At 37.3% G+C, this 72,089-nt stretch overlaps 3 protein-coding genes and 1 pseudogene across 7 annotated transcripts; all 4 read right to left on the minus strand.

Moving 5' to 3' along the window:
- LOC109844967 lies at window positions 3,843-4,559 on the minus strand (annotated as a pseudogene).
- LOC109846415 (kinesin-like protein KIN-7D, chloroplastic) lies at window positions 15,533-49,099 on the minus strand. Of its 4 annotated transcripts, none has more exons than XM_020415655.1 (23): window positions 48,543-49,096; window positions 48,366-48,463; window positions 45,523-45,612; window positions 44,378-44,430; window positions 42,385-42,450; window positions 42,228-42,281; window positions 40,269-40,328; window positions 40,056-40,134; window positions 38,849-38,916; window positions 37,668-37,730; window positions 37,369-37,473; window positions 35,234-35,338; window positions 34,985-35,092; window positions 34,609-34,755; window positions 33,828-34,010; window positions 33,533-33,691; window positions 31,575-31,802; window positions 30,224-30,364; window positions 30,023-30,145; window positions 29,899-29,949; window positions 29,650-29,697; window positions 29,391-29,561; window positions 15,533-16,257 (listed from the first exon to the last, which is right to left on the minus strand). In XM_020415655.1, the coding sequence occupies exons 1-23, from the start codon at window positions 48,788-48,790 to the stop codon at window positions 15,757-15,759; spliced, it is 2,949 nt and encodes a 982-aa protein (XP_020271244.1). In that variant the 5' UTR covers window positions 48,791-49,096; the 3' UTR covers window positions 15,533-15,756. The 4 variants fall into 4 exon arrangements, 2 of the variants coding, with proteins under 2 accessions (XP_020271244.1, XP_020271245.1); XR_002248494.1 differs by having other exon boundaries at window positions 16,178-16,257; window positions 29,650-29,717; window positions 48,543-49,099; XM_020415656.1 differs by lacking the exon at window positions 15,533-16,257 and adding an exon at window positions 26,715-27,428 and having other exon boundaries at window positions 48,543-49,095.
- LOC109846417 (kinesin-like protein KIN-7D, chloroplastic) lies at window positions 16,363-20,388 on the minus strand. Its single transcript, XM_020415659.1, has 4 exons — window positions 20,110-20,388; window positions 19,933-19,980; window positions 19,674-19,844; window positions 16,363-16,452 (listed from the first exon to the last, which is right to left on the minus strand). Exons 1-4 carry the CDS (start codon window positions 20,170-20,172, stop codon window positions 16,378-16,380), a joined length of 357 nt encoding a protein of 118 aa, XP_020271248.1. The 5' UTR covers window positions 20,173-20,388; the 3' UTR covers window positions 16,363-16,377.
- Window positions 20,533-24,532, minus strand: LOC109846416 (cleavage and polyadenylation specificity factor subunit 3-II). Of its 2 annotated transcripts, XM_020415657.1 has the most exons (3): window positions 24,248-24,532; window positions 24,091-24,163; window positions 20,533-22,169 (listed from the first exon to the last, which is right to left on the minus strand). In XM_020415657.1, exon 3 carries the CDS (start codon window positions 22,131-22,133, stop codon window positions 20,535-20,537), a length of 1,599 nt encoding a protein of 532 aa, XP_020271246.1. In that variant the 5' UTR covers window positions 22,134-22,169; window positions 24,091-24,163; window positions 24,248-24,532; the 3' UTR covers window positions 20,533-20,534. The 2 variants fall into 2 exon arrangements, with proteins under 2 accessions (XP_020271246.1, XP_020271247.1); XM_020415658.1 differs by lacking the exon at window positions 24,091-24,163.

Raw genomic sequence — 72,089 nt, forward strand, 5'->3', positions numbered from 1 at the left:
ACTAAAAATATATATATCGTGGAGAGACCATTGCAATATCATAACCATTGATTTGTTTAATGAATGATTGTGATTCATACCATAGCTAAAACTAACCCTCACCATACGCCCATGAATTGTGTTATTTTCCTAATTCACACTTAAAGGCAAATTACAACTACCGACTTAATAAATCAATGATTGTGATATTGCAGTGATATCTCCGCTACATTTTTCTTAAGTAGAGAGTATTTGAATCCGTTTCAATATATGAAGATTTGGAAGACTAATAAAAAATATGAAAGACTTGGTGGACCAATATATAAAAACTCTAAAAATATATCACTCATGTACCAAAGAACGGCCAATGAAGAGTTAGTTTCCTTTCTTTTCTTTTTTTAAGCAAAGTCTATCTTTAAACGTTTTCAATACCTATTTATAATGTTTCACTTAAGAACTTATCAATGGAAAGGTCGTTGCCATTTATCTCATTGCAAGAAGTAGTTGGATATTTCTTTGTCCATCCGTTTTACTAAAAATATATAATAGAAATAAGAGAAATTAAATTAGGACCCACAATAGGGCTCATTTCTCCACTTTCCAATTAATACATTTGTTACCATACATAAAAGGATGTGGGTTCTGAAACCTTCACCTTTCAAACTCTGACCTCAATGATAGTGATGCTAGGCATACAACACAGGAGGCACATTTGTCCATTTTCCAATATTATTGAATCTTTTAGACATAAAAAAAGGTTCACTCAAAACTACATTGTATATCATTTCCTAAAATTAAAAATAAAAACAATATTGTACACCCTCTCAAAACCCCAATATGATTGGAATCTACAAAGAGGAACAAGTGGACAACCCTCTCAGGTTAAGATATCTTTTGTCAATATCACTGCCGAAAGATAAAGAGGACACTTTTACAAAAGTTATGCGTCATTCTCTCCATTTTATTCCCTTTAACACACTTTAAACTTCTCTATAATATACTAGAATATACAAGAAGCTAATAGCTAAAACATTCCATCTGCAGAAGTAAAACCGCTTTTTTTTGTCAATAAAGAATTTTATTCATTTACTAAAATGGAAAGTATATGTACATCAGATATTCACTATATGAACTGAAAAAACAATCAAGAAATCAACAGAAAAAGAAAACTAAGGCCATCTGAGTATATATAATGGTTTTATAGTGATATAAGCCATTCTTTTTTTTTCCGCTGGATATGAACCATTTAATATGATAGTCATGATATCAACTTTGATTTCTCTGATAATCTGCTCAACACTCCTGGATTTCGATTTGAAGAATCTGGTGTTGCGTTCCCTCCACAACCTGTAGACAGTAGAAGAAAACGCCATTCTTTTCACTTTTTGCTTAAAACCTCTTCCTCTCAGCCTGTAAATGAACCAATCTAACAAGCGATTCCAGTCACAAGTCTTCCAATCGAATTGAAGCCAATCCATGATCCCATTCCAAACTGCATTCGTGAAGCCCGCATTCAAAAAATAGATGGTTTCGGGATTCCAGAACAGTATCATTACATAAGCAACAAAGGCCAGTGTTGATGATTCCTCTTTTGAGCAATCGATCTCTTGTAAGAAGCCTGTTTTGCACAGCTAGCCACAGAATAAAACAGTGCTTTGGGTAGCTCAAGTTATCCCATACTGTTGTGAACCATGGAACCTTAATAGTTGCTGGGGAAATTTTTGAATAAAGCTCAGATAAGCACACTTTTGAATTCCTATGACAAGAGCTGATGGTTTGCTTCAAAGCGTCAACACTTCCACAACGTGCAATAGCCTTATCCCTGACTTTGAGCAGTTGTTTCCATAACCAAGAATCCCCTTTTTTCACTGTAACTTGCCAAATTGATGTATCTTTTAAATAGTTGTCGTGGATCCATTTTATCCACGGTAACTCCTTATGTGTATGTATATACCATATGGTTCTTAATGCAGAGGCTATGTTCCATGTATTTGCTGAGAATATCCTCAATCCTCCAAATTTCTTTTCTTTACAAACTTTATCCCAAGCAACCAGTGGGGATTTCTTGATCTGTTTTTCCCCATAGGAAATCTCTACACAAACCATCAATGTTCTGCAGGACCTTTGCTGGTAAAATATAATTAGAAGTCCAAAAAATTTGAACACCCAATATTACAGTCTTTATGACATGAAGTCTACTAGCATATGACAAGTGCTTGTGCTTCAGCCAGGTTTGAAATTGACTAGAGATTTTTTGAAAAATAGGAGTGCAATCAACGTATGACAATCTCTTGCATATTAATTAGAGGAACACCAAGATATCTTATAGGGAAGACCCCTTCAGGAAACCCCAGGCACCTATGAATTGAGTTTATAACAGAGTCCTCTACTCCTCCATAGAAAAATAGAACATTTTGAGAGGTTTGCTTCAAGACCAGAAGTGACTCCAAAATCCTTAACACGCTGATATAACTTTTGAATTGAGTAAAAATCCCCTTTACAGAACAAGAGGAGGTCATCAGCAAAGGTGAGGTGTGTGATCTTGAGCTTTCCACACTTAGGATGGAACTTGAACTTCTTATCTTGCTTCAACATATTCATGTTCCTAGAGAGGTAATCCATACCTATAATAAACAGATATGGGGATAGGGGATCTCCCTGCCTCAACCCTCTTTCACCTTTGAAGTATCCATGCATAGAACCATTAAGTGAAATAGAATATTTAGGAGAAGAGATGCATATCATAACCCAATTGGTAAACTCATTAGGAAGCCCCAATCCTTTCTACATGTTCTTCAGAAAATCCCAACCGATTGTATCAAAAGCTTTCCTTATGTCAATGTTTAGCATAACTCTTGGGGATAAATGTTTCCTTCCATAGTTCTTCACAAGCTCATATGCTAACAGGATATTATTAGAAATTTGCCTATCCCTAACAAAAGCACTTTAAGCTTCACTGATGATAGAACCAATAACAGATTGTAGTCTATTCGCAAGGATTTTAGAAATAAATTTGTATAGACAGTTGCAACATGAAATTGGTCGAAAGTCAGCAGGAGTTTGAGGACAATGTACCTTTGGAATGAGAGTAATAGAAGTAGAGTTTACAACACCCAGAAGTTTTTCAGTTTTGAAGAACTCTTCAATAGCTAATGTAAATCATCTCCCACAATAGGCCGTGCAGATTTGTAGAAAGAAGAGCTATAACCATCTGGTCCTGGGGCCTTATTTTCAGGGATAGAGAACACAACCAATCTGATTTCCTCTTTTGTAACAGGGCTAGCTAGTTAGATTCCTGGCTTGAATATCAGTAAGACATGGTCCACTCTGGATTATGTTAATATCAGGCTTGGTGGTTGAAATAGTTGTACCCATTAGATTCTTATAATAAGAGATGAGTTCCTTTGCAATATCATCACCATCAGTGATTCCCCCCCCCCCCAGAACCATAACTCTGTCGTGATGTCTGTTTGCCTTGATAACAGAATGAAAAAACTTTTTGCTTTTATCACCTTGAAGACACCATGCAACTCTTGCTTTTTGTTGATAGAAGGATAATTCACATTCCAAGAGCTTGTTATAAGAATTAATGCATTCTTTTTCCTGTTTTATGAAAATGGAATTAAGAGGCTCAAGCTTGTTATAAGAATTAGAAGTAAAACCTCTTCCTATTTTATTTTTCCATTGTAGCTAATTCCACTTTCTCCATCTTGAAAGAATTATAATAATTTTTTATAAGATTAATTGAAGTTTTTATCTTTATTTATTATTAAGAAAGTACTCCTATAGCTTGAGAGCTAGAGGGTTTACGCTTTCATCCACAAGAATAAACAAAAAACAGAAAGAAAAATAGAAATTAATACTTGCTACCAGAAGAGAATAGATCACATCAATTAGTCTTAGTTTGTGGTTTTTGGTATCTCAAAATAACAACACATCTCTTGTACGCTCCCCTTGCCACATAATATATATTATAAACACTAGACAAAATAACAAAAAAAAAAGCTCCTAGCTCAACATCTTGCTCCTTCCACCCTGGTAAAGTACATACTACATCAACTAAAACTTGATTTAAGCAACCTCTGATTTTCCTCTTCACCAAGAAGAGCTATCTAGTTCCAAAGTTCGGTTCCGTTGTACTTATTCAAGAATAGACAGATTTTGACGAATCACCTAGTTCCTGCCTCAACGGTGACTCAACAAAGGGAACCATCTTTCATGAAAATACCTCTGATAAGATATCATGAACAAGAGCAACACAAGAACCATTCCAACTCCCCAGGGCGATCCTCCGGCGCCATGAAAGGACTCCCTCTCCTCCGGCAAAGAGAGGATGAACGGTACGCTCCTTCCATCACCGCTCGATAGAAAATGCACGACTAAAAGAAGCAAGAGAGGGGAGAGGATGAGGAATTAAGTACCATGAGAGGGATATGAACAAGAAGAGGGTGAGGAGGAAGAAGAGGAGGTGGAGAGGGAATGGAGGCGGGTCTTTGCATGAAGAGGAGTAGTAGGGCGTGTTTTGGGAGTAGTAGTTGCTTGACATTTTGTGGTGTAAATATGCATAAGCTTTGTTGGTATGTGGCTAAGTGCTTGAGGGGGGTTTGTGGGGGTTTTATAGAGGAGGAGACGCTTGGAAAGGTATAAGGGAAAAGTTTTCCTCGGTCCTTTTTTTTCCACCGCAAAAATGTATAGTTTAATTTCTGATTAATTTGAAAAGGAGTTCTTTTGCTAGCTAGGGGTACAACAAGTGGCTGATAGATGTATTTTTGTTATTTGATTAATAATGTGAACTATTAGACTTCCTTTTTGTGGGTGTCGACATGATACAACAAATGTCCGATTTTCGACTTCATTTTTGTGTCTTGATAAATATAGATATACATACTTTTTTACTAGGATTCCATGATGGCAAAATACCTATGTGAAGTCACATACACCTTCGTCAAAACTCAAAATATAATTAATGGGCATGCCATCTTCCCCTGTATGATGTTGTCTATAATATTGAAAGAACACGTATGTGAAGGAACTATTAGAATATAAAAGTATAACCCTCAATTATCATTATAAATTCAGAATTTTGGTGTCGTATGTAATAGAATTCTTGACATGATAGCAGAGCAATTTGGGTTCAAATCTCACTATAGCCATAAATTTAAACAGATATTAAAAAGTAATACATCCGCATGGGTTCATGTTTCAACCTATATAAAAACCTCGACCTACGGGACATGTTAGAACATATTATAAATCTCAACCCCCATTATATGCAACTTCGGAATTTTAATTTAGTGAAAGAGCTCTTCGACAGGAACATGAGCCTACAACTCAGCTCCAACATGAGGGAATAGGAGGCCCCATTCCCTCATGTATACATCATCCTCACTTATCAAACACAAGGGCACATACACATCCAGTCTGCTTGCTGCCTAATGACGCTATAACTCACCTATAGCCTATAGGGACACATCGACAGTAATTCAAAACATGATGCTAACTTAATTTCCTCTCCCTTTTGGACCTGAGAGCTTGACAAAGGAACGAACGAGGACCTGGCAACAATTATTCCAAAAAGTATATAGCGCAAAGGCGAGAGGGACAGGTGTACCTTTACTTGGGGGTGAGGGGATTCCTTCCCCTTTCGAAAACGCATACGTGCTTCCAAGATTTGCTTGGTAAGGTGGGGGTGAAAGTCTGTCCAATGAGACCGTGCCACGTACCACCGACCAACGGTCGTGAGATTGAGAAACAATAAAAAAGGGAGGAGGCATGCAGGTGCTTTGAAGAGATGGAGCTTACTTGGAAAGTGTTTGAGAAGGTGCTAGCTGGTCCGTGTCAGTTTCGTTGATTGTTTTGTGTTAATTTATACATTTTTTTTTTAGTGAGTGCAACGCACACTCCTCCACGTACTTTTGTACTTAATAAATCTGGCAATATTTTCTAATAATCAAATTGTTTAATTATCTTCTACATAAAATGGATCAAGTATTTTGTCCATTGAGGCTACTACGCGAAAGATTTTTTTTTCTTTTCTTTCCCTGAATAATTTAGACAAGTTTAGGCAAGTCTGAATCATGTAGGGCAGGCTGAGCATGCATGCACATAGAAGAATATCTAAAAGAAATACAATTTCCTTAAAATCATATATATGTCTAGGGGATAAGCATAACTAATATATAAAAAAAAGGAATAGGCATAATTCTAATTGTTACTTGTTGTGCGCGGCGGAAGCTTTCTAGGGCAACACGAACAATAACTCGAACTAAACCACAAACAATATGCAAACCACAATCACAGCAAGAACACACAATTTACGTGGTTCGGCAAGTTGCCTACGTCCACGGGGCAATGAGGGGGGCTTCTTTCTACTAGAAATCAAGAGAATACAAATAGGGTTACAAATCTCTCAGACCAAACCCTAAAACAAAGCTCTAGATCTCTCAAAGCTCTCTTACAATTGGATGCAATGATTCTCTATCTTTGGCTGCTCAAATTCGTCCCTGAGGTTACCCTAACAAATCAGGTTTAGGGTATTTATAGATTACAAAACGAAACGGGTCAAAAAACTGGAAAAACTGATATCCGCTTCGTCGGTCGACCGGCCCGGTCGACCGATCACCATCCAGCAGAAGCCCCAAAAATCCAGAGAGACCGTCGGTCGACCGCACCGGTCGATCCGAATCATCGCGGACCCCCCCCCCCCCCCCCCCCCCCCCCCCCCCCCCCCCCCCCGCGGACGGGCCGGTCGACCGAGCCTTCTTCAAGACCGCATCAGGAAACCTTGTGCACGAATCCGGTCGACCGGACCGGTCGACCGCCGCCTGGTTTGACTGATTCTTCTGAGTTTCTGTAATTTCTTCAATTCTCCACCTCGGCGAATGTTTCCACCAAAAACTGAGCCGACACCAATCATCCAATAGTTCCTCAACAAATTCAGGAACAATACTCGAGCTGAAACGCGATCTTCCCCCCCATCTGAATCAACTGATCAAACCGACTGCATCTGAAAGACTGCCTACGTATCCTCTTGCCCAAGGAATCAAGCCGAACGTAGTTCACCCAAATGGCCGCCAACGGCCTCAGCACTGAAGGATGTTCAACAACTTCAAACAATGACCAAATTTTACTCCTGAAACAACTTTGGTCAACATATCTGCAGGGTTGTCATTTGTGTGGACCTTCTCCAATATGACATCTCCATCATCCAAGACGTCCCGTACAAAGTGGAATCTGACATCGATGTGCTTCGTGCGCGCATGATAAACCTGGTTCTTCGCCAAATAGATAGCCGACATACTATCACAATATATCCGAATAGTCTCCTGAGCAATCCCCAAGTCCTCCAATAATCCACGCAACCATAAAGCCTCCTTAATAGCTTCAGTAACTGCCATATACTCTGCCTCTGTAGTAGAGAGAGCCACTGTGGACTGAAGCGTGCAACGCCAACATACAGGTGCACCTGCCAATGTAAAAGCATAACCTGACGTAGACCGGCGTTTGTCAAGATCTCCAGCATAATCTGAATCCACATAACCAATACAAGCCTGCCCGTCCTTCTCATCCTTCTGAAACACTAAACCAACATCCACGGTGCCTCGAACATACCGTAGAATCCACTTCACGGCCTCCCAGTGACCCTTCCCGGGGTCATGCATGTATCTCGATACCATGCTCACGGCCTGTGACAAATCTGGCCTCGTACACACCATCGCATACATCAAGCTACCTACTGCACTAGCATATGGGACCTTCGACATATAATCTCTGTCCTCAACTGAAACAGGTGACATCAACGCTGAAAGCTTGAAGTGGGGAGCCAATGGTGTGCTAACTGCTTTTGCATTGCCATCAAAGCTGAATTTCTTCAACATCTTCTGCAAGTAGCTCTTCTGTGTAAGCTTCAATTTCCCCTTCACCCTGTCTCGCTCGATCTCCATACCCAATATCTTCTTTGCCTCTCCAAGATCCTTCATCTCAAACTCGGATGATAACTCCTTTTTCAGCTTTCGAATAGCTGAAGAATTCCTGGAAGCAATAAGCATATCATCAACATATAAAAGCAAATATATGAGCTCACCATCCTGTAGCTTGTGCATATAAACACATGGGTCATATGGGCTCCTTGTGTACCCTCGGCCAATCATAAAGCCGTCGAATCTCTTATACCACTGTCTTGGTGACTGCTTCAAACCATAAAGAGACTTCTTCAGCTTACAAACCAAATTTTCCTTTCCTGCAGCTTTGAAACCCTGTGGTTGTGTCATGTAGATCTCCTCATCTAAATCACCGTGTAGAAAGGCTGTCTTCACATCCATCTGGACCAAATCCAAATCCAACTGTACCACCAACGCCAATAAAATCCGAATCGACGAATGCTTCACAACGGGTGAAAATACCTCGTTGTAATCAATGCCCTCAAGCTGTGCATATCCCTTGGCAACTAATCTGGCTTTGAACCGAATGTCCCCAATAGAAGATCCCTCCTTCTTCGCATATACCCACTTGCAACCAATAGCTTTCTTACCCTTAGGTAGATGTGCAAGTGTCCAAGTGTCGTTCTTCTGAAGAGACCGCATCTCCTCCTCCATAGCTTCCCTCCACCTGATCGAATCGGGGCTAGACTCTGCCTCCCTGAATGTGGCTGGAACCATATCATCAACGACCTCCACTGATAATGCATATGCGACCATGACATCATTATACCTAGCTGGCCAACGAATCTCTCTCCTCGGTCTATCTGCTGCAATGGTCCTCTGAACATGACCCTGTTCCTGAGTCCCATGATCTATTGTATCCTGTATCTGCCCATCTGTCATCTCATCTCCTCCCAGTGTCACCTCTGTAGGAGCTTCAATGGATACAGTGTTCTCTGGAGTGGGTGGAGTCACATCATCCTCCACCTGCTGCGATATCTCTCCTGTCTGGTCTCCCTCCACCTGCTGAGGGGCTCGAGGCCTCATCATGTACGCCTCGTCAAATGTGACATCTCTGCTAATAACTATCTTCTTGTCCTGTGGATCCCATAACTTGAAGCCTTTGACTCCATCCCTAAATCCCACAAAGACTGCTTTCCTCGCTCTCGGATTTAATTTGCCATCACTGACATGATAATAAGCTGGACACCCGAATATCCGAAGCGACTCATAGTCACTAGCCACCGAACCAAACCAACGCTCCAAAGGAGTCTTCCCGTCTATCGCAGTGCACGGCAACCTGTTCACAAGATGGCTCGCATAAACCAACGCCTCGGCCCAAAAAGATCTAGGCAATCCACTCTGCGTCATCATACACCGCACCTTCTCCAGCAAGGTACGGTTCAATCTCTCAGCCACCCCGTTCTGTTGCGGTGTCTCTCGAACTGTGAAGTGTCTTCTAATGCCGTGATCCCGGCAAAACTGCAGAAACGGATCACTCTTGTACTCTCCACCGTTATCTGAACGTAGAGTCTTCACCTTTCTACCTGTCTGCAGCTCCACTTTCTTTTTCCACTCCACAAAAATATCCAGGACCTGATGTTTATGCTTCATCGGGTATACCCAATTCCTCCTGGAATAATCATCAATGAAAGTGACAAAATAGTTGGCCCCACCAAGAGATGTGTTCTTGGAAGGACCCCAAACGTCCGTGTGAATATAATCCAATGTACCTTGGGTGTTATGAACAGCGGTGCCGAACTTCACTCTAGTCTTCTTCCCAAGTACACAATGCTCACACAATTCCATCTTGCAGGTCTTAGCACCTTTCAATAGCCCCTGTTTAGCCAATGACTGTAGGGACTTATCTCCTGTGTGTCCAAGTCTCATGTGCCATAAGGTGGTAGTGTCCTCCTCTGTAGTGATAGAAGCTGCCAGACCCCCTGTAACTGTCTTGCCCTTCAAGTAGTATAGGTAGTTTTCCCTGACACCTCGCATCACCACCATAGAACCCTTCGTGACCTTCACTGTAGCATCCTCTAAGATCACTCGATATCCTGCTGCCTCCAAAGTCCCAAGAGAAATGATGTTCTTCGTCAACTGCGGCACGAACCTCACTTCCTTCAATTCCCTCACTACACCATCATGCATCCTGATCCGGACTGAACCAATACCACCAATAGGGCATACGTGATCATTACCCATAAGCACGACATCCCCTCTTTCCAGCTCCTCAAAGCTAGAAAACCACTCCCTCTTAGGGCAGATGTGATATGTAGCTCCCGAATCCATCATCCACTCCGTGGAATCCGCATAGCAAACCGACGGTAAAGCAGGGCATGAATAGCCTGAAGAATCTGAATCTGAATGCTCACCAATAGCTTTTGCAACATTCACTTCTGAAGCTTGTGCAGCTTTCCCCTTATTCTTTCCGGCTTTTTCTTTCCACTTTGGGCAGTCAATCTTCCAATGTCCTTCTTCTTTACAATACCGACATTGATTTCTACCAACACTCTTATAGGCACTCCTATTCTTTGACTTTGAGCGGTTGAACTGACGACGGTTTGGATCTCGGCCTCGAACTGCTAACGCATCTCCCGATGCCTTCTCGGAGGGTTCACCATCACTCTTCCTCAACTCATAGTTCACCAAAGCTGAGGTCACCTCCTTGTAGCTAACTGTAGTTCTTCCATTGATCATAGTGAGAACGAACGTACCATAATCATCTTCGGGCAACGAACACAGAAGTAGCATCGCCTTGTCTTCATCCTCAACTATAATATCAACATTGGCCATATCTGAAAGTAGCTTAGTGAAATTGTTGACATGCTCCCTGATGGAAACCCCTCTCTTCATCTTGAACTGGTAAAATCTCTTCTTCAAGTGAAGCCGATTCTCAATGCTCTTCGTAAGATATTTCTCATTGAGTGTTTCCCACATCTTCTTCGCCGACGTCTCGTTCATAACATCATAAATAAGATCCGGCGTCAAGCATGACCTAATAACACCACAAGCTCTACTGTTCATCTTTCTCCAAACCTTATCCTCCAACTCAGCGGGTTTCTCTTTTAACTCAAGAGTCTCCTCCAAATTCTGTGCATCCAAAGCATCCATCACCTGACACCTCCACAATCCAAAATTGATCTTGCCATCGAACTTCGGAACATCAATCTTCGTGTTATTGATGCTCAGACTCTGTATCGCCTTTGTTAGAGACGAACCTGACGTGCTTGCATCTCCCATGTTGTCGATCTAGCTCTGATACCAATTGTTGTGCGCGGCGGAAGCTTTCTAGGGCAACACGAACAATAACTCGAACTAAACCACAAACAATATGCAAACCACAATCACAGCAAGAACACACAATTTACGTGGTTCGGCAAGTTGCCTACGTCCACGGGGCAAGGAGGGGGGAGTTCTTTCTACTAGAAATCAAGAGAATACAAATAGGGTTACAAATCTCTCAGACCAAACCCTAAAACAAAGCTCTAGATCTCTCAAAGCTCTCTCACAATTGGATGCAATGATTCTCTCTCTTTGGCTGCTCAAATTCGTCCAACCTCTACCCTAAACAAACAGGTTTAGGTATATATAGAACTTACAAAACGAATCGGGTCGAAAACCTGAAAGCCCAGCCCAAAACAGCGTCGGTCGACCGGACCGGTCGACCGCGATCAATTCCGGTCGACCGGCCCGGTCGACCGACCAGCTCTCAGTAGAAAACCCAAACTCCAGAGAACCCCTCGGTCGACCGCACCGGTCGACCGACCACCTTCCTGACGCACAGTAAGCTTTGTGCACGAATGCGGTCGACCGGACCGGTCGACCGCCGCCTGCTATCTTCTTGTCCTGTGGATCCCATAACTTGAAGCCTTTGACTCCATCTCTAAATCCCACAAAGACTGCTTTCCTCGCTCTCGGATTTAATTTACCATCACTGACATGATAATAAGCTGGACACCCGAATATCCGAAGCGACTCATAGTCACTAGCCTCCGAACCAAACCAACGCTCCAAAGGAGTCTTCCCGTCTATCGCAGTGCACGGCAACCTGTTCACAAGATGGCTCGCATAAACCAACGCCTCGGCCCAAAAAGATCTAGGCAATCCACTCTGCGTCATCATACACCGCACCTTCTCCAGCAAGGTACGGTTCAATCTCTCAGCCACCCCGTTCTGTTGCGGTGTCTCTCGAACTGTGAAGTGTCTTCTAATGCCGTGATCCCGGCAAAACTGCAGAAACGGATCACTCTTGTACTCTCCACCGTTATCTGAACGTAGAGTCTTCACCTTTCTACCTGTCTGCAGCTCCACTTTCTTTTTCCACTCCACAAAAATATCCAGGACCTGATGTTTATGCTTCATCGGGTATACCCAATTCCTCCTGGAATAATCATCAATGAAAGTGACAAAATAGTTGGCCCCACCAAGAGATGTGTTCTTGGAAGGACCCCAAACGTCCGTGTGAATATAATCCAATGTACCTTGGGTGTTATGAACAGCGGTGCCGAACTTCACTCTAGTCTTCTTCCCAAGTACACAATGCTCACACAATTCCATCTTGCAGGTCTTAGCACCTTTCAATAGCCCCTGTTTAGCCAATGACTGTAGGGACTTATCTCCTGTGTGTCCAAGTCTCATGTGCCATAAGGTGGTAGTGTCCTCCTCTGTAGTGATAGAAGCTGCCAGACCCCCTGTAACTGTCTTGCCCTTCAAGTAGTATAGGTAGTTTTCCCTGACACCTCGCATCACCACCATAGAACCCTTCGTGACCTTCACTGTAGCATCCTCTAAGATCACTCGATATCCTGCTGCCTCCAAAGTCCCAAGAGAAATGATGTTCTTCGTCAACTGCGGCACGAACCTCACTTCCTTCAATTCCCTCACTACACCATCATGCATCCTGATCCGGACTGAACCAATACCACCAATAGGGCATACGTGATCATTACCCATAAGCACGACATCCCCTCTTTCCAGCTCCTCAAAGCTAGAAAACCACTCCCTCTTAGGGCAGATGTGATATGTAGCTCCCGAATCCATCATCCACTCCGTGGAATCCGCATAGCAAACCGACGGTAAAGCAGGGCATGAATAGCCTGAAGAATCTGAATCTGAATGCTCACCAATAGCTTTTGCAACATTCACTTCTGAAGCTTGTGCAGCTTTCCCCTTATTCTTTCCGGCTTTTTCTTTCCACTTTGGGCAGTCAATCTTCCAATGTCCTTCTTCTTTACAATACCGACATTGATTTCTACCAACACTCTTATAGGCACTCCTATTCTTTGACTTTGAGCGGTTGAACTGACGACGGTTTGGATCTCGGCCTCGAACTGCTAACGCATCTCCCGATGCCTTCTCGGAGGGTTCACCATCACTCTTCCTCAACTCATAGTTCACCAAAGCTGAGGTCACCTCCTTGTAGCTAACTGTAGTTCTTCCATTGATCATAGTGAGAACGAACGTACCATAATCATCTTCGGGCAACGAACACAGAAGTAGCATCGCCTTGTCTTCATCCTCAACTATAATATCAACATTGGCCATATCTGAAAGTAGCTTAGTGAAATTGTTGACATGCTCCCTGATGGAAACCCCTCTCTTCATCTTGAACTGGTAAAATCTCTTCTTCAAGTGAAGCCGATTCTCAATGCTCTTCGTAAGATATTTCTCATTGAGTGTTTCCCACATCTTCTTCGCCGACGTCTCGTTCATAACATCATAAATAAGATCCGGCGTCAAGCATGACCTAATAACACCACAAGCTCTACTGTTCATCTTTCTCCAAACCTTATCCTCCAACTCAGCGGGTTTCTCTTTTAACTCAAGAGTCTCCTCCAAATTCTGTGCATCCAAAGCATCCATCACCTGACACCTCCACAATCCAAAATTGATCTTGCCATCGAACTTCGGAACATCAATCTTCGTGTTATTGATGCTCAGACTCTGTATCGCCTTTGTTAGAGACGAACCTGACGTGCTTGCATCTCCCATGTTGTCGATCTAGCTCTGATACCAATTGTTGTGCGCGGCGGAAGCTTTCTAGGGCAACACGAACAATAACTCGAACTAAACCACAAACAATATGCAAACCACAATCACAGCAAGAACACATAATTTACGTGGTTCGGCAAGTTGCCTACGTCCACGGGGCAAGGAGGGGGGCTTCTTTCTACTAGAAATCGAGAGAATACAAATAGGGTTACAAATCTCTCAGACCAAACCCTAAAACAAAGCTCTAGATCTCTCAAAGCTCTCTTACAATTGGATGCAATGATTCTCTCTCTTTGGCTGCTCAAATTCGTCCCTGAGGTTACCCTAACAAATCAGGTTTAGGGTATTTATAGATTACAAAACGAAACGGGTCAAAAAACTGGAAAAACTGATATTCGCTTCGTCAGTCGACCGGCCCGGTCGACAGCGATCAATTCCGGTCGACCGGCCCGGTCGACCGATCACCATCCAGCAGAAGCCCCAAAAATCCAGAGAGACCGTCGGTCGACCGCACCGGTCGACCGAATCATCTGCGGTCGACCGGGCCGGTCGACCGACCTCCTTCCAGACGCACAGGAAACCTTGTGCACGAATGCGGTCGACCGGACCGGTCGACCGCCGCCTGGTTTGACTGATTCTTCTGAGTTTCTGTAATTTCTTCATTACTTGCTGTAATCTAAAAAGAAAAATTAATGACTAATAATAGAATGTCTTCCGTCGATTAGATTATCTTCGATCATCTCATCTTCAATTGAGTTGAGAGGGTTAATATATCGTTACGTACCATCAAAAGTGATAGAAAAGATATAAAGGTCAGAAAAATGAAAGAAGATAAAGTTTTATTTTATGGTGGGCACCTCTAAAAGTTTTGATCACATAAAAAGGTGAAAATGAAAAAAGAAATCATTAGCTAGATCCAAATGCTAGGGCTTTTTTCTTTAAATAATAAGAAATTCATCCCGCAAAATTTGATATGTGAACAGAACTTTTTTCTTCCAAAGGGGAAATTCTTTAGAATACCATTTTTTTTTTTTTTGGTGCTGTTTTGCTGTTTTTTCATCAGACGAAAAACTTATCAAGATCATTTTTATTAATCATATAGTCGGATTATCATATATAGCTTAATATGGAAGTAAACCGTAGCAAATAAAAAGTTAACAAGTATTCATTTTGTCAGGGAAAAATTTTTAAAGCTCCAGAAGTACTGGATGTTAATTGTTTTTTGTTTCACTTCGGAAGCAAATAGGAAGATCTGAAGAAAGAGACGTGAAGTTTCTTGATAAATCCTATATGAGTTTTGTACAACATCATCACTACATAGAATTGCAGTATTTGTGCTCAAAGAGAAAATATAAAACAAAAAGATAAAATCAATGCGCATCTGTAGCTCTGCTCAGAATTTTTTTTTTTTTTCGGTGAACAGATCTTCCCAAGCGTGGGCCATTGCTTTTGTTTTCTGAAAAAGAACCGTAATCAGATTATCTCCAATTCAATCAGAGCGCAAATAAAATCCACCCTGAAAAGTGAAATACTACTCTCTTCTCATGATAATGGATGGATCTTATCATTTAGTTCATATGGACAATTTTCTCAGTCTCTTGAGATTCAATGACCACAAACTACTTCCTTAGGAACAAATAGAAACGAACAAACCAACCAAAAAATTGGATTTTATAAACTCAATTAAAAGAAACATGATTTCACGATGGTGTGGAAGTTCAATATACAATGATTTCTCATACATACACAAAAGCTTAATGACTGTAACCGAGCACAATTACACAAACATACATGGGGCCATTAACAACCATACTCAATCGTCATCCATTTCTCAAGTTGTCTTTTGCTGAAGATCTCATTAGCATCAATTAGAGTCCAAGTTTTCAGCTTCAATTCCATGATTTTTCTTTAGTTTCGCCACAAGGACCCACATATTAGCTAGCTCATTCTCCAGGAAAGCTTCTTTCTGTTTCGACTCCTCAACTTTTTTATGTAGCTCAGCTTCTCTCAGCTCCTTCTCTCTGAGAGCAGCTTCAAGCAACAACTCTCTCTCGTGAGAAATTGCATTTACTTCTCTCTTGGTTTCTTGCCGTCTAATTTGGCCATCTCTTCTACTAGGTTTTGGTATGTTGCTTGTTCTTCTCTGTGAATTTCTCAACGATGTTAACTCTGTAACCAACCTCTCGTTGTCTTTCATGAGCTTGGTGACTTCTTCCGATAAGGCTTTCAACTCGACACCCGCAGCAGAAGCCAGCCCTTTGGCATATGTGCTCTCCTCCATTAGTTTCTGGTTTTGGGTCTCAAGTTGGCTTTTAGATTCTGTGAGTTGAGCTACTCTTAGCTTCAGTTCTTCAATCTCAGATGCCTTAAGATAAAATTCCAATGTGGACATGTAACTGAAGAAAATGAAAGAAAGGTATCTATGACATGATACAGGTATGAACAGCATAAATTCATCATTATGCCTTATTTTTATCATTAGAAGTCAACTTATGGAGCACTGTTCCAAAGGAAAACAAGACTTTACAATTTTGTGACAACCTTGTACCAAATCTGCTTGCTGCATTTCAAGCAAAACAATCATGAAGAAGTGAGGATGTATGCTTAAAACCTTTATTAAAGTATATTTGCTGCATTTCAAGCAAAACAATCATGAAGAAGTGAGGATGTATGCTTAAAACCTTTATTAAAGTATATTTGCAGACCTTTGGTCAAGCATTAAACTTTCAAGTGAGGATGTATGCTTAAAACCTTTATTAAAGTATATTTGCAGACCTTTGGTCAAGCATTAAACTTTCGAGGTGATAGAGGTGAGCATTTTTCACTAGCAAGACCTCAACAAAACATTGCCAAGAGGAAAAGACTAAAATCATGTCACAGACTCACGAGATGTATCCTACACGTCTCATCAGATCACCAATGAACCCTTTTTGCCTAGATCCATTCCCAAGTCCTAGTCACACACCCATTCTCCATCATATTTACTCCAAGAAACTGAACTTATCTGTTTCTTTAGCATACAAGCAACTAAAAAGCGATCTTTTCAGCAAATTTTGATTGACTACTGTGCATGTAATGTTGCGTCATCACTCAGTGGTAATTCAATCATACAAGTATTTCGCAATACCGACTAAGCAATCCTAATATTAGTGTAAATTTCAGATCTTCCTCTATAGTAGGATGATCAAAAAGACATGAAGGAATATAATTTGCAACTACAAAGTAAGATCCATAAGAGGTATTAGTAGGATGATCAAAAAGACATGAAGGAATATAATTTGCAACTACAAAGTAAGATCCATAAGAGGTATCCTCAAGGATTGTGCAACATGTATAACACTAGCTAAAAACAATGAACCAGAAGCTATGGAAGTTTGTATCTCATTTTCCCAACGGGCTAATGCATTCCCTTGCTATCAACATGAGAACTTTCATCTTCTTTCTTTGTGCTACTATGGGTAGCATTAGAATATAAATGCACCACATAATGCCAAGCTACTAAGAAAATTTGTTATTCATAGTTTTTATAAACGTGCAAAAGTACAGTTATTAGTCATCATCTATGTTACCCCGACACGGTATTTTTGGTCCCGTACCCGTGTTGGGTACGTTTTGGGTGCGGATCCGCACCCAAACGGCAAGGACACGGCGATTTCACACAAACTCATAAAAATAAAGCTAAAGAAGGGATCTTTATACCTTCTTCTCGCCCAAAAAGTTCATGATCTCGATGCTGCACGTGACTGATCGCCGTCCTGATCGCGGCCATCGTCTTCCTCGATCAGAACCAAGCGTCGACCTTGAGCTTGCGCCCCCTCGACGAGTTGGAAGTCCAGGTTAAGGTCTGCGGGTGAGCTTACCGCGGGGTCCCTCGACCTCGATGATCTTGGCGTTGACCCTAACCTTGACTCGCTCGGCGATGTCCATCGTCTGAGAAGACTTGTTGAGGGTTTGGGGAGGGGGGAGTGAGTGAGGAGAGAGAGAGAGAGGCAGATCTAGGGTTAGGGTTTGGGGAATGAGGTTGGAGGCGGTGAGATTTAGCGTTTATATATAGTTAGGGTTTTGATTGGAGGAGACTGGTGGTTTGGGCCGGTCTAAAGTGGGCCTTATGTTGGCTTGGTTCGGTCCACTTGTAATGAGCTGGAGCTCGTGAGCAGACTTAAGTTGGCTGAGCTCAACCAATTCTATTAATAGTGGGCCTTAAGTTGGCTGAATTTGTGAGTAGACTTTAAAAGGCTTGGGCCGGTCTACTTTTCAAGAGAATGGGCTGCCACAATCAAACTTGTTTGGGTCTACAATTACCAATTTACCATTCATTATAATGATTATTACCATTCATTTTCATCTAAAGTGAATTATTTTATATATATACAGCCGTGTCCCCGTATCCTACTTTTTACAAATTTGTCGTGTCCCGTACCCGTACCCGTACCAGTACACGTACCCGTATCTATGCAACATAGGTCATCATACTACCAGTTATTAGGCAATTTGTCCTCTGATAGCATGCACCAGTATCTATAAAGGAGTAAATCTCATATAGTTCCACCATCTATAGGTTCAGTGCTACGTAGGTTACCCGGACACTTCATACGGGCTCCTGTATCCGCAGCCAACATTTCTCATATCCATGTCTGTATACGACATTCTTTGACACCTCTCAAATATATACATACATTTATATGATCGTGTACTCAATTATATATACATGTATTACTTTAAAACACTCGTGATACACTTCTTGGATGTATATCTTACACGTCACCTCCGATTTCTGCAACTCATTGGACTCACCTCAGGTTTGTTTCAGCCATACCATGTTCATAAGTATGATTTTAAAGGGTAGTTTGGTATCTAAGACAGAAACAAGAAGTTTTTCAATTTATAATCTACTCAATAAAGGAAACATAAAAATGTTATAGGATTTTAGTTCTCATAATATGTGAATGAACGAAAAACAAAATCATTCTCATATAAATTACTAATTTCAATATGTATGTATATAGCCATGTCCTCGTGCCCTACAGTTCACAAATTTCCTGTGTCCCATATCCACACCCGTGTCCGTGTCCACACCCGCACGTGTGCAACATAGAGCGCTGCGATGGATAACACTAGGATATAAATGCGCCACATAATGCCAAGCTACTATGAGAATTCATTATTCATAGTTCTTATTAACGTGCAACACTACAGTTATTAGTCATCATACTACCAGTTATTTGGCAATTTATCCTCTGATAGCATGCAAGTGTATCTATAAAAGGGTAAATTTCATATAGCTCCCTCATATATGCCTTAGTAGCACTTGGCCCCCCTCAACTCAATTATTAGCATTTGTTCTCACTTGGGTTGGCCACCAACTTGACAGCAAGTTGCTCTCAATCATCAACCCCAGGAGGTAAGTGCTGATAAATGACTTGTGGGTGAGAAGTTCAATTGAACATATAGATGAGAACTATGCTAGTACATGAAGGCTATGACAACATAAAGACTGGCTCCTCTAATATTAATTTCGCACATAGCAACAAGCCTCGCAACAATTAACTCAAATTTTCAACCTGAGTTACTGCAGCTATGGCTGTAATTGCCATAAACAAGCATCATTAACGACACATGAGATGTAGAAACTACGTTTATAGGAAAAACAAATGATGATATCATCTGGATAGAAAATAACAATAAAACTACAGAAGTGTATGTTGGACAAATGATGATACCATCTAGATAGAAAATAACAATAAACTATAGAAATATATGTTGGACGTCAATAGGACTCACCATGTGTGCATGTTGCAGCAACTCTGCAGTATCTTGTGATGATACTCCTTCATTTTCTTGCATATGCTGTGGTTCAGCATTTGCTAGTCTGGAATTTTTTGTATCTAGAGCCTGTGCAAGATGCAGATTGAGGGAAGTAATTGTTTCCTGTAACTCTCTGCATTCACATATCTGGGAAAGACAAAGATACTTCGGTATCAGTACAAGGCATTAACTACTAACTAGTACTAATACTACAAGCAAAAAAACTGGCTCTGACCTTTTGTTGCAGTTGATCTTGGATGACTCTATTATCTGCAGTTTTGACCTGGGCACAATAACACAATACTGTCTTTGAACTTTAACATTTTAAATAAATTTCGATTGCAGCTCAATATTTTGAATTTGCAGCTCAATATTTTAAATAAATTTCGATTGCAGCACAATAACACAATACCTTTCCCATTAATATCATATTTCTTTGATTGCAGCTCAATATTTTGAATTTGCAGTTGGACATTAGATGAAGAACCAACAGATAGCGTCTTCTATATGGTATAATCTAAAATTCCAATCTACTGATAATTGCCAGAACTTTCCTTGCCAGTGTTTCATCAGCTAATGACCAGCTACAGCAGAAATATATCGATGAACTGTTTGCACAATTCTTTTTCTCGATCCTGTAAGGACCGCGTGTATTTGAACAAATTTGGACTTGGAGAGACTTTAGCTGGAATTTGTCAGAAGCAGTTTGGATATAGCTGCAATCTATTTTCTCTCTCAGTGTACCCAACAACAAGCTAAGCGATGAACTGTCATTTGATGTTGCACTATTTACATCTATGGAGTTTCCAATTGCTAATGGTTCCCTGCTGTTTACTTTTATTGGATAACTTTTAACTTGTGTTCCTTCTCCCCAAAAGTCTTCAGAAGCTCATCTTCGCACATAACTTTTGCAGATTGAGTTTTCTCCATAACTAGGATGGCCTCAGCTACCATTTCATCTCTTGAAGATTTCCACATGGCTGTGATACTAGACTCTGAAATCAAAGGTAAACCATTTATTGCTCCAGAAATATTTGCACGAGAACAATTCTGAATAAACTTTTTAGTAGCATCCACTTTCACCGTCTGAGTTGTAGGAATGGACACAGTCTCATTATTTGCAGGATAATGACACTCAATTCCCAATTGAGATTGAATTCTTAATTTCAACTTTGCCATCTTAGGCTTCTCTCCATGCACAAGTATAACATGTTGAGGGGAGAGAAATCCTATGAGATCCATAATCCCCTTGCTATCTGTATGAGGACTAAAAGACAACTGATGAATTTGGCAACGAACATCAATTTGTGTGTCCTTGTCCAAGTTAATCTTAGTCGGTTTACCAGACATTAATTTATGCCCGATGGTGCCAGCAACACAATAGCCAGGGAGCGTCACAAGGTTCAGTTCAGATGGGGCCCACTGTTTAAATACCTCGAGAGAAAATCCACCACTGATCATCCCAGGTGTTGCAAATAAAACACATGGCCCAGGTGCATTTATCATAGTACGTTCAAACTGGCAAACATGCTTAAAATCAAATGTATTACGTGTAACATAAGTGTCTTTAATTTTCTGGCTTGTCCAACTGATAAGCATTTTATAATACATATTAGCTTGTAGTGTCAAACCAGCTGAAAAGTATATAGGAACCTTCAAATTCATGCGTTCCCAATAATCATCCAACAATAAACAGAGCTCCTGTGCTCTTCCAAGAGCAAAAGTTGGTATCAGAACTTTGCCTCCTCGAGCAACACATTTGTGAACAGCCAACAAAAACTCCCTTTCTCTAGCATATTTTGAATCTCGTATAGTTGTAGCATATGTGGATTCTGTTATAAGGAGGTCCAACTGTAAGCGGTCAATTTGAGCAGCACCGAGATGTCTATCAGGTGTCATATTATAATCCCCAGTATAAACCATTGCATTTACCCCAACCTTTGCATAAATCATTGCAGCTCCAAGAACATGACCTGCATAATACGCACGAATCTGAAGATCTTTATCGACTTGCACTGTTTGCTTCAAGTCCAATGGTGTAACTTTCTTCATGCATTCAACTATATGATCATAAGTAAATTGCTCCTCTTCTCCTCTTCGATCTACCATAACTTTCCGATAGTCCTCCAACATCAAAGGGGCCAAAGCCTTTGTTGGATATGTCATGTATACGGGACCATTATATCCACATACCTCTGTAAAGTAAGGAAGAGCTCCAACATGATCGAGATGGAAGTGAGTGATAATTATGCATGTGAGAGCAGAATTGAAGTCTCCAGTTTTTGAGATGAGAGAGAAGTCGGGGTATCTTTGGTGATCATGGTGACCCATGTGCATTCCACAGTCAAACATTATTCTCTTCCCTCCAATAGAGACAACAACACAGCTCTTTCCCACTTCCTGTCCTGCACCTAGAACAAGACATTCAATCGCCATGGATAGACTTCTACCTAAACACCCTTAAAATTGTCTCTGCATGGAAATAAAAGAGGATGGAGGGCGATTAGATAAGAATATAGTTGATATTACAAAGAAGATTGAAAAATAGAAGTATTATACACAAGAATCCTGTATCATCATCGAAAACACATGACAGTATCAAGAAACACTTCGGGTATCTTAACCAGGGGTGATGTACATGATGCAGGGTGGTGTCCAGCTTTGTTGCATGGGTACTGGCACTGATACAGATACGGATGTGGGTACAAGTACCGAACATGGCAAATTTATTAAAAGTACGGTACAGGGAAACAACTATGTATACATCGAAAATTAATAATTTAAGCGAGATCAGTATTGTTTTTCTTTTACATGTTATGAGAAATTGAGAATCATAACTTCTATAACATTTTTTATGTTTATGTTATTATGCATTATATAATTTAGTGTTTTAAATTAGAACATGTATTGTAAAATTGAACATACATCTAAGTAATTATGTGCACATATTCAAGGAGTGTTGGCTATGGGTAAGGTAAAGGTTAGGTGCAAGTATGGCTTCATGATAGAAGTGTCAATGCGACACAGGTGTCAAGTGACACCACCGTATATGATAAACTTACATAACATATGTTAATTTGTGACCAGTCCTATATGATAAAAGGAAAAATAAAGGTTAATATATGACTAATTAAAAATGACACCAATAAAAAAACAATCGCCCATGTAGGGGTTAACAATAATTGTAGTAGTCAAATTGAAAATGGTGTTTTTAGCAGTATTTTAACACTCCATCTAGATGGAAAAAAATTGTATGTTCGGTGATTAGTATCCATACCTAAAGCATTACTATGTTTACTTTTGAAAAGTGATAGATTAAACCAACATATTCAATCATTTGCAAGGAAAGGATCACGGTATGGTGTTATTTTCTTACTTTATTTTGGTAAAATGTTCAAATTAAGTTGTATGTAAATTTGTTCTTAGTTTATACACACTAATCATAGTATCCTTATTACTATGTTGTGTTGTGTTGTGGAAATAACTAAATATATATCGCCTACACTCATCCATCAGAAAAGAGCGACTACGATCCCTCAACCTCAGATCACAAGTGAAAGTTGGTGGATATTGAAGGAGAAGACAAGAAGAAGTAAAATGGCGATGTTGAAGCAAGCAAAAGAAGGATAAGAGTGAGACGACGGTCGTGGAACTTGAAGATGCCAGCAAAACCAAGAGGCAGCGTGTTGATGATGCAAGTGTCAATTGATTGGGTAATTTCTTGATGTGAACTTTTTCATTTCAGCTCTTTTGACTGGATTTTTTTTTATGTTCGTATTTGATTTTGAATCAAGGTTTCATTTGTTGTTAGTCTATCTGGGTAATTGGAATATGCATCTGTTGAGTGTTTGATCCATCAAGTTTAGATTTTTTTTTAATGATTTCTAAGGATTTGATGCACATCTTAGTATGTTGGTTCCAACTTTTGGACTGGAAATGTTTGCCTCTTATTCTGAAAGGACAATCATGCATTAAGATGCTAACATTAATTTTTACAACCCACATGTTAGCTAGGGATGATCAACATAAGACGCATTATGAAGATTGATTTGTAGATTTATTTAGTAGACAACCCAATAGGAAAGGAGGCTGAAATAAAGTAACAGTGGTGAAAGTACAGTTTCTATCAGTAAGAAGTCGAGGAATCCAGGCCAGATGATCCATTCTAGATTCTTGACTTCTGGGGAACAATGTCATGAAACAATAACTGGACTGAGGATACAATGCCACTCAATATATACAAAAAGGAAAATGGTAAAAGGGCAAATAAGGATTTCCATACTCTTGTGCCATTTAGCTTATGACCTAGATGAATCATAATCACTCGTCATTAATTTCACTTGCCACGGAGAAAAACAATGAGCCGGATTAGGTAGTAAAGATGAGAGTTCACCTCTGATAATTAAATGAAGCTGATTGAAATTACAGATCCGCAAGGGATGAGATCAGATTTCGTGCAAAATTATCTGCCAGAGGGATAAAGAAGTAATCTTTAGCAATTAGTATAAATTAAAAATAAAGAATAATGGTAACTTTTAAGCTTAACTTACATTTTGATGACTCGAGAGGGAAGACAGTCGAGGGAGGAGTAAACGACGATCTTCGAGGGACGACGAGCTTCAAGGGACGACGATCTTCGAGGGAGGAGTCGACGACGAGCTTCAAAGAGGAGTCGACCACGAGATTCGAGGGACGACGAGCTTCGACGGTGGAGTGAACGACAAGCTTCGAGGGAGAACGGTGAAAACCCTAGCTCTAGAATCCACTTGGAGTCGGATCTGAAGGAGGAGAGAGGAGAGAGGAGCCGATGTAAAAACTGATGATAGAAGCGAAGGAGGAAAGTGAAAACCCTAACCTAGGACCCACTCTTACATATTTATATGGATAGCATTTGTAAATTAAAATTTATATAAGTAATATTTGTAATAAGTTCAATTAATATGACTACCGAATCGAACGGTTAATAAAACTATCAAAGATATATTTGGTTAAATTCTATTAAAAAGTTATCGAATCGAATGGTTAATGAACTACCGAATCGAACATACCTTTGGTTATATTCTATTCATTTATAAGCCAAACCCTAAAAATTATTTGTTTAGTACTAAATGAACTATCGAATCAAACTTGATCGAATATCTGGACGAATAATAACCGAATTATTTATTAATTATTCGGTTCACTTACATCACTATACTTCACATCTAAAGCAGAATACTTTATTTTGGTAACATGTTCAATATTTGCAGAAAATCTTTTAGAAACTGTGCTTTGCACGTGTCTAAATACTAATAAGATATAAATGTTTTGAGTGAAAAAATTGGGCGAAATCCTCCCACCAATTTTTTTTTTTTTTTACAATATGTGCAAAACATTCTTAACATCAAACATTTATGGATGTCATCGTTAAAGGTACACAATATTTTACTAGTGATCATTATATTTTATTTTCGTGTGTGTATGTGTTTGTCTATATATATACATCATACTATACTTCTTTTAAAAATACGCGTTTGGAAAAAAATTTCTTGGTTAATATTAGAACTATCTACCAAGTTAGGATAGTATAACTAATCGTAATTAGAGTCCAAACCCAATCATGCTTCTCAACTGATTAGAGTCATCACGAACTCAACAAATATATCATTATGTGCCATCAAAAGTGATAGAAAAGATATAAAGGTCAGAAAAAGGAAAGAAGATGGTTTTATTTTATTGTGGAGGGCACTTCTAAAAAGTTTGATCACATAAAAAGGTGAAAATTAAAAAAGGAATCATTAAATAATAAGAAACTCATCCCGCAAATTTTTGATCCAAATGCTAGGTCTTTTTTCTTTAAATAATAAAAAAACTCATACCGCAAAAATTTGATACGTGAACAGAATTGTTTTTTTTCTTCTAAAGGAGAAATTCTTTAGGATACCATCTTTTATTTAAAACAATGAATGAAGTAGATTATTCCAATCTAGCAGGCTGTATAGATAATTTACTTAATCATTCTTTCTTGTTGTTTCATGTTAATTCAAGTTTTTGTGGAGTTATCCATAGACATTACAAGCAAGCTCTGTTTATAGTGACGAAGGAAAGAACTCTCTAATAATCTCGTTTGCTGAGCCACGTACACGAGAGACACGTGAAGGCGCGTGCGGGCAAGGGACTTCCATAGTTCACCAGAGGTAAGTTGTCTGGTTTTTTTCTCAGAAAAAAACCTTGATTAGAATAATATAATGGATAATCTAGACGTGATCTGATCTCAGTTGCTTGTTTGTATTTACAAAAAAAAAAATTTGTAGCAATTATATATACTGCAGTTACAGCAGTCATGTAATGGAACTAATGACATGCACTAATCATTTATTTATTTGTTGTTTTTTCTTCAGACGAAAAACTTATCAAGATCATTTGTATTAATCATATAGTTGGATTATCATATATAGCTGAATATGGAAGTAAACCGTAGTAAATAAAAAGTAAACAGGTATATATTTTGTCAGGGGGAAAAATTATAAAGCTCCTGAAGTACTGGATGTTAATTGTTTTTGTTTCACTTCAGAAGAAAATAGGAAGATCTGAAGAAACAGACGTGAAGTTTCTTGATAAACCCTATATGAGTCCTGTATAACATCATCACTACATAGAATTGCAGTATTTGTCCTCAAAGAGAAAATATAAAACAAAAAGATAAAAGCAATGCACATCTGTAGCTCTGTTCAGAAAATTATGTTTTTTTTTGGTGAACGGATCTTCTTCATAATTTTTTTTTGGGTGAACAGATCTTCCTCAGGGGACGAACATCGCAAGTCTGGGTCATTGCTTTTGTTTTCTGAAAAAGAACCATAATCAGATTATCTCCAATTCAATCAGAGCACAAATAAAATCCACTCTGAAAAGTGAAATACAACTCTCTTCTCATGATAATAGATGGATCTTATCATTTAGTTCATATGGGCAATTTTCTCAGTCTCTTGAGATTCAATGACCACAAACTACTTCCTTAGGAACAAATAGAAACGAACAAACCAACCAAAAAATGGATTTTATAAACTCAATTAAAAGAAACCTGATTTCACAATGGTGTGGAAGTTCAATATACAATGATTTCTCATACATACACAAAAGCTTAATGACTGTAACCGAGCACAATTACACAAACATACATGGGGCCATTAACAACCATACTCAATCGTCATCCATTTCTCAAGTTGTCTTTTGCTGAAGATCTCATTAGCATCAATTAGAGTCCAAGTTTTCAGCTTCAATTCCATGATTTTTCTTTAGTTTCGCCACAAGGACCCACATATTAGCTAGCTCATTCTCCAGGAAAGCTTCTTTCTGTTTCGACTCCTCAACTTTTTTATGTAGCTCAGCTTCTCTCAGCTCCTTCTCTCTGAGAGCAGCTTCAAGCAACAACTCTCTCTCGTGAGAAATTGCATTTACTTCTCTCTTGGTTTCTTGCCGTCTAATTTGGCCATCTCTTCTACTAGGTTTTGGTATGTTGCTTGTTCTTCTCTGTGAATTTCTGAACGATGTTAACTCTGTAACCAACCTCTCGTTGTCTTTCATGAGCTTGGTGACTTCTTCTGATAAGGCTTTCAACTCGACACCCGCAGCAGAAGCCAGACCTTTGGCATATGTGCTCTCCTCCATTAGTTTCTGGTTTTGGGTCTCAAGTTGGCTTTTAGATTCTGTGAGTTGAGCTACTCTTAGCTTCAGTTCTTCAATCTCAGATGCCTGTAAGATAAAATTCCAATGTGGACATGTAACCGAAGAAAATGAAAGAAAGGTATCTATGACATGATACAGGTATGAACAGCATAAATTCATCATTAAGCCTTATTTTTATCATAAGAAGTCAACTTATGGAGCACTGTTCCAAAGGAAAACAAGACTTCACAATTTCATGACAACCTTGTACCAAATCTGCATGCTGCATTTCAAGCAAAACAATCATGAAGAAGTGAGGATGTATGCTTAAAACCTTTATTAAAGTATATTTGCAGACCTTTGGTCAAGCATTAAACTTTTGTGGTGATAGAGAGGTGAGCATTTCACTAGCAAGACATCAACAAAACATTGCCAAGAGGAAAAGACTAAAATCATATCACAGACTCACAAGATGTATCCTACACGTCTCATCAGATCACCAATGAACCCTTTTTGCCTAGATCCATTCCCAAGTCCTAGTCACACACCCATTCTCCATCATATTTACTCCAAGAAACTGAACTTATATGTTTCTTGAGCATACAAGCAACTAAAAAGCGATCTTTTCAGCAAATTTTGATTGACTACTGTGCATGTAATGTTGCGTCATCACTCAGTGGTAATTCAATCATACAAGTATTTCGCAATACCGACTAAGCAATCCTAATATTAGTGTAAATTTTCAGATCTTCCTCCTTTAGTAGGATGATCAAAAAGACATGAAGGAATATAATTTGCAACTACAAAGTAAGATCCATAAGAGGTATCCTCAAGGATTGTGCAACATGTATAACACTAGCTAAAAACAATGAACCAGAAGCTATGGAAGCTTGTATCTGGTTTTCCCAACGGGCTAATGCATTCCCTTGCTATCAACATGAGAACTTTCAGCTTCTTTCTTTGTGCTACTATGGGTAGCATTTACCCATAAGAATATAAATGCACCACATAATGGCAAGCTACTAAGAAAATTTGTTATTCATGGTTTTTATAAACGTGCAAAAGTACAGTTATTAGTCATCATACTACCAGTTATAAGGCAATTTGTCCTCTGATAGCATGCACCAGTATCTATAAAGGAGTAAATCTCATATAGTTCCACCATCTATAGGTTCAGTGCTATGTAGGTTACCCGGACACTTCATACGGGCTCCTGTATCCGTAGCCAACATTTCTCATATCCATGTCTGTATACGACATTCTTTGGACACCTCTCAAATATATACATACATTTATATGATCATGTACTCAATTATATATACATGTATTACTTTAAAACACTCGTGATACACTTCTTGGATGTATATCTTACACTTCACCTCGTATAAATGCGCACATAATGCCAAGCTACTATGAGAATTCATTATTCATAGTTCTTATTAACGTGTAACACTACAGTTATTAGTCATCATAATACCAGTTATTTGGCAACTTATCCTCTGACAGCATGCAAGTGTATCTATAAAAGGGTAAATTTCATATAGCTCCCTCGTATATGCCTTAGTAGCACTTGGCCCCCCTGGCCCCCCTCAACTCAATTATTAGCATTTGTTCTCACTTGGGTTGGCCACCAACTTGACAGCAAGTTGCTCTCGATCATCAACCCCAGGAGTGGTAAGTGCTAATAAATGACTTGTGGGTGAGAAGTGCAATCGAACATATAGATGAGAACTATGCTAGTACATGAAGGCTATGACAACATAAAGACTGGCTACTCTAAAATTAATTTCGCACATAGCAACACGCCTCGCAACAATTAACTCAATTTTCAACCTAAGTTACTGCAGCTATGGCTGTAATGCCATAAACAAGCATCATTAACGACACATGAGATGTAGAAACTACGTTTATAGGAAAAACAAATTATATCATCTGGATAGAAAATAACAATAAAACTACAGAAGTATATGTTGGACAAATGATGATACCATCTAGATAGAAAATAACAATAAACTATAGAAATATATGTTGGACGTCAATAGGACTCACCATGTGTGCATGTTGCAGCAACTCTGTAGTACCTTGTGATGATATTCCTTTATTTTCTTGCATATGCTGTGGTTCAGCATTTGCTAGTCTGGAATTTTTTGTATCTAGAGCCTGTGCAAGCTGCAAATTGAGGGAAGTAATTGTTTCCTGTAACTCTCTGCATTCACATATCTGGGAAAGACAAACATACTTCGGCATCAGTACAAGGCATTAACTACTAACTAGTACTAATACTACAAGCAAAAAAACTGGCTCTGACCTTTTGTTGCAGTTGATCTTGGATGACTCTATTATCTGCAGTTTTGACCTGGGCACAATAACAGAATACTGTCTTTGAACTTTAACATTTTAAATAAAATTCGAGAAGGCAAATATAGGTATTTAGAAGAAATTTTATCCACAGAATAAAACGAACTCGTTATCTTTAGTAAAAATAAATACAAGACAACAATTCCTGGTAATTATAGATATAGATATTTAAGAAAAAAAATCATATAAAAGTTCATACCTCGAGCTCGAATGATTTTTCATTCAATTGTTCTAATATTTCGGCATAAGACTGCAATAAAACAATACTGATCAGTGATATTGAAAGCAACAAGCAAGAGTCTCCGAGATTAACAAGGCCTTACTGGTGAAAGTCCTAATTTTTCCATGTCATTTTGAGATGAGATTGACTCAGCCATCTGCTTCTCTAAAGAAGCTATCTGTTGGTTCTTCATCTTTATCTCATCTTTGACCTTTCTAATGTCCAACTGCAAATTCAAAATATTGAGCTGCAATTAAAGAAAAAGGATATTAATGGGAAAGGATTCAAGATCTGAGAGATTTACCTGGATTTGTTCCTTGTTAGGGCTATTCACTGCCTCATCTGAAAGACGCTTTAAAACACTTGAGTGAAGTGCTACTTCTCCAGATAAAATCTTTACTTGCTCTCTTAGTAAATCAACATGGTCAATGGTTTTCATGCTAGTCTGGCATCAGAGTCATAAAAATTAACTCACTATAAAATGATACGACACAATAAACCAAAACAGCAGCTATGTGTGAGGAATTCTAATAAACATGCAAAAGAGAGATGCTACATATTTCATTTCATTCCTCCATTCAAACCAAGAACAGTCAAACAATCTCCTTTGATGGTGAACACATGAGAAAAAAAGAGAATGTTAATGTTTACAGACTTATTAGCTCCCACAGTTCCATCCAGAGAATGTAAACTACTGTACACTGAAAATTATATGGGCATAATCTTGACCAGCAACAAGATAATTTCCCGCTTTAGTGCACCACTGACACTGCTGATGCTGGGCTTTGTTCGACAAGCAATCTCGCAGGTTCCTAAGCGGAAAAGATGGATCAAAGTTTTTGATCGTGCAACATTCTTTGGGACAATTATGTGATATAATGGTCCTCAAAGAAAAAGACATGATATACAGTGTCCAGGACAATATGGCAGTTGCTGACATGATAGAATTATTCATGATACATAGGGTGAAACAAACAATTCCTTATAAACATAAGAGCAAACACGCATGGAAGTAAATATCAGAAGTTAATCTTCAAATGTTCAAATGGGCATAATACTGGTTCTACAAACACGGACTTCAAGTCATAAGAATAAGGGGTTGTGCACACCCTACTTATCCCATTTTAATAATATGTGCATCATGAATATTTACAAATCGACCCATCTTTCTAAGACATGCTGCATAAGAATACTTCATCTAAGTAATTCTTTTTAATAAAACTGAAGATTTATACACTACAACCAATAAGAAAATTGGCTAATTATGCTAGGCAATTAGTGAAAAAAATGCACATTGCTACTGATAAAGAATAAATACTCAATTATCAAATAACTAGTCATGTGGGATACATTACCATCAAATTGTTGGCTTTATTTACAAAATAAATATATTAACTTGGGAAAACATGTCACAACCCCGGCTAAGATCTAGTTAAGTTAAAGAGATTCGTAGTGATTTCCTCAGTTACACCACATTCTAAAAAAATAACGTTTTGATGTTAACTCCATTCATCTGTAGAATACTCAGATTTGGACTGCATAGTGATTTTTGCTCTAGCATCCATCTGTTTTTATGTGGATCATAAATCTTCATGCAAAAAAGTTATTAACACAGAATCTGTCTCTGCATGGAAGTATACAAGAAATATTCATACCAGAGGTGTTTCCTGGAGAGAAAGATTGCTTGGATGCACTCCATCATGGTCCACATCCAAGAGAGAATGGACATGAATATTCTCTGGATCTATGGAATTGGAAATTCTCGTCTCTATAGGAAATTTAGTGCTCCCTGCTTGAGGAGTTGAAGGTGCTGTTAATGATTTCGTCCCACTTGATTTATCGCCATCGGAACTTGTCAGAGTTGTCAAACCGCTTTCTCGTTTCTGACGAGACATAAAACATAAAGTTACATAAATGATAGGATTTAAAAGTACATTGTTTGAAAGCAATATGAACGTTCAATTACAAAGTTCCTTGAGAGAGTTTTCGAGTGGATACATATATTTCAAAAAATTATCAAGATTTCTTACGAGAACCTTCAATCTTTTTCCTGCCTGAAATATATCTTGTAGCTACTTCTCAGTGTTGTACTTGATGCATATGAATGGGACAGATATAAAAACAGAAGAAAACGGATAAAAAGATTACGGATGTAATTATAAATCATTAACTTGGAAATAGCACGAAAAAGATTAGATGCGGTTGCGGGTTGAACCTTCATAATGGGAACTGGGTTCAATGGCTCTATTTTGGGCTCTTAGATTCCACAGAAGCTGCTAAAGTTTTTTTAATAGACGACAGTATAGAGAGGATGAGGTGTTTCTCTGAGGTGTGTTTGATGGAAAAAGTCAGAATATAGAGAAAGCAGGCAAAAAGCCTACAAGAAACAAAATCCTAAATCCAAGGAGTCAAATTATCCGTGTCATAGCAATTTGTAGGATTGCCAAATTCACAGTAGCACAGTGTAGATGTCTAATTATAGAAGGCAGTAATAAGTGATCGCACACCTGCTTTAAATCAAAACCAGCATGTATACAATTCTGTCACATTTCCCATGAAAAGCACAAAGCTAGTTTGCAAGTCAACTCTTCTTATATTATGACCATAATCAAGCTTGTCTTTGTGTCCTTAATAATTACAATCATGTGTTTCCAATTAAATTGGGTGATGTATGGCCATGTAGATAACCACCTTATGTTTCCAGTGAGTTTGGCCAATAATATAGTAACCATAACAGCTGCATTACCTGAACATGAGAGTCACACAAGCTAATAGGGGTATCCCAATGCATTTGCACTGCACACATATGTACAGCTTAACCCCTAACAAGAAGATATAGAAGCAAATGCTTCACGTTCAAATTCATGATAAACAAACCATTAGAAAATCCACTGCCATCAAGTTTGAAGAACTTTATTTGAAGTGCTCTAACAAAAATATAAATATTGAAGTTCTTTTGTCTATATGCATCAGGAATGAGATAACCAGAAGTAGCTTGTTTCTAATATCAACAATTTGGGAATACCATTGAAAATCCAGATTTTATACTTTGATATCTTTTTGCACAAGAATTTTGTTGGCACAGAAACATCAGAGACCATAGATCTTAAACAGCTTGTAAATCTCTTCTTGTGGCTGCTTGATGCACTAGAAGAAAAGCTTAAAATCTTGGATTTGATTTTAATCACTTCAAATGATGTGGACTAACTTGAATGGAATGAATTTTCTGTTTCAATTGCCTAGGATTCACACTCCGTATGAATTTCCTATCATGAAAATAGCAACAAAGTTTTACCTCTAACGGGTCAACATTATACAACTAGTATGCATGAAGCTCTTTGTTTTCACAGATCTCTTTGTCTCTAACTATATTCTTTAATGCTATCTGGGTATACACAATGCGATTAACAATCATAAGCATGTAATCAACACCATGCAGTCAACCACTAATCAACATAAATCAAATGAGTTCTTCCAATGATCTTTGTACATATGATATCCTCCAGAAACATAAGAAATTAATTCAAATCTGTGGAAAGCACTTAATAAAGAAAAAAAGTTAAAGTGATGTGTAAAATATGCCATGGTCACTATGACATCAGGGAACATTTACCCGTAACTTAAACCAATTTAGCAGGCCATGCTTTCGGTTCCTTTTCTCCTCTTTACAACCATCATCCATGGTTTCACCATACCCTTCCACTGGACTAAAAACATCGCTGTGTTCACTCTCCAACGTCATATCACGTCTTCTATATGGGAGATAAGCAAGCTGCATAATTGCAAAATTTCTTATTGTAAGAAAGTTTTCAAATTAATTCAGATAAATTGGATAAATTAAATTTATGTATAAATTTGAGAAAATGTTATGCTTCAAATGTTATATGAATAGTTATAAATTGCAAAACCTCCTCTTCACCGAATGAATGCCTTCTCCTGGGACCAGGGCGTTGAGCAAATCTTGGGGACTGTGTAGCTTTTGTAGACACCAAAATTAATTTGGTCAATCGTTGTATCCTTCCCAGCAAAGCAGCTTTAGCTTCTTCTTCTTGCTCTAGTCTTGACTGCAACTTCACATGGCCATCCTCAAGCTTTTCAGATGCCAACATACTCATGTCAGAATTATAGGCAGTAAAACATACTCATGTCAGAATTACATGCGGTAATCATAGATTACAAATTAAAGTAACAGGTTAGCTGAAGATATTTCTACCATACTTAAGAATTTGGCGAAACAAAAGATAACCCAACATATGTGAATATATTCTTTAGAACGCATCTAAATCAATTCTTTAAAATGCAAGAACTTGTATCGGAAAAATGCAACACATTAATGGAACAATGCCACTTTATCTGCCAAGGAAAGAAGGGATATTGATGGTTTTATGACTGCTTCACAAGCACTTTTGCTACTGGGGGAAAAAATATGCCCCAAGATGGAAGTTAAGAGGAGCTATCCAAGAATCATCCACTGTAAAGAACACCATGGAAAAAGTCTAGGGGCTAAATTACAAGATCCATTTCTCAGTCAATTTTATCTATATGGGGAAATGTTTACAGAGCTCAATGTCTATGCACCAAGAATGATATGTTCACAATGCCCACTCATTAAAAAATAGATAAACATGGAATATGAAAATTGTAAATAATTAACACCTCTAATCGAGAATAAGAAAAAATAATGCTTACCTTTTGCTTTAAGAGGACAATGTCATCTCCTCCTATATCTTTCAAAGGACCGACAGTCAAAATGCCCCGCTTTAGGTGTTCTAGTTCTTCCTTCAAACTGCGAATCTCATTTTGATACTTCTTAATCAAGGACCTTTCATCAATAATCTGCACAAATCAGTCTACTAAGAAAATTGACAACCTTCACTCATGAAAAAAGCACGTAGCCAGGAATAAAATTGAAATATAGTACAAGCTCCTCTTTTGCAGCACATTTTCCGCTAAAATTCAAGAAATCATTTCAACTTCCAAAGAAATGTAACTAAGAAACAAAAACTCCTTTCTGGTGAAAATTTTCAACCAAAATCATAAAAATATGATATCAAGTTAAAAGGACCTTATTTTGGGATGCTTGAATCTCAATGTGTTTTGCACGGTGTGCAAACTTTAAGGTATTATGTGTTTCTTCCGTATTGCTTGACGCTGGAGTAACTGTGCAAATGAGCTGCATAAGAATAAACACATGTGAAGAATTAAAAAGCTTCATTAATATAGCAAATAATATTTTCAACTATGGTGGGTCAAAATATTTTAAAAAAAGAAACGGTCTTTAGTTTCCCCTGCAACTTGAAAGAAATAAACATACTGAAACACGGCCTTGACCGCTCAAGGAGGATTGAAGGAGCCGGGTTAATTTGGAATCCCTGTATGGAACATGTGTAGCTTTTCCATCAGTCAGTTTGGCAATAACCTGAAAATTCAAGGAAATACATTAAATTAGACCAGTGAACAAAAGGAAATTGACCTAGTGGGAAAACTCACAATAGATGATCAAAAGAAATTTATAAACAGACAGGTGAAAAAAATCAAAGGCAATAGAAGCAGCACAAAACTAGAGAAATATTAAGATTGATCCCGAAGGTAATGTTTTGAAAGATGCCTACTCAGTGAAGTGCTCACTCTTATAGTATGCCAACTAGTATGGAAAATATTCAAATATGTTAATTCAAACAAAGAGATGCAGGGGTACCATATAAAGATGCAAACTAATTGAACGTGTACTTGCACGTGGAGAAAAGGAAAGAAAAATTCAATTGTCTAGTACATGGTAGCAGGCATGTCAATTGTCTAAATCCAAAAACGAGGAAACATCTGTATACTTTTTTTTAAATGTAGTGTATACTTGGCTCATGTAATCCTATCTACTGCTCACTCTCCCTGTATCATAAGAATCTTAATTTAGGAAAATGGTCAGTGGAATAACTAGCTTTTGTCAGATGGGGCGCAACATAATTCATTATACATACTTGATACTTCTAAGAGAAAACTAGGGTCACATGGACATGGCAATTCTTTGTCAGTGTAAATGTCCAGCATTCCATAGGTCTCAAGGTGAGGAAAATTCAGCAAACCCTCACCCTTCAAACATGGGTTAAACCTAAGCTAACATCAATGTATTGGTACAGACCAAAATGTCAAAAAATTTGGCCAAACCACTACTAGTTAGCTAATCCCGTTAAAAGCGTTAAAAGGGTATATTGCAAAATATAATTCAGAACAACAAACTAGTCAGGTTTCAGCTACTGAACTTTTAAAGTTTGAACCTTGGATTGGAGCCTTAAAGCAAATTATGTGTTTTACGTATGTTTTTTGTGTTTTAAAGGCAGGTGCAAAAGTCAAGTGCCGAGCACCTAGGCGACTAGTCGGCAGTTAGGTTTCAAGATTTCATTGGGTACTTCGCTTCCTAAATGCTAAACATAACCAATAATTTTTTTACATTATAAGTCGTTCTCAAGTTCATAATCATAAGCAAGATTCACAAGCTATTCTACTAAAAATGCAATAGGAAGGTATAATGAAAATTAAGAAATTACATGTAAAGAATAAGTACATTGCCAATATGGTTTCCTTTGGTATTGTGATGACCAAAAGTTATACAAATCTCATTTGTTTATCTAAACATTCCTCGCCACCAATCCCACTGATGAGAATGCACATATATTTAATTTTTTATGGAGAGGTATCCATTTAAGGGGAAGACAGTAACCAACTTCGGACAGCAGTGTCAAAAGATGATAAGGTTAAAGTGCAGTTTTTCCTTATAGAATAAAAAGGCTGAAGAGTTTTACAGCACTTGGGTTTAGGACCTACATTCCCAGGCTGTTACTCTTCAAAGGATGTTCTCATACCCCTCAGAAGGTTGCCAATATTAGATAGTAAAAGATGGCATAAGGCTATCTAACCAGAGTAACTGCATATTTAGGATGGCGATTGATAATTGGGACACAAAAAGCATCCTATGATATATGATAATAATATGATAGAATCAGTCACCACTTCTAATAATACATGTACTCTTATTGTATTGCATAATAGAACTTTTTTTGGATAGGAGGAGAAGGCATAGGGTTTTTTTATTTATCATTATATAAGTAGGAGTGTAGGACACCCTTTGCTATCCAACACACAAGCAGGACATCATTGTGTAGATTTTTTCCCTTTGAAGAAAGAATTATTTCAACTAATGATGACCTAAATTATTATCTTGGATAATTCAAGAAAACATTTCGTATTCCACCTACCATCTTAATCTATCCTTCTTAAGCTATGTGGCGTTATGCAAAATTTTGAAAAGATTTGTGATACAAACTCCTCAACCAAACACTAAGAGTTCCAAAGTTAAGGGAACTGTACAAGTTCAAAAACATACAATATCACGCTAATCGATTGCATTCTTAAGAAAATTACAAATTTATTAAATGTATAGTTATAAGGCCTCACCGTTCCAAGAGTTAACAGGCTTTTGTTGATGTAGGCTCCTTCTTTCCTACGTACACCAGTAGTTTCAGCCCTCGAGCTCTCTGAACCTGCCAGATCGATGAGGTTCTGCAGATATAAGTAGATGCAAAATGGTATAAGAAATCAATGAATGATATTCTTTCATATGCTGAAAACGTGAGGCGGTGGTACATAAATGGCAATCAGCATTACTATCAGCATAAGTTAGTAACACATTCGCCATGAAAAACACGGGTAGAAGTGATTAGATAGTCAAAAGTAAAGCATTATGGAGGACTTACAAGCTGGGAAAGGTTAACTGCTTCACCTTCACTATATTCACCACAGGGGCTACTTTCTATTGTCTGTTCAAATGCATCAAACAGCAAAATATGAGTAAAAACTATATATTTAAATATTCTACCAGTTAAAACTCAATCATCAAGAACAATCCATTTGCATATGTATGGTTCAACACATTGGACTAAAGAAATTAAAGAACAAAACATGGAATCAAGTCAGGTTTTTAAAACATGGGTTTTCTTCTGGTTAAATAACCGTGTTATTAATGTTAAGTTGTACAATCTGCTCCAGGTCAAACATAAAACTCACTCTCCTGATATGGATGTAACACATCCATAATATATGTGTCATTGACTTGTCCTGTCGAACGTTTATGGAATAAAGCAGATATCAATAGCATATATGTACATGTTTGTTTTGCGCATTGGCAGATGGTGGACTGTAGAAGAATGCATGTAAATAAGTAATGCCGGGTTTGCTGCACTCCTATGTTCCCCAGAAAAAGGTCATAAACAGTAACTGTTACTCCAACCTTTTCCTTGTCAAAGTGAACCATGGGAAACCATTATCATCAGCGCTATAGGATTTCATGTACTTCTGATTTCACTTTACTTGTAACAATCAAAGAAGTAAACTAACAGAACTCTCTGATTTCATTTACCATGCTGCCGCTTCCTATAACAATCCAAGAAAATTTGGTGGTGGGGAGATGATGAAGGAGAATAATAAAGGCGCTTGTTTCTTTTTCTTTTTTTTTTATTTTTTTTTCTTTTTTTGGTGGGGGGGGGTGGGTTGAATTCAGCTCATTGTCTACATTGGAACCTGCCACACGCCCTGTGGGGATGAATAAGTCCAGAGTCTGGGCTGAAGATTAATTTTTACACTATTGATCATTGCTATAATATGGGTGTTTCCTAGCAATTAAAATTCCCTTCATGTCAATTGGCATCTCAATGTTAACTATATCTATAAGGTCAGTTAAAAAAAAAACAGAATCTATTGGAATTTAAACCGAAGCAATGAAAGAACACAATTTGGGATGAAAAATTCCGAATGAGGCAACTTAAAGAAAATAAAATAATAAAGTAATTGCTATACATTGGCAATAATGCCAAACTTAATGGAGAACCAATTTACAATACATTAAAGCATGAATTCCAATAAAGCAGTTAACAAGTACCAGTGTAAATATTGTGTGGCTTCTGCTGCTTAGTAAATTGAAGTTGTTAGATCCAACATGTCTATGCTCTGCCACAAGGTCAAAAAACAAGGAAGGTTATAAGGATATAAGACCGGTGTCATATTATCGCATGCCTGTAGCTCACACTTCATCATCAAGCAATGTTCATGTTGAAGCATGCGTTCAAAGAGACACTTTGCCATGCCAGTGCCATTCTATATGCTCTATGTTAGAATATGATGTATGTCAGAGTGTCCTGTCATGTCCATGCTCATGTTTCTTAGCAGCACACGGAAGTATATATTTGCAGTTACATGCAGTTACAACTGCCATTGTTGTTTCCATATCCAGAACATACCAAAGGGTAGCACATTAAGATAGGACTTTAAATTTCAAGTATTCTTATGAAACTGTTACCGATTTACAAGCATATAGCATGCAAAGTTATATTGTCGTAAACAAATACAAAACTGAGTTTTATCCAGTCACCGCAGCGAGGACCAATTTGGATCTTGTTTCACTTTCACAAGCTGATAAACTCTTGAGACAGTTAACAAGTCATAATTGAAGAACAGAAAGTTTGACCGGCAATAAATTAGCTAATATAATAAAATAAAGTCTTAGTATTTTACGTGTAAAAAAAGCATTGGCAAAAAATTGAAAACCGTTCAAACACGTTCTGCCGAGAAAAGAGTGAATACAATGTTCAAAACAACTTAAATTGATCCATCTGATGATTGCCTAGATAACCACATAAAGGTGGTTATTACAGGATCCAACCTATTTGAAATTAATATATATTCTCAAGTATGCATCTAATTATTCTTACTATTTAGCAAAAGAAAAAAAAAACAGTTGACCATATCATATATCAAAATTCAAGTTTTACCATTGAAAAGATCAAAGGATACGAATATGCAAAAGTATCAGAAGGTCTAACATAACCAATTTGTTGACTGGGTTTACTCTTTACGAAGCCTTACCTTCACCATACGCAAACTGATGAATATATATTCTCAACTATGCATCTAATTACCCTTACTATAACCCAAAAGATTAAAAAAACAGTAGACCATATATCAATATTTCACGTTTGGGAGCAATCATTCAAAGGATGGAGAATATGAATATGCAAAAGCATCAAATTAAGCCATCTAACAATAAACCTTTTGTTAACTGACTTGGGTTTACTCCTAAGAAGACTCACCTTCACCAGCTGCTATCAGAGACAAAGCATGAGCAGGGGACAATACAACTTCCTCCTTAATTCCTTCTACAAAGGTTCCCTGAAAGCAGAAAAGGCAAGTTCACCAATTAAAATAAAACAAAAACCTTGACCCCAATTTATATGCCAAATAATACTTTATGGAGTATGACCACTTTCACATGAATGAATGGAAATAAATGGAAGGCTAGGTACCTGAAGATCTTCCCTAATTCTTAGATTCTGGCCTGCTGGATTCAGCAAGTCATTAACAACCTGAACAGAAAAGAGTTCATTAAGCACTTTATGGCATAAACCATGTCATTAAAAAGGGCATGGAGATTGAAACCAAAGTATGGTAACTAATAAAAACGAACTTGATTTTACGTGATATGAGATCAATACCAAGTAGAAAATACTAACTGAAGATATGAAATTAATTTAGAATTTTGAAGTCCAAATGTAAGAATCTAAAACAATAATAATCCTCCCCATGACCATTGCTTCCACCTTTATAAACTTTTGCACTTTACTACAAAACAAACTTGCACCATAGAAGGCCTCTTCTGACCTGTGTTTTAACTAAAGTTATTAAACTTGTGAAGCTAATTCACTATTATGCGGCGAGATCTTTAGTTTAATATATAAAATTTATGCTCTGGATTTAATTTTTCAACTACCATAAGCATACTCCCTCTTCTTGTTTAACAAGATCCTCTTATCGATTGCAGTACTCAACCAAAGCATGGAAATAATGGTGCTTGGTCATCTATATAATCTTTATATCTACTTTTACCCACCTCCGAAATACTTTAATAGCAGGCACTAATTCCTTCACTTTATCTGATAAACTACCACATACCTGTGCTGCAGGTATTCATAAAATCATCATTAATAATGTCACATGAAATGGAGTCACTATGTAGCGCAAGGCTTCATGAAAATTTTGACATGTGACTGGTGCACTCGATAAATTCCAATAAGTTGTCTTATGTATGGAAGTATTGGTCCTTGCCGTCAACAAGAGAAATAATAGTAATCTACACCTCTTCATTTACTAGCAATGTCGTCTCAATGTTAATCAAGTTATCAACGTTTACCCACAGAGCTACAGGTTTAAGAATCAACTGAACGATTGCAGGAATGTATGTACATTTACCCATGACAACCTTAGCTGAGAACAGAAGCAAGTTGGTAAAGGTATGGTAAGAAAAAAATGGACTTATAAGTTTGCAGTGTTGTCAGTCTTTAAGATAAGATAAGAGAGAATAACTTCAATTGCGAGGACAAGAATAAAAAGAGATGGATGAGTGCTGGTTAGATAAGTGATAGGAAGTACAATATGACCAACTAGAACGTGGACCAAAAAGAATCTATATCAGAAAGTTAAAAAAGACACACTAGTTGCCACCTTAAAAGTTACCCCTTAAAGAAGATTGGAGATACTGAGTAATTTGGCTGAAACCAACACTTAAGGGTGTTTTGCTCTTACTATTCCAGATGAGAACATCATAATCTAAATTTATAGCGATGTTTGAAAGGTCATCTAGTGGGTTCTCAGGGATCAAGAGGTTATCGATTTGGGCTTAGTTGCTACACCGAATGTCTTAATCTTATTTCCATGTGCATATTTTACATAGTGAGGCCAAGCTTTCCTTACGTACTTCTCTATTTACATTAATAGGACTATGTGGGTGGGAAGCATATGATCCAAAGTCTTCTCTGTTTCGATCTTGCTATTAGAATGCTCTGCCATGGAACTCACAAGGTTCATTTCTCACATGTGAGGAGGATGCACAAAGCTTTCCCTCCAGAAAGCCAATTCTTCTTGCAATACTATTCCTACTATATGGTTCTGCCCTGGGACCTTTATATCTGAATCGTCACATAGGAAGATTGTTTAGAATGGAAGCAACAAAAGAAAAGTTTACCAAATTAGGCCATTTATGCAAGTTACACCTATTTAACAAGTTGGAAGATACAAAAGGTATATGTGGCTCCAAAGGCAATTTATAACATATTTGGATAACATAAATACAGCGCCAGCTATTATCGAGTATTCAACCAACAGATCAGATTCCATATATACAAAGCATCTGAAACTCAAAACTGTTACATTATTATACTGATTAGAAACAAAGAAACACAACCAAAAGTAAATACAAAGTTACAAACCTCATTATATATTTCCAAATATGAGACACGAAGGAGAAACTCGCGGCTTGGAGTCTAGAATAAAAAGAATAGACATAAACTGGATCAGTTGTTTGAGGAGTTGGTACATTCATAATATTGAAGCATACACACAGCAGCAGAGATCCTATTCCAGTACCTCCTGTATGATACTAAATGCATCCTTTACAGCTAATGGTATAATCCCAGGCGACCTTTGATCTCCCTGCAATTCATCCACCGTAAAAAAAAAAGAACATTATCTAGTTTACGTTGTATTCATATGATGTTACCCAGACAATACTATATATATATAAAGAAAGTAAGGTGAACATTCGGGATAAACTGCACAAGATGTCTATATTTGAATTTCACGTCCGTAATATGATTAAATACTAATAAGAAGGTAAACAAATTTCTAAAAGATTAAAGTGCACCCTCATGAAAATTAAGCGATTTTATTGGAACATTTGTATAATTATTCAACTAGAAATTACTAAAAGCTCCAGATAAAGCTAAACTGAGACAACAAAAGCATTGGTAAGGGAAGGGGAAGTATCTCATTTATTGACAAAAAACATTGTAAAACAGATTTTCCTTCTTACATGATAGACATAAGTTACCATAAGTAGGCTGAAGAGAAGTTATAAGAATCCTAGAACAAAGAGAAGTCTCGGTATGTGGCTAAACTATGCTACAACCATGGCTCTTTCTACATCCAGAGCAATGTCGGCTTAATTAGAAAAACTGGAGTTATATTTAAGTTATGGCGACAATTTATGTACAGTGTTCTAAAACATGTCTATTAACAACATCAATGCTTCTAGCATTATGACTCAAGGCATCAGAAAATCTTGAGAATATGATTCATGTTGAAACTCCAGGACATATCAACTAAGCGCCATGAGACAGATCACAAGTACACGAATGATTGATTACAATAGCTCTCGTATAGAAGTAGTAAGCATGCATTAGCTATAAACTATAGGACTAAAGATGTGCCAGTAGACTTCCAGGTTTAACCAAATGAAATAACTTCCACACTTCAAATAGGAAAGGAAAAAAATCAAGGTATCACGTCTTACTTTACCACTACCCATCACCAAGAACTCAAAAAGAAAATAAGAGCAAGGACAAGAAGAAAATAAGAGCAAGGACAAGAATGGAGACAATCAAAGGCCACAAATAATCAAAGGATAGTCCTTGAAAAGCAGGAAAGGTGCTCACTTCACTCTCCAAGTTTGACTACAAGACCAACAAGGCTTCTGTTGGCCAGTAGATAAAGACAAGCTAATCTTGAACAGAGGCTACCTTTGGAAAAACCAACTTATCCAATCAACTGTGCGATGACCATAATTTGCCTACCTTCTTTTATTAACTCAAGGAGACTGAGAAGCCGTGTATCTGTAGTTTATATTCGACAAAAGTTTCACAGAGCTAAAAAAATGCATGACATAATTTGGAAAGGTGACATTAGAACTAAGGTATGTAGATTGCATGATGAACATTTTTGTAGTAAGAAGTAAATCCAAAAATGGCAACCAAAAGCCTGTTAGCTCATGTAAAACATCATAACAGGACTGTAGAATGTTCGTCCTGTTTTGGTTGGTAAAATAATGTCACTTTCTCTCACGTCTTTTAAAAATTTCACCCTTCAATTTGGATTTTTTTAGCTGATAAAATAGGTTTACTACTTAAATCCAGTATGATTCTCCCAACCGCTCCTCGTAATAAAATTTGACCACTCCGGCGCTTTTTATTGCATGTCAAAAACATTCCGCTCCCAACTGATAAATTAGCTTATCATCTTAGCCTTATGTTACAATTATCGGTAGTAAGAGGTTCTCCTCTAAATGCATCTAGCCAGCTAAAAACACCAAACATCTTTGCTCTATGTAAAGTTTTAACAGAGAGCAAGATTAAGTCATTATTTGAAGTTTCACTCAATAAACTGAGGCACCACCTAACGTGGTCTAGAACTTTCAACTTCTTTAATCAAGCAATCGGCTAATGTTTCATCATAACCAAAGCTACATATGGACCGAAACAATGAAGTACAAGCATGAATTATAGAACTTCATGCTAGAACAAACTGTGCTTATTTTCGAGAAGGGGCATATAGAAAACTGTATGTTGAAAAGTTAAAGACTCACATGCATTGTGTGGGTCTTGCCACTACTCGTTACTCCATAAGCAAAAATTGTTCCTGGAAAACATAAAGAACATGTTATTTGGTAAATCAAGGGGAAAATACCACATGATCATAAGGCATTTACTAATAAAATAGGTACTTACATGTATTTATTTCTTGCAGGTCATTCATCATTGTATTGATATTTTATTCCTACATTGCTAATTTTATATCATACTCTGAACTCTTCTACACTAAAGAGAAAGTAAGTATATATCTCCAACAATCAATAATATTTACCCTTCTTGTCATAAGCTGCCTTTGACTAGTAAGGAGAACAAAGTGTAAACCTTCTCATACTGTGTAGATCCCTAAAACAATCCTATAGATTCCTTAATAAAATCAGGCCATAAGTTACACATTACCGACCACGGTTCATTGTGAACTTGTGATATCAAAATTATTCCAGCATATCAATGGGTAACTTTAGACTAATTGATATTGCAAGGATACAAAGCAGATTATAATCGCATACTTGTCTTGCATTATATATTTAAGTGAATAAGGGAAGTGGTTTCCATTTATCACTAATTCTAGGAGGAACTTTTAATTGAATACGCCTAATCAGGATGAAGATATTAAGCAGGATATGGCTTCATTCTCTTAAAATCCTTACCCAAACGGATAAAAGAAGCGTCAAACGCTATAGATGTTAGAAAGTGATACATTTAAGATATTAAACAGTGAAGCAGTATTGCATCCCCACCATCACAACCCCCACCAGTACTCTCAATGTTTGTGTGTGCAGCAAGAGAGCATGCGAGTGTGTGTTCAAAGAGAGTTGAGCCCAGCCACTTTCACAGGCATCATGGATGCAGTGACATTAACTCTAAATTACATAATCAACTGTCCAAATTGAAGATCCACAAAACTAGATGTGATCTACAACACAAACAACTCTAAAACAAAAATAAATGTTTTTAACTTTTTCCATGCATCAATTGAATATTTGTCAATACATATAAGTTTGGCAAAATCAACCAAAAGTAAACTGAATGAAGAATCATAAGTCCCCAATTTCTAACATATCTGTATACTTTAGGTAGTTCATTTTGGAGAAAATTGACTGGTACAACTTCGAGTTTAAATATAATCAGATCTACTTACCATTTACACCTTCCATAGCACCACTGACAACATGCTGAGCAGCAACATCATACACGTGATGAGTGGTCGTTGTAGGTCCAAAAACTCGATCTGAAGTGGTCACGTATTAATAAACATTTTCATATAACCAGCATTCTCTTACCTATTTATGATTTACATGGAAAAGACTGTAAAAAGAGGGCATATGTTCCCAAACATACACATATATATCAATGAATAGAATGGTAAACACATTAAACATTATAGTTTAGTTTGGAAAACATAGAACACTACTTCTGGATTCTGCAGCAGTGATCAACATTGCATTAAAACAAAACATGTTTATATACTACAGAATTTGGAAGCTAATGCCACTTGAAGAAAATGCCAATCCGGTAAAGTCTGAGACTGCAAAGAAAATCTTTTATAACATAGAAAGAAGCATCATCATCATCATTGACATCATAGAATTTTATTATAAAGGATAGGTTATGAAGGTTAACTCTATATTCAAAGGGGTAAAACAAAATTTTACTAATTTGACCGACAAGCATGATGTCAACTCTCTCCAAGTTATTCCTTCTTCACTAGAGAAAATATAGCCAAGAGAGGGTCATTCTGCAAAGCCTACTACCCAAGCTGCTGGTTCAGAAAAGCAATACTCTTGGCCCTGTGGTTTAAGCGCACGCAATCAGGAAGTTATCCACCACAATTCTTTGAAATTGAGGTCAGCAAAGAATATAGATTAGGGGGGTTTATTACAAAGCGTTTACTTTTCAAGCATCATACAAGCCAAAGAACAAACAGTGCACATGTTCCTCGTGGAAGAAGTATAGTGGAGGAAATTAGATTACCACTCTGTAATGCATTGTTATAAATTAAAGACTTGTTATTTATACTTTATTTTAAAACCTGGTGCCGGATGTAGCCATGAATGAATGCATTGCAAAAGTTTTGCCATAAATTCTAAATCCTTAAATAGGAAGAAAGAGAAGTTTCTCTACATCCTGAGAAGGTGATTTGTCTTTAACGTATTTGTGTAAGTTGTTATTGGCTGCTTGGTAGCTGTTGCAATTCCCTGCAGATATTGGACCATATATAACTGGCATTAACCAAGAATAATATTAAAATGGGAATGGAAATATTAAAATGGGAGTGATATAAGATAAACATATTTGTAAGACTTTCTAATCACATTCCAATTTTCAGTCTTGTTAGTCCCTTTTCATATGCTTCTGTACATCAACAACCCTACTCTGTGTCCCCAGGCCCCAACATCTTTATAAATCTTCCCATCATGATTTATTTTTCAAGCTCATTTTTTTCCGCAGAAATTGAAATTTTGTGTCTCCGGTAGTAGAATTAATTTCTTTAGGAAACTAGTTTTTGAATTTATGTACATGTTAATGCTTAAGTTTTTTTTTTTTTTTTTTTTTTTTGTTTNAATTTTTATTTTTATTTTTTTTTTTTTTTTTTTTTTGTTGCTTTGGAGAAGAATACTGATATGCAAGGACGAATCCCTCATAGGTACATCAAAGCACCAAAGGGTCATTTACTCTTAGGATAGCTTTCAGAGTTCCAGATGATCCTTTTCTGATAAGCAAGCCATTGCATTAAAAGCAATAAAGCTGAAAGCTCTAAGGCAGGCTTTTCAACCAAAGAAAAGGAATTCGGATATATGATGAGGCAAAAGAAAAATGCTAAAAGAAAGATAGGCAATCTCTTATGAGCAGTGATTTCAGTATTCTTCTACAACTCACCTGTCGTATGTAATTTGTAGTGATCCCTTATTGGCTATTGCCCTCAAAAAGAAGTTCAACTGTGTCTTGATGTCAATCACCATTCAGCAGGTTGGAAGTTAATCAAGTAATTATCAAATAGTTTCATAATTATTCATTTCAAATGAGAAGAAATTTGAAGAGAAATCAAACATTTATTGGTATCCGTACATTAGACAAAGTCAATATTAGAATTCACATCACATATTTAATTTGCATGCTTATTGAATTTTTGCTAGTACATTGCTGCTTATGTAGCAAGGGTGTCTCTATGAAGCCATACCCATATCAGACACTGAGTAGCATGGATATTTTTATCATGAGCGGGACGACTTAAGGATGCAATAAATCAGTAACATGTTGAGTTAATAAGAAGATAAGTACCACACAGTACAAAATCATAATCTCTACTAAGAAGGTGCGTGACAACAATGCTGTGACCATGTAGATAGTTAATTTTTAGAGTTCTAGAAAATCCAAAGGACCTGCATTAAAACTTTAGTTGATGAACCTGTAACATTTTAAAAGAGCGAAATTCTTTGCAATGTGCCTAGCTGTGATAAGCAGAGCATTAGTAATGTCAGAATCAGCACGGACAAAGTGATATCATGATACTGCTACGAGAAAATGTTAACTCAAAGTGCATCCAACCCAAAGCGTCCTTAATGTCTATTCAATAAATCTTCCGCACTTTTCCAAGTGCCCAAGGAAGAAAGATGTCCAGAGAAAAGAGTGTCCAAAATGCAGAAACATTGATACAACTATACAAGAACCGAAGTATAAACAAGCATCCCATCAACAACTTTGACAAAGCTTCAAATTACCTATTCATAAGATACATGCATATTCTAACATGCAACCATAGGTACTCCTGATAGAATCACGCTTATTTAGCTGAAATTATGTCTGAATTTTTTGTATTGCCAATGAATATGACTTAAATCTTCCGGCGCTAAATTAAACGTTATGCAAATTCTAGTAATTCTCAAGTCCTCAAAGAATGCTGCGCTTCATGCACCATTAGCTGCAACAAAAGTAGTGTAAAATTCATCAAAAATAATCTCAGTGAAACACATTGACACTCACCGTATGCATACGCCACCAATGGATTATGCTCGCTCCTCACGAGCGTATCCCCATCCGCATACCAAGCAATCTCCTCCCCTTGACGAATCTCTCGCTGACTATTTAATCGAAAAACTAAACAAATCAACAAAACAACGCGCATTTCAAAATTATCCCAAAAAACATCGAATCAAATACCTCAGCGGCCGGAATCTGACGGTAACCGTCACGTTCTCCTTCGATCCCTCCGCATCAAAATTCGCGCTCTCGTCGAAGAACTGCGGCTTGCTTCGTGCCGACGACGACGCCGGGGAGCTCTGGCCGTCCATGGAAGCTTCGGGAATGAGGCGAGACGACGAAGTCGTCGACGAGGACGGCGAGTTGAGAGATCTGGAGGAGATCAACGGCGAGGATTTCTTCGGCCTAGGCGTTGATCTCAACGCCATGGATTTGATTGAAAAGGGAGCGGATCAGAGCGACATTGGAATGATGTTTCCGTTAAAATGTACGGGTGATTTGGGCGAGGATTGAGTGGATTTCTAGGGTTTCTTTTTGGGGCTTTTTGATGTTTTTTTTTTTTTTCCTTTTTCCTTGGCTTTGAAGCGAAGATTTCGGGCGATTGCAGAAAGCTCCTTTTTCTCTCCCTCTCTCTCCTCTATCTCTCTCTCTCCTTTTTTTATTCTCTGCGTTTCTCCTCTGACATTAGAGAAAGAGGGGGGCGAGGGGGAGAGAGAGAGAACTCAGGGCTCAGGAGTTTTTGATGTTATTGGTGTAATGCACCAAAGTCTTTATCAACCCAATTAATTACCCTGTGCAATTGTGCGGGACCGAATCCGGTGGGACCCAGATAAATCGCTACGTGTTGAAAGTGAGTGGAGCGAATCCTCCACCCCATACGGGCTTCATTTATTTGTTTTTAGCTATCTCAGTGTTATAAAAGCTGTGACTTTGTGATGTATTATTATTTCCTTTCATCATTTTCTTGTTTTAAAATAAAAGATAAGGGCGGTGTTTGGTCCAATAGTGGACAAGAATAGGATTAAGAATCTGGTTTTTTTTATGGATTCCTATTAAATTCAGAAAAAAATTAAGACAAGTTTATGGATTCATATAATCTTTTTCCCCCTTTTTATGTTTGTTTTATAACATGAAAAAATAGAATCCAATTTTATAGAAACCCTCCAATTCTTATTCTTTAGTTTGGTTTGGAATGAGAATAGGATTCGGTCGCATAATAATATAGGATTTGTGAAGAAACAGAATCCAAAAAAAATGAGGGAGAATAGTACGGGTGTGTTAATTTTTAGCCCAAAGTTCTCCTAAATCATTAGTGTTGATGCTCGTAAACAAACAGCCGATGGGGGTTTCCCGCTATCGGATGCAGCTTCGATCATGGCAACGGTGGGGAAGAAGGAGAGGATGAATGTTGGGGCCGACTCCTCCTCCGACTTTTTGCCCGATTCTGAGCGTGCGGGGTGGACTGATAACCTGCACATGCAAGAATCGCAGGAATACGGGGCTAGTTTCCCTTGTGGTACCTCCGACGGTCAAGTCAGTTGATGAACTTGGAGAGGGTTTTTTGCCCAAAATTCTCCTAAATCATTAGGATTTGGGTTTCTATAAAATCACTATACTTTTTCAATTTTATAGATTTCGAAATCTATAAATTTGTTGTGAACCAAACTCAGTGATAGGATTCATAAAGAATCCTTTATTTACGATTTTGCCTCTGTCAGATTCAATTCCTATTCCAAAAAAATGGTGAAACAAACACACCCTAATTGACCGTCTATTTTCTAGCAATTAACAAGTTTTTGGAACGAAGTTGGTCAAATTGTACTTTAACAATGACTATGAGCATGTGATGGTTAAAAGTTTCGAACAAAAAGTAAGTTATACTATATGTACAAAAAGAGTGGGATTGCTATTGGGACTCTGGAGGAAGCAAGATCTTTTAGTCATATATGAGAGCAAATAAAAACTGAAAAGTAAGTCATATCTGATATCTTGCACCTAAAGATGTTCTGGTAGGATTCCTGTTGTTATTATTAGTGATACTTTGTAATTCTTGTGCTAAGGATGACAAATAAAACTGTACAATTAGAAAGTTGACACATTGTCATGCACGATATTTTTATGTTGTTTATTTTTCAGCACTAGAAAATATAATTGATAGTGTCGTGTAATTTTTTATTATTATATGAATATATGGATTTGTATGTACATGTATGTATGGAATGTAGTTTTATTTTTATTTTATTTTTATTTGTAGTCTTTAAACATATATTGCTTTTGACTCTATGATTAATGTATGTTTGTGTCCTATTTTTAATTACATCACATATTCATAATTTAAGTTTATTAGTTGTTAAATATAGGTGATGTCGAATCATTCTTCGTCTTTCTTGTCTTTTTATGCATGGATCTGAGTTCTAGTAAGTATAAATTATTTGATTCTCCAAAGATTTCAGATTTTGCATCTCCATCTCAAATTCAAGAATATTTAAGACTAGCATTGACCTGTAGAGAAGTGCAATAAAATATCTTATATCTACATTAGTTCATTAACTTAGGCGCTGAGAATCCGCTTCACTAATATATTAAACGTGCTCATTAATTAAAATACAAAAACGCAGGTTAATATTTATACTAATTGAAAACGCTATAAACTACATATTTATAAGGGTTCATGTGCAAAAATCCAAACTACGTTGCGAGTGCTCAGAGAAGTCGCTGACCGCGAGTGTGACACTGTGACACGGTCACATGCCTCCCGTGCCGCTCTACAGCCGTCATCTACACAGTTTCCAATAAATGCTCGCCACGTGTCCGAAATTTTCGATCCTACCCAAACGTCACGCTGTCGGCGCGTTGGACCGATCGTCGTCTTTCTGTCCAGTTTCGAAAGCTGAGCCAAAATCTCGTGGTCCTCGCGGTAACTCGTTTGCTTAACATGTACCCCATAGTAAATACAAACAAAGCATAAAGGGAGGTAATCGGTAGTATCTAAAAAAAATATTTATGGTGTACGTACACCATTTTTGCTACTAGGCAATTTAAATATGAATATTATCAAGGAAAATATTCTACAACGAAGAACATCCTGGTGATAAATAATTAGCACTTTTTTACTAGGTAAAGTTTTAAAATGATAAATAAGGGTTGAGATTTCATATAGAAAAGCCATTTCGAAAGAAGACTGTATAAATAAATCATTCTAATATTAGGACATAGATCGATGTTATGAATAGCTTTTCATTGCAAACAGTAGGATTTCACTAAAAATAGCATATTTTCAGCGAAGCATGAGAAATATGGTATTTATTGGACAAATTTTGAAAACAGACCTCTTTGCAAAAATATTCCCAAAAAAAACATGTTTCCACTTTATTTTTAAAAAACGGCCCAGTTTTGGGTCGATTTTTGAGAAAAAAAGTTCCCAAACTTCACGGGAGTTGAACTCCCGTGAAGTTTTGTTATGTAAAAAACTTCACGGGAGTTCAACTCCCGTGAAGTTTAAGAACTTTTTTTCGCAAAAAACGACCCAGTTTCAGTCTCAGGTTTGAAACTAAGTTGTTTTTGCGAATATTTTCAAAACGAGTCTTTTTTTAGAAATATTTTTGCAAAGGGGTCTATTTTCAAAATTTGCCCCGTATTTATTACACATACAAGTTGAGTCCTCTACATAATAATGATGGACCTAATGACTAAGCCTAGGATGCCAACCCCCCCCGCCCCCCCCCCCCCCCCCCCCCCCCCCCACCCAACCCCCCCCCCCCCGAGAAACGAAAAAAGCATCATTTTCATAACGGCAGCATTTACTTTACAGCACCACCCTTCTTTGTCCTGTGGGTTGCCTGGTTGCCTTATTCGGCATATATGCTCATGAGATGAGCACACTCACCAAAGATCATCGGTGAATCAGGACCGTTGAATTTCATCGATGCGTGACATCGTAATGTCGACGTAAGTTGGTGAATTTGGTAGGGACGTGCATTATCACGTTCCTAAGTTTTTGGAGTTGCTTCAAGTTCACTTTCCATCGTGCGTGGATGAGCCATCAATTGTTGATGGAGAATTTTTTTATTTTTTTATTTTTACCTGAAAGTCCAACATATATATCATAACCTTGTTTTTGCTGGCGTGTTGAGCTAAATAAATTTGTTTGCGATTAAATGGAAGGAAAGGTAAAATAATCTTTTTGAGCCGGTTTAATTACTTCTCTTTTTCAGATCGTGCTTGCCAAAAAAATTAAATCGTTAATTTTTATATGTTGATAAATTTTTTTAAATCTGACTTCGTAAACAAATATAGATTATGCCATTATGGTAATATACTTTGACCTAACTGGCTCAAAAAGAATTAACTCGCTGAGTCATGCTCTGAAACATATTTTACCCCATCCATCTAAATGTTTCTTAATGCAAATCAACATCACCTTTCATTTTTTTTTAATTCTAGACAAAAAATCACATATTAAACTGAATATGTGTTTTAAATAATAATAATAATAATAATAACCGAATAGACGTGAAATCGGATCATATTTCACTATCTGTTTGTTGTTTTATATTACTAACATCTTATCAGTGTATTGGTATTTTGTCTAATGCATCAATTAATTAAGTGTCTTACGATTTGTTTGATTCTAAAATGGTCAAAATCAGCACTAATTATGATACGTAGATGAAAGCACGTAATTAACATGGTCCATAATGATGTTCTCTCTCTATAGATGTGTACTGCAAGGTCTACTAAGATAATATTATAAAAAATTCAGTGAAGGTTCTTATCGTATTGATCAAATATCATATGGATGCTTACTATTTAAAAGTCGTCGGTGGGAGGTCACTAACATTACCTTCATCATCATCTTAGTCTTTGTTACAAATTTATGTTAAATCTTGCTAACTACATAGAGGTGATGTGGCACTGCCACGCCAGCAAAAAATAGCGAAAGTTTAGATTTGTCTTGACATGCTACTATCACCGTGTGTCATCAGTAAAATACTAATAAAATTATAAGCTTGCTCTGTCATGTCATATTAACAAGATTTAATGGAAATTTACAAAAAACTGATAACTGTAGGTCGTAAAATTGACCTCAAATATTTGTATTAATTGAAATTGGATTACAAATCAAAAATCACTTTTACACAGAAGCGAAGAGAATTGATTCAATCTCTCCTTGTTTAACGTGGTTTCTTTGGAATGATAGGATGTTTCCCTCGATGCTCGTACCAAGATTGCTTCCCTTTGATGATTTGAACGATATTGCAAATGAACAAACTTCAACGTGTGGTATAAGTTTGATTAGAAGAGCTTGATCACCCGAGCTTGAATACCAAAGCCGAATGCACAAGAATGCAAGAGTTCGGTTCTTTTGAATCTCTCTCAAAAGTTCCGCAACTGAAAAGTCAAGAGCCCCCTTCTCTATAGCCGAATGTGGCTATTTATAGAGAAGGATGGCTGTAACCAGCCCCTTAGATCGTGGGAAGTGGGCAAAACCACCTTCACAATTCAAGAATTGGTTTTTTAATCGCTCAGGCGAGTGTTTGGGTCAAAAGTTGCTTTTTTCATTGGTGACGAACTCATTACAATTTCAGCCATTACAATAAGTTCAAAAAAGAAAGAAAGTCGATCTTTTTATAAGATCTCCTTACACAATGAAAATAAAAATTACAACTTTGTCAAACAACACACATCAGATGTTAATCGCCTGCTGTTTGTGTGGGAACTTCTCCTGTGCCGGGGACGTTGATATCTGTGGACCACCGCGGATCAGGTCCGGTTGACAGATTGATAATCAAAACTCCTACTTCATGAAAGAAGTATTCGCAGAAGTAGTAATCCCGACCAAGCGAGATACGACTCTTCTCGGGATTAAGACCAAGCTTAAATTCAGAGAAATGGAGAGAAATAGGTCTCAAATCTCTCGAACTCTCTTTTTTTATTGAGCAACTTCGATAAGATCTGCTAACCCTCTGAAATTTGTGCTCCACTCTCCAATTTGTCAGCACCTCGCCCTCTTGATGTCCGCCTCTGTGAAATGAACCCCTAGGCCTGTATTTATAGACTTCAGTTGGGGGGTTTCGGATAGGAGCGATGGATTTAGCCTTATCCTCAGTTGACAATCGTGTAACCACGTTTAGAGATAACATCCAGGCAGTTAGGAACCTCTGGAATAGAAGAAATCCCGTGAAAACTCGTCGAAAACCGTCGAAACGCATTTTTGGATCGAATCTGGCTGAACCGGGTGCAAAACGAACCAAACCGGTTCGGTTCAGGCACGAACCACCATTTGGTGGCTCGGCCTGGTCGGGAGCCACTGGCCTGGCCGAGTCATTTTGACACGACTCGGCCGCTAGGGGCTTTCTCGGTATGTTCGGTCTAGACTTGTTTTGTCCTTCTGCGTGCATTTCGTCGTTTTGTTGACTTGTACACTTCACTGATTTGCTTCATGCATTTCATGAACGCGCAAGTCGCTTGACGATGACCGATGGGCGTGCAGGCCACTTGGTTCGCCGTTTCCGTGGCCAATGAGCGTACGGACCACTTAGAGCTGGCTGATGAGTGCGCGAGCCACATAGAGGTGGCCGGTGAGTGCATGTGCCACTTGGTTCGCCGTTTCAGTGGCGTGAGCACGCGGGCCACTTAGCGTTGGCTGATGAGTGCATGGGTCACATGGAGGTGGCCGGTGATCGCACGGGGCACTTGGTTCACCGTTTCGCTTCATGCGCTTGTCAGCGTCAGATGATCCTCTTTTCCTCAAATAATCCTCTTCGACTTGGATAATAACGTTCATCGTCTTCTCTTTTTTCTCGAGCTGTCTGTGGATACCTATAGGTATTTTTAGATGCCTACAATGAGCTAGGCGAGCTTGCATGCTAGGATGGCGAGCTTGGCGATCTTGCAGGCGAGGATGGCGAGGATGGCGAGCTTGCAGGCGAGGTTGGCGAGCTAAGCAGGCGAACTTCAAGCGTTCAGACGAGCTTGACCATTCAGGTGAGCTTGCAGGCGAGGTTGGTGAGCTAAGCAGACGAGCTTCAAGCGTTCAGACGATCTTGGCTCATGCAGGCGAGCTTGACCATTCAGGCGAGCTTGCAGGCAAGGTTAACGAGCTAAGCAGGCAAGCTTCAAGCATTTAGGCGAAGTCCAATGTTCAGGCGAAGTTCAGTCTTGCAGACAGACTTCGTTTATCAAGCGAACTTCATTCCTTTACAGACTAACTTTAGCTTTCAGGCGAAGTTTAGCTTTCACGCGAAGTTCAGCCTTTAGGCGAACTTAAGTCTTCAGGCGGACTTCAGAACATAACTTGTTGCGAAGAGCATGGCATAATTTTCAAACCGTAAGTCAGAATTAGACGAATTATATATGAAAATCGACTATCTCGATGAGACGGGGCCAACCAACCCAACCAAAGTTTGGTTTTCCGCCGTTCGTTTCACCAAATTTCCTCCGGTTTGAGAGATATCAGCGTTTTTATTTGTTTTTTACTATTTTTGGTAATGTTATTGCAGGAGAACTTTTGAATTTCTCTGTTAGGGATAAAGGAAATTTTATTTGCCTACAATAACAAAGGTAACGATGAGAACTTCCACTGACGATTTTCAAACATTAAAAACTTAAATAATATTTGATCAACATATCAAGGTCCTCCATTGAATGTCAAAGATAATACAAGATAACGTAAGTACCCTTATGTTTAAAAAAACAACCTTTTTATCTTGACTTCTTGTTATCTAATTTTTTGGTTGTAATTGGCCTTGAAAAAAAATCATAGATTCTAATATGGGCATCATAACCAATTTGTCAGTTTCTAATCACAGAGGGTACACAAATACATAGCTGGCGATCTCTTTGAGATGCTGACCTGGTAGAGGTCTTTATTAACTTTTCCGGTGAACTAGCCTGGGTAAATTTTGATCTTACAGTGTATACTTGGCTTTTTAACCTTCAATTCGATCCCACCGCAATTTCAAAATCTCAATGTAATGAAAGAAACTTTAATATTCTGAAAGAGCAAAATGGAAAAAAAATACTAATGGGAAAGAAATGGGGGTGAAATAGAAATTCTATTCATATGCTAGTCTTAAGCGGAGGGATAAATTAATCAATTTAATGCAATTTGAACGGTAAATCTGTATCAAATTTTGAACATTAATTATTATCATATCCAAATCTAAAGGTTTGTAGATGAAGAATATTGAGAAAGAAACAAGTTGAATATGTGTATGTTTATGTTCAATTTGTTAAATATAAAAATCATTGAATTTCTATTGAACAACCTTTTTAATTAAACTTCCATAAACAGTGAGACAATAGCTTACAAAATATTTGGAAATTATTCCACTAACTTTAGTCCATCCAACTTGCTAGGTGATTCGTATCTAAACGCATGACGGGGTATAAGTGACGAATGATGAACCCCGTCACCAAATTGAAACCCTAGACGACCAAAGACATGGCCTCGATCTCCTCCTTCTTAATCTTGAAAAGAGGCTATTTTTTTGAATTGTTTAGATTATTTATTCAATTAATGATGTTATAATTTAAATATAGTATGATGATTATTACCCTAAATTTGATTAATTTTAACCCTAATGACAACACATTCCTTAAAAGGAAATAGTAATTAACCTGACCCTAACCCTAACCCTTAAGGTACCGTTTGACAAATGGTTAAGTGAGGGGTTAAGGAGACTTAACCCCTTCTTAACCTGCCAAACACAACAAATCTATAAAAGGGTTAAAGTGAGTTAACCCTCCATAAATTGCCAAACATAAAAAATATAGAAGGGTTAAGTTAACCCCTCTAGAGGGGTTAAAATGAATTAACCCCTCAAAATGAGGGGTTTACTAATACTCCTATTTAGATGGAATAAGAGTTAACCCTTCTAATTATAAAGAAAATAGTCAAAATCATAGTTATTCCCAAACACTAAAACTGATCATAATGGCTAAAATAAAACTTATTTAACGGGTTAATAATTTAGTCATTCGGATTATCAAATGGGCTAAGTACATTAATCCTTCTCTTTAACCCCTCTTCATTAACCCTTTGCCAAATAGGGCCTCAAAGAAAATAGTAATACACCTAGCTAGTACCCTGATAATAGTAATTTTCCAAATAAGTATCCTTATTAATTTTACACATAATATAAATGAAAACGTAACACCACTAACCCTAATATACTAAAATATGTGAATTAATAAAAAATTAACACCATATATATATATATATATATATATATATATATATATATATATATATATATAATATATATATATATTTACTAAAAATAGTGAATTAATAAAAACGTAACACCATATATATATATATATAATATATATAATATATAATATATATAGAGAGAGAGAGAGAGAGAGAGAGAGAGATATGTGTATGTTTGGTATCAAATATAAATTCGTGTTTGGTAGGAGGTGGCACAATCCCTCCACTCATTCAAATGGGGGACCACATTCACATGAGTTGAAGAGTACATGTGATATACAACCATTTGAATGAGTGAGGGATTATGTCACTTACTACCAAGCATAATTTTTATGCTTGGTACCAAGCATACCCATTCTCCATATATATTATATAATTATATATATATATAATATAATATATATATATATATATATATATATATAATATATATATATATATATATATATAGAGAGAGAGAGAGAGAGAGAGAGAGAGAGGAGAGAGAGAGAGAGAGATGGGTATGCTTGGTACAAGCACAAGTTATTATGTTTGGGTATGAGGTGGCATATACCCTCCACTCATTAAAATTAGGACTCACATTCACATGGTTTGGGAGTAGTTAAGAATTAAAATGAGTGGATAGATATGACACCTCACTCCCAAGTACAAAATTTGTGATTGGTACAAAGCATACCCATTTTCTCATATTAATATATATATAATATGAATTGTATTTTATTATTAAAAAATTAGGTTTCAGTCTCCGTCGTCAGAACGCAACGAAACTTTACTCACAACACAGAATCGACATTCTAAGATCAATGGCGCAAATATCGTGCTCATATAATCAACAAAAAATTACTAAAAATAAAATAGTAACAGTTTTCACTAGACTCGCGATATCGAAGCTAAAATTACGAATCGATCTCAAATCGATTCTTAAACTGATCAATTCAACCCGAATGATCATCAATCATAATAAAACTTATTTATTATTATTTAAAAATATTTCTTAAATTTTTAGGGTTTTACATCCCCAAGCCCTACTCCCGGACCTGGTCGACGGGCCTGAGTGCTTGTATCTTTTCTTTTTCTATTTTTTATAAATATCGACATGGATAATGTAATAAAGTTTATAATAAAATTTGTTCAAAGTTTAAAATAAAGATTTGGACTTTGCTCTCATTTTCGAATTTGCCTTCAATTATTTCTTGTTTTTTCTTTGGTTGTTCGCAATTCTAATCTAGTGGAGAGAACGAGTGTTGATTGTCATGAGTTGGTCGTACTTGAGCGACCCGAGTGTCGAGAGGTCAAGGTGATCGGCTCTTTTTTACGTCTCTTGTCAGCGAGATGTCTTGGTCTTTTTGTCAAGAACGACAGGCAGGTTGGAATGCTTAGGTCTTAATAAAGACACCTAAATCTTTTCGGCAAAATAACAACCCGAAGGTTGGATGCCTAGGTCTTAATGAGTACCTAGGTCTTTTTAGCCTGTTGTGATGGTTCAATGTGTCATAAATAGTGTTGGGGATGGAGAAATAATGGCGTCTGTCAAGCATTTAATGTGATGTTGACGCGCTGCCAGCAGGGGGGTTCGAGGTTGAAGTTGTCTTTTGGCTTGTAACGAATGTTGTCGAGAAGTGACGCCTTTCGAGTCGACCCCGCGAGGTGTCGAATAATTGGTCGAATGGATTCGCAGTGAGTCATCTTCGATAAGAGGACCGACAAGTACCGCTCTTTGAGTCAACTTAAGGAGACAACGAGTCGGCGAGTCGGCTAAGTCGGGATCCTAGCAGTCCTGATCGTCAATTTGATTTGAACGATGCATGTCGGGGGACACCTGTCCGTTGCTGGCAAAGAGTCACAATTTGGCGACTGAAAACACCATAACACTTAGTGAAGGTATAAAATGTTACTCTTCTTAATCCCCCTAGAAATCACTTGAATTTTTTTACTTTCATTTTATCTACTTTTGGAGATTTTTCTCAAATTTTAGGAACTTAATGTTTTACTTAATTTTGGCAGTTTATATATGTTTTACATTATTTTCTTAGGTATTTTCTTAAGACTTTGAAGCTCATCATGATTTCTAATAGGATAAATTTTGAGTTTGCATTTCGCAATATCATCGACTCCTTTTTCCTTTTCGAGACGTCTTCTTACAACATTTTTAACAATCATAAGCTTATGGTGTTATTAATATTGTTGGGTAGACAATTCCAACAAATATAACTTTCCTCCCTGTGTGATATTGAATTTAGGATAAATTTCAAGAAGCCCTCAAGAAAGTTAAGACTCATTTTGAGATAACCGCCTGAGATATCATTTGGTCTTTAATTTTTTTTGTCTTTTTTTGGTATTTATTTTCAAATAATCAAACTTTTTTTAAAAAATTATTTGAAAATAGTATCGAGACCTAACATTTGCAAACTCCTCCTTTTCTCTCTCTCTTTTTTTTTTTTTTGGGGGGCAGGATGGGATTTATAGTAAATTTCACGAAATCCTCAATTTTTTAATAATCAACAGAAATGTCATTTAATGTTTAAACTTTTGTCTATTTTTAGATAATCCGCCTTTTTAGAAATTATTCGAAAAAGGTATCCTGAAATTAACATTTTCACCTCTTCGGGTTTTTTTTTTGAAATTTGCCCTTGAACTTATTGTGATTACCGTATAGCCACAAAGCTTAAAAGCATATTAAACTTAACATGTCAGATTACATTGAGAATCTTAAAAAGGTTCACCTAAAAGTATAGTAATTACTTTATTCTTTTCTCTGTTTTTTTCCTGCTATCCTTCGCTGTTTTTTGAATGGTGGCCCGTGGCTCTTTTGTTGCGTGCAGTTCTCCCCCAACTGTTTTCTTGGCATCCGAGGGCTACCTGGAAAGTACAAAGGTGAGCTACAGTACACATTTAGGGGTTATCATAAAGCCCCATTTAACTTTCAACGCTCCCAAAAAAAAAAGAAAAAAAGAAAAAGAAAAACCCTTGAAATTGCGAGCTACTATTTTCACTGGAAAAAATATTTCCCATGTGTCATTTTACCACCCATGTGAAAACCACACTTCACGGTTTTTTGGGGGTTTTATGAAAAAAATCTTAAAGTAAAGTAGTTTTTTGTAACCCCTAAACTGGGGCATTCTATTTTGAAAGTTATTTGGGGTTACTGAATAATCTTCCAAGTTTAAGAGGGTTTTCTAAAATTTAGCCTTAACAAAAGAATAGTAGGCTAGTTGTTTAAGATTTTGGCCTCTATGGATGAAATATTATACCATGTGGACCACTCATTGCTAAATAGCACTTATATACCCTATTGTTTCATCAATTTTCAGTTACACACATATATATATCTACTCCTCTATACAAATGGAAAACCTAAGATGTACTATATATGCTATGTACCATATATGCTATAGTAAATGCTACAGTTACATTTGCTACCAAACACCAACTAGATATTTTTTTAAAAAATGCTACTGTAGCACAAGGGAATACTACAGCAGATGCGGGATGCTGTAGCTATTCAAAAAATCCAAAAAATACTGTAGCAGTTAAAACCGAGATTACTGTAGCGGGAAAAAAAATATGTCGAGCTTTGTACGGGCGTTCAACACTAGTATATATATATATATATATATATAATATAATATATATATATATATATATATATATATATATATATATATAATATATATATATTATATATATATATATATATATATATATATATAATATATATAATATATATATATTATATATATATATATATATATATATATATATATATATATATATACTAACTTGTAATTGGTAACAAAAGAACCCTCGCTTGTATGTGTGTGTATATCCTAACTTGTATTTGGTAGCAAAAAGAAACACTGCATTGTTTTCAACTTATATTTATATACTCTCTTATTTTTTCTGTGGCATCTAAATACCCACAAATTTTTTAACTTGCCACATAAATACCTAAAACTTTAGGGTATATAAGTTCTAGCAGAAAACAAGTGAGCGTATATAAATGCAAGTTAAAAAAAACTTAAGACGTATTATCTCGCCACCAAATATAAGCAGGGTATATAAATGAAAAGTAGGTCAAACAATAGGGTATATAAGAGCATCTCCACCATAAACCCAAAATGGTGTAGGATTTTACATCAGTTGGTGTAGTTTTAACACCAATCACTATTCCATCTCCAACCCATTACAACCAAATTTTACACTCAAAAAAATATCTTTTTATTCTTCTATCTTTTAACATTTTATCTATTTAAAATATTTAACAAATTAGTAATTATATAATACATTACATATAATTAATTATAATAATAACATTATATAATTAATTTTATCTAAATGGTGTAATTTTTCTTATTTCTTTTTTAATTTTATTTTAATAATTATTTTATACTCTAATTTCATTATAATAATTAATATAGATAATACATATTATTAATACAAATATAAAAAAAACAAAAGCAAAAAGATATAAAGTTTAGACAAAAAGCAAAAAGAAAGAAAAATATGAATAAAAGAATAAAGTTTAAAAAAAAAAAATAAAATAATAAACTGCGCCATTGCTAAGCGTGTTGCGCATTTCTGGCGCAACATGTAACCACCGCTAATTTTAGCGGGGTGTTGGCGTTCCATTGGAGCGCCAAAACACTCCAAAATAGAGTTTTGGCGCTCCATTGGAGATGCTCTAAGTGCTAATTAGCCAAGGAATATATCTTTGAAGAGCTCTCCTACTCAACTCCTTATTATCTTCTGTCGCCTTCCTTCCAGTGGATGCCAACTGCCACCACAAAAAGTAAGGGGGGGGGGGGACTATAGACAAACGCCAAAATGGACCTTTTTGTCTCCTTTTGCACGATACGTACGTACCATATTTCTCGGTATAAAAATATTTAGAGGATTACGTTCATTTGGCAATAAATAATAAAATCAAATTATCCTCAGATTCATGAAAATAGAAAGATTCTGAAGATAGTCAAGGTTTCTCTTTCGAATGGTGGTGGCGGTCACGAACGTATTCAACTTGATCGATTCGATCGCTCTCATTTTTAAGTAGTTTGGACATAATCTATGGCGTTGAGAGCTCACCTAACGTTAGATTTCTTTCTTTTTTTGCTAGTCCTGTAAGCACGATCTTTGGGATAGATTTTTGGAAATTTTTACCAGAACGAAGTTAGATAGCTTGCATTATTTTGTTATTAGTACGGAGAGGAGCAATCATTGAGTTTATAATAATTGTGTACAGCGTAGTTGTTGCCTGTTGGTATATTTTAGAGAAAATGATACTTTTGGAGTATGAGTTAGGTCTTGGGCCCTCCTGATGAAGGTGGGGATAAACAGTTGGCTGGATGTTTGTCTTATTTATTTAAAATTTGATTCCATTCCGAAAGCATTTAGAGTGTTATTGACTACACTTGAAAAATAATAATAATTGTGTCTAGGTTTCAAAATCGCACTAAACATCACAAAGGGTGATTCTGTGAAATTAACCCAAAAAAGATTCATGGTGTTTCTCACGTATTAAGAGTTACATATGTTCAATTTTTTTTTTAATAAAAGAGTCAAATTTTGTACTAGGAAAAGATTTTTTTTTGGGCCATTACCTATATGGCCTTAAACAGGCCTTCAATAGATACGGGCTTTGGCTACTGAATTCTACAATGGGCCCATCCCGGAGATTCAAAACTTTCCCAGCTTTTAATTTCTAGACTGTACCATTATCCACATATGCCTCCTTATTAAGAAATAAAAAAAATCTAAATGAGAGAGCTAATAAGTTTTTTTAATAGTGCAAACGGCATGTTTTGAGTTTTGTTAAACACGGCCTAAGATTTTGGAATCTCTAAGTCACGGATGCCCAACCAGATAAAAATCTTTTAGGGGCTGTTTGGATCGGTTTTTTGAATGGGTAAAAGGGGGGAAAGTTGTCAAAAATGTCAGTTTTTTAGCAGCTTTTCCCCAAAATCGCCTCTTATAGAGGTGATTTTGGGGGAAAACTGCCAAAAAGCTGACATTTTTGACAGCTTTCCCCTTTTTACCCATCCAAAAACCGGAACCAAACGGGGCCTTAGTCCCACACCCGTCAGGTTAAAAGGGACAACGTCTAGAGATCTTATGCATTCTTTGATTTGAGAGAAACTTTATAGATTCATTACGTGCATTAATAATGGCATTTTCTGAATTAACTGGTTCGCGGAAGTGGAAAGGAAATAAAAAAAAAGACAGAATTTTCAAATAAATTGGCGAAATGACGACTGTGGTGGGCTATAATGTTAAATGGCCTTGGGTGGTTTAGAGGCTAAAGAAAGTGGGCTGCGTTTAGTATCGTGATGGTGCAATATGATTGAAAATTTACCATAAATGGGCTTTAATGACAATATTGGGCTGGGCTTCGGGAGGAATAATAAGAGTTTTTTCGGTATTAGTCCTTAGAGCTTTCACATTTTTAATTTAGCCTTCGAAGCATGGAAATTGCTACCACATCCCTCATTAAGGTTTTTTGAAATTAGTCCCTCAATTCATTGAAATTGTTTTAAGATCCCCCAGATTTTAAATTATCTTGAAATTACTCCCTCAAATCAAGATCCCCCAGATTTTAAATTATCTTGAAATTACTCCCGCAAATAGAAAATAAAGTAGTCACTTAAAATAATTAAAATTGCTATTAGATTCCCAAATTTTTAAAAGTTGTTTCGAATTAATCCCACTGAATCCTGCATCAGCACTTGATTGGAGGGACTAGTTTCAAAATAACTTTAAGATTTGGGAAGCCTAATAATAATTTTGAAGATTTGAGGGACTAACTTCAATATAACTTAAGATTTGAGAGACCTAATAAAGGCTTCCATGATTTGAGGGACTAATCAAAATATGAAATGTAAGGGACTAATATCACAAAACCCCAAATAGGAAATAAAGTTGATGAGTTTGAAAAGGACAGTTAAAACAGTAATAAACACATGGGGATTTAAATGGCATTGCCGTAATTGGAGGTTGTCTTAACTTGGTTTTTGTTGGATTCTTTAAAGTACCAACCCCACTTGTAAAACAATAACTCCAAAGCTTAAAGCTTTCAAAATTTGATAATACTGTATATGTGTGTATATATTAATTAATTACTTAATTTTCTTATAATAGGAAACATGTGCTGATCTAGCTAGTGCTCTAATCTTGAACTCATTCAATTAATGTGGTAAGTACTAAATTTAGCAACACCTTGAGTTATATGTTTAACAATCGATCCAAATTAAGGTTCACATCTCAGCTAATTATTTTTTCACAAGTTTGCATGCATGGGTGATGTAGAACACACGACAGACACGTTTATGTCAAAGTGGGATAGCCGCAAGCCCAAATGCGGGTCCGATCAAAGAAAATAACTTGTTTCGAAGAAACGATCGTAACTTTTAAACCGTACGTCGGAATTGGACGAATTATATATAAAAATCGACTATCTCGACGAGAAAGAGCCATCCAAACCTACCCCTTGGGGTTACGTTTGCTTCCTCCATTTCGCCAAATTCCTTACGGCTTGAGAGATGTCTGCATTTTTGTTCGTTTTTTACTATTTTTAGTAATGCTTTAGGAGTCTGTTTTGATTAGGAAACAAAGCCGATTTGATCTCATTTTTTACTATTTTTAGTAATGCTTTAGGAGTCTGTTTTGATTAGGAAACAAAGCCGATTTGATCTCAGATTTGACCGGTGGACTTTCCTAGTAGGAGTCTGTTTTGATTAGGAAACAAAGCCGATTTGATCTCAGATTTGACCGGTGGACTTTCCTAGTCTTAAGGAGTCTTTTAACGAGTTTTAATGTTTAGGAATTCTTTTACTATTTTTGATAAGTTAGAGTTATTGTAGGAGTTTGAGTCCTTATAAAAGTCTTGTTTCTTTTCTCTTTAAGTAGGGTCTTGTAAGCCATAGAGACCTAACTTTTTATTAATAAAATTTTATTTTTTTTCAATATTTAATTCGTGGATTCGAAGATTGCCCTTGGTGGATTCTGAGGCTACAACTTTCGCACTGCGTCAATGGGAAATTTGCTTTAGATATGTGTGAATTATGATCATAAGGAAATGATAACTAAATATGTAAAATTAGAGCTTGAATTTTATGCTTAAATAACCCACCTGAGTTCGGTAGTCCGACATTTTCTAATGCACCATTGTAATTAACTGCCTATTTACTTTGTTGGTGAAGATTACCTAGGCTGTAAAGTAGCTATCTGATTGCAAAAAATATTATTTAAGTTGAGATTCACAGATAAAATAGTCCATTTAGGGGAATCAAACACAAATGGGGACAAACTGAGAAATTCAGCTTGTTTCATTTGTACCCATCTAAATAAAGACAAATGAACCGGAAAAAAAGAAGAACAGAAGAGGGGGGGGGTGGGGGGGGAAGGAATGGCGACCACCAGGATTCACAACGGCAGGCATGGCACGAAATTTTTGGTGCAACTTCCAAGCTATAATTCAAAGGATGCTAGCTAGATGTGGTCAGTACTAACCACTTATTTAACCTTGATTAGAATGTAGATATATTAGCTATTGTGATGTGAAGACTTCAAGCAAACACATTTTGCTAAACATTAATTTTGTAAAGGACATGAAGCTAGCAAAGAAATAATTGAGCTATAGCCTTGCAATCCTACATTAAAAAAACTGAGATATTAATTGATGAATCATTGATATGCACTTTTCATTCGAACAAATTATTATTTATCCACTTCGGATATTTAGGACAAAAAGGATCACATGATCAGCTTCTGATGAATTATAAGCGATTCATACTCCTTTCCGGCCCTGATACAGTGAGATATGATTGCAAGATCAACATCTATCTGAATTAGATTTAATTTATTGGTCATATGTGTACTTGTGAAGAAGCACATACCGCTAGTGATTTTTGACAAACCCTCGATGTTTCATTAATAAGAATTTAATGAAACATCAGAAGAAAGCTAAAAGTATGCCTAAGCAAAATAAAAAACAAAATTTTTGTTTCAAACTTAAGACATAGGTTATTCTTGATTTCACGTCATGGCCACTTAATCAGCACAAAAAAACCGCAGTTGGAAGAACCTTCACGCTTCTTTAGTTCTATAAACTATTTTCTCACCAAATTCTCTTATATATCCATAATAACTTTAGTGTGTCTATTAATGATGCCCATTATGCAAGTTGATATGTTAAATTTTGCCTACTTCCTTGCCTAAAAACATAACTAGATGTAGTCTCAAGATCACTATTTCTGCCCAAATTACTTTTTTAATTTCCGAGTCTTTGAATCTTAATTGTTCAAAGAAAATGCGCAAGCAATAAAAATTATGAATCTGAACCATGAATGCAAATAACTATGCACAATGCAAATTTTTTTTTAAGAATTGCGCGCAATCAAATTCATAACATAAAGAGAAATCAGAATGAGAATTTAATTAGTGAATGATAATTCAAGCAAAAGACACGCTTTTATGGTGAAAAACTATAAATAAAATAATAAGTAATAAAAAATCCACATTATTTATAATATTTTAGATAGGAAACATTAATCCACCGATTCTACAGTGAAAGCACATTTTTCTAATAATCGAAGGTATAATGTCCGTGTTCACAATTCTCCAATCTCCAAACATCAATTCAGGCTAACGGGCCAACTCCACATTATCCATAAATGCAATAAAACCCGCAATAATACTCCTCAATTATCAGAATATCAAAGAAATTAAGGAAGAGATTAACAATGTAAACAAACTCTTCTCAACTTAATTGCGATCGACTACACATCATTATAAGCTACAAACTTAGATCCAAACTCACACCGTGATCTTTGGCCGACGACGACGACGATGACGACGACGACGACGACGACGCGGATCCAGCCACGCCAAGATGACGGGCCTAGCTTCGATGCCCGATCCAATAAGAGGAGACATCCTCGATCTGTTCCTGTCCTGATGCACTATCATTCCCGTTGCCGTACCGTTACACACTTTCCAAAACCCCGGAAGCGGCTTCCGTTAATGGGCTGGGACAGACCGAGCCCAGGCCGCCGTAGAACCGGGGCCCACCCTCCCAAGAAGGATAATGGGAGCGGGCCGCCGTTTGCGCCGGAGCCCAGCCGGTGTAGTGAGGATCCGTACACGTGACCCTCAGCTACGGGCACGTGATGATGAGCTTGGGCCGCGGCCATGGCGGACTGTAGGTAGGGCCGCTTGGGCGTGCTGCCGCTCGCGCTTGTGCCGTTCTGGTGGCCGCCGGCGCCTGCGAGGTCGGGAAGTTGCGGCAGCAGTAGTGGCACTCGAACTTCCTGCCGCCTCGGCGGGCCCGCTGCAGCGGTGGCGTTGGCCGTGGTCGCGCTGTTCGCCGTGTTGGTCTCCCCGGCGGAGGACGCGGGCTCCTTCGGATTCGAATCCGATTCTGGCGGGAATTCGAACCCGAAGAGGCGGAACGGAGGTCGTCGGAGAGGATGAGGTTTCTGAGAGGGACGGTGAAGGGGGAGCTGAGAGAAGGAGTCCACTGTCATGAAGTCGCGTGCCTCGCCGCGCTCGCTCATCGCTCACCGGTCGCCTGCCTGCCCGCCGGAGATGCCCGGTACGTGCGCTCGCGTTGCTGAGGAGATGGATATGAGGAATAAAAGGAGGCTCGGTTTGGTGCTTGGTTACATCTAGGGTTTCCACAACTTGTGTGAGTCGATGAAGAGTGTGGGGGACCAAGCGAAGGTAACAAAACTAGTACTCTACTACTACTACAGCTGATCAATACTCACCCTCATCTGATCACCCCTTGCATTGTATTTGTATAAATGCGCATCTCACACTTTGATTGTGTGTGGTAATAAAGCAAGCAAGCAAGCGTGTGCGTGCGTGTGTGTTTGGAGTAGGGATGGGATGTGGGCGGTGGGGTTCTTTTAAAAGCTGAGGAAGCAGCAGCCTGGAGGCGCAGGGATTTGTCATGTCTTAATTTGTGGTCCTGTTTACAGATAACATAAGATCGAGCATGATGATGATCGTGTAGATATATAGATACTACGCAGCGTACGTTTGTATGTATTGTATGTACAACTTGTTATGTTTGATGCATAATAGTTCATGATGCTAACTAACATGTAACTCATGTGTACCTAGCTATTGTTATTATTCTGTGAACGAATTGTTCCTTAGTTGTTTCCCTGGCTTCTACCCTGGAACAAGACCTTGACAGGTAATTGAGGACATGGTACAAGAAGGGCCAATCTAATGTGCCACATCACCCACAACTACATCAAAACTCCGAATTTATAGTGAGGGTCGAAATCGCCGTTTTTTAATTATGTGTTGAAACCTGCACTCGCGCAGCGGTGTAAAATTCGTGGCCCAGTGGGGTTTGAATCTGAGTTGCTCTGATACCATCCTAGAGTTAACCCCTCTAACCGTTACATCGAAACTCCGAAAGTTCTGATAAAGGTCGATGATTACATAGTGCATGATATGCTACAATGTTTAAAAAAACGGAAGTATAATGCGAAATGTTAGACCCTTTGATGTTAAGTGAGGCGTAGCCGCGTATGCTTTGAAGAGTGAGACATAAGCTTCATGACTTTAGGTATTTTAATTTTAAACTTGTAAAAGTTATGAGCATATAATATATAGTGGTATAATAATTACATCCATGTCCTGATTAGTAAATAAGAATTAAATATGTGAAATATAGAAACGGATCATAATAAACTATGCTACATGCATAACATGTATATTTTACATACAGTCACATGGTCATACTAGAAATACATAGTGGTATTTTAATGTTAGTCAAAAATTCTTTTATATCTTTTAATCTTGTCCAAAGGATGCGCTTCAAATTAAAGAAAAGAGCTTTATGAAGCGCGAAGCACACACTTGAGAGGGCTAATTAGGCGTAAGCTTCAAGGGATACATAGCTTCACTTTAGAGTTTCAAAGCGTTTAACCTTTAAAAAGTTACAAACCGAGTTTCAAAAAACCTTTTTTCAAACATTGATATGCTAAAAAAAAGGTTAACACATGGTGCCAAATGCTCATTCTCTCTCCAACTAGAGCCTATGTAGATATACACCCTTATATGTGACTAATTAGAGCATTACAGCATGATCATCACCATGCATGACCTACTGCCCTGCCAACGGTGTGGAGGGTAACCGACTCAATCAGTCAGAATCTGAATGCTGGGACCTCTGCAAAACATCTCGCATATGCTCTGGGATTTTACATTCATTCATTCTCCTACGTTTAAATCTAAGTCTTCACTCGAGATTTTTATATCGAGAGCACTTAATTGAGCCTTGAAATATGTCTCGTGTTGAAACCAAGACCTATTCAATAAAGCATCTCGTGCACCTGCGATATGAGCTGTCGAGCTCCTCCAAGTTTTGCTATTTGGATCTTGTGATTGTGGTTGAGAAAGATGGAAAAAAAAATATAAAAAAAATCACTAGCTATGTTGAGCATCCAACAGGAAAAAATTAAGATTCCTTAAGCTAAGGTAGAAGCTTTCCTGCCCCCCAACTGATCAAAAAGGCATCCAATGCCCAAATTGAGCCCCCCGAACATCAATCGCGATCTAAAACTCTGCTGACCCACAACACGCCCCAAGATTTTTCATGAATCGCGCGAGAGGATCCTGATCGGACGGAAATTGACGGCCGTTGATTGATTCGGCTCGTCCTTGTTTTTTTGTTACGCATAACCGAGGGATCGATCAACGACAGCATCGAGTGTAATTAAGTAGTTGCTTGTGTAAAACTACTGGAAAAGGACGCTGCGGGTTATTTTCTAATAAAAGACGAGGGCCGGTCCTGCGTCAACAACTGTCCTGTCCTTTCCCCCCTTCTCTGCTCCCCCCCTCAGGACCTGGCCTTTTTACTGCTGGGGGCGGGGAAAAAAAGGAGGTTAAATGTTCTTTTTCCTATATTTTTGGGGCAGTGGGAGGTTGTTATGAGTGAGAGTGGAAGTTGAATTTTTTTGGGTTTTATGTGTATCCCTCCCTTTTTACGGCATTTTTTAATATTTTTCTACGTTCTCGGAAAATTTAGGTACCTGAGGACTATGCAAGGGAATAGAAATTATTTTGTAAATGTAGTAACTTTACAGAAATCATCTTTGGTTGATAATGTATGCATGCAAAAAATTATTTTTTTTAACGGTCTCTTTTTTGGTTGCAATAAACAACGTGGACTCGGGTTTAAGATGAGATTTATCGGTCTTGATGTAATAATTAGTTGTCAGATACCAATTACCTAAGAAAAATAATTAAAAAATGGGCTCAAGCGGTCGATTGGATTAAAAAAAACCCATTTTAAAGATGGTTTATGTATGAATTAAAAATAAAAAGTGATTTGCTTAGAATGACCTATTTTAAAGGTTTTCTAGGAGAAAAACCTAGCTGTTCTGACAGTGACATGGTGCCTCATTCGGAGAACTTCAATAGAGAAAAAATTTTGAAATTAAATTTCTATTTTAAGTTAGTGTACTATATTTCTAAATTCCTCATCAAGTACTTGATCATGAGTGAAGTATTGGAAATTCACTCTCTTAGTCGCAAATTTTGCAGCTTTTAGGAGTTAGTTTTGAGGGGAAAAAAATCAAAAGGCGAAAGCAAAATTAATATATAAAAATTTAGGTGCACACCAACTCTTATGCACTCAAAGTGGATTGTTACTCGACTCTGTACGCATTTCTAACTTCTTCATAGCAAACATTGACCTAGGACTTAGTTACCAAGGATCATCAGGTTCCTATGAATAAATTGAGAAAAAGAAAACTTAGAAAAAATCTAATCCACGAAATTTCCGTTAGAGTCGCTGAATATTAACAAACTAGCCAACTCTCAGATCATGTACTTTGAATCATCTTGACTGATACACTTGAATCCACATTTTTCAAGCAATCGCACGGTTACAACTGCAGGATTACTATTTAATGTTGCAGAGAAATCCTTACATTCATTTTTTATTTTTATTTTCATTAATGCCTCAGGGACCCAAATAGGGGACCCAAATAGGGGACCCAAGGCATGAGACGGCTGAGATGTCACCATCCGGTTGCATGATGTACTGTTCATTAATAGTGCATCATGTAACCGGATGGTGATACCCCAGCTGTCTCATGCCTTACGTCCCCTATTTGAGTCGATGTATCAACACCCCTTTATTTTTATCCCCGAGCAATTCTTATAGCCAAAAAAATATAACTGCAGATATATCTGCATACTTTCTCTGAAAGGGATGCACGCTTTGCTGGTGCATGTCTGCTCTGTTTAGCAATTATTCTCCTCATAACTGTACACATCCCTACCTCTGTTCTCCTTTCAAGACTAGCTGTTGTCCTCTCTATTCTCTACTCTCCTTTGGAGAAGTATTAGGTGGTCCCTACTGAATTACATGTTTATTAAATTGAGGAAAAAGGTAAATTTCACAAAACCCCATTTAAATTTGGTTGATTTTGATTTAACCTCCTTAAATTTTAAAAATATCACTCAATCTCCCCTTAAATGGGTAAATTTCA

Source organism: Asparagus officinalis, chromosome 6 (assembly GCF_001876935.1).
Source record: "Asparagus officinalis chromosome 6, Aspof.V1, whole genome shotgun sequence".
Taxonomy (NCBI): domain Eukaryota; kingdom Viridiplantae; phylum Streptophyta; class Magnoliopsida; order Asparagales; family Asparagaceae; genus Asparagus; species Asparagus officinalis.

Excerpts from the sequence above, each read along its gene's own strand:
- LOC109846415 (XM_020415655.1), bottom strand. The coding sequence starts at position 48,790 with ATGGCGTTGAGATCAACGCCTAGGCCGAAGAAATCCTCGCCGTTGATC. Across the intron at positions 48,464-48,542 it reads GTCAGATTCCGGCCGCTGAG|TCAGCGAGAGATTCGTCAAG; the intron begins GTATTTGATTCG and ends TCGATTAAATAG. Across the intron at positions 30,146-30,223 it reads CTAACAAGGAACAAATCCAG|TTGGACATTAGAAAGGTCAA; the intron begins GTAAATCTCTCA and ends TTGAATTTGCAG.
- LOC109846416 (XM_020415658.1), bottom strand. The coding sequence starts at position 22,133 with ATGGCGATTGAATGTCTTGTTCTAGGTGCAGGACAGGAAGTGGGAAAG.
- LOC109846417 (XM_020415659.1), bottom strand. The coding sequence starts at position 20,172 with ATGTCCAACTGCAAATTCAAAATATTGAGCTGCAATCAAAGAAATATG. Across the intron at positions 19,981-20,109 it reads ATATGATATTAATGGGAAAG|GTCAAAACTGCAGATAATAG; the intron begins GTATTGTGTTAT and ends TATTGTGCCCAG. Across the intron at positions 16,453-19,673 it reads TGCTGCAACATGCACACATG|CAAGCAGATTTGGTACAAGG; the intron begins GTGAGTCCTATT and ends CTTGAAATGCAG.